The following is a 72089-nucleotide window of genomic DNA, read 5'->3' on the forward strand; positions in this document are numbered from 1 at the left end:
TGATTTGTGCGCCCTAGCTTGTTTTCTTTGTTCGCCCCCTGGTCCCTTCTGAGCGGGCATCCCCGGTCGGATGGCTCCAGTGGCTCTAGTCGTGCCTGTCGGAAAAGAGCGGTGAGCAGTATTCCTATGAACCCTGGTTGGAGAGACATGGGGTCGGAGATGGAAGCAGTGTTTGGGCTAGGCCTTTTGATCAGAGAGGCCGTCGGAGGCGGCCGGGGTCCAAAGCGAGTGCTCCGGTTAGAGAGGTGGGCTGAAGCAGTTGATGAGTGTGCGCTGCTCCTCTTCAGCCAGACCTTCTGGTCGAATGCTGGATCGCCCTTCCGGCCTATTGTTTTTAGACTCTTGGGCCGAACCTTGGTGTGGAAGCCGATCCCCGAGGGACCCTGGGTTTACGAACCCAATAGGAGACCCCGAGCCCTCGGGAGATTTGGGCATAATTGTCTAGGGGATTTTTGTCTTGTTGGCAGGTGCGCGTGAGCGCACCCACGGCTGTAGCCCCCGGGCAGTTCGGGCAGAACCGTCTAGGGGTTTTCTGTGTTATCAGTGGGGGAGGTTTTCCATTTTGTTGGTAGGTTCGCGTGAGCGCACCCGCGGGTGTAGCTCTTGAGCCCCCGAGCAGTTCAGGTAGAACCGTTTGGGGGATGTTCGTTCAGCGGGTGTGTGTGCATGTTCTTAGTTTGAGACAGAATTTTGTCAACCAAGGCGTCGTTGTGCAGCCGAGGCGGTTAGGCACGGGGATTAGCTTTGAGACAGAACTCACTGATCCTGGCGTCAATGCGTGCCGTGGGATCGGGTGAGGGAGTTAGTTCAGAAAAGATAGAGCTCACTGATCCTGGTGTCGATGCACGCTGTGGATCGGGTGAGTCGGAGGGACCTTGGCGTCGGTGCACGCCGTGGACCGAAACAGTTTAGTTTTTTGGGATCGGGCGAGATGGAGCCCATGGGTCGTGGCATCGGTGCGCGCCGTGGGATCGGGCGGGTCAGAGTCGTGGATCCTAGCCTCGGTGTGGCCCGGGCAGCCAAGGTAGTTTGTTTAGTTAGTTTTAGGGATCAGATGAGGCAACAAGGCGGTGCTCGCGGATCTTGTTTGAGGCGAGTTTGGGGTCACGATCCTAGGAGCTTGGAGCGTAGTCGGAAGCGTAGCCGGATGGGGTGAGATCGGGGTCACAGACCCGGGTGTTTGGAGCACAGTCAGAAGCATAGCCGGAATGGGCAAGATCTGGGTCGCAAACCCTGGCATTTGTGTCTTGAGCCCTCGAGGCCTGTTGGGCCTTCGTAGGGGTCGGTGTGAGTTTGTGTGCGTTACCCCATCCTCGGTTCCTCACAACCGGAGGGGCCGAGTGTTGTCGCTTGTCCTGATTGCTTGGGCTCGAGTGATGCGCTCAGTCAGTTCGCTAACGGGTATGATCAAGTTGAATCCAGGTCCGTTGTTCATGACGGAGTCAGCATAGCCCTCTTGTGACATTCCACTACTCCTTTACCTGCAACCCGGTAGATGCCTGGGTTGTTCTAGAGACCAACCCGGGTGGCCTAATGGCCTCCCCTCGATGGAGATTCTGTGGGCTTGGTGAGAGGTTTAGGATCGAACGAAAAGGTTGAGATGACCCGGTCTGCCAGACTGAGCGAGGGCCGCATGGGGCTCATCTATGTTTTTCTCCCCTAGCTCTATTGGTTGCTCATGTCGAATGAGGCAACTGCTTCTTCGTGACACAACACAGAGCGTTGTGATGCATTTTGCTGCACGTGCGATGCTTAGTTCCCGAGCCCTCGGGCGGTTTAGGGCCTGAATCGTCTGGGAGGCACGGGCGTATGGAATTAATGCACATATGGATGTATGAAATGATTATAAGGAAATAGAGGGGGTTGGTAGTGTTCACCTTGATGACTTGAGTGACGGGGCTCGGAGAGCTTTAGTCAAAATTGTCTGACCGGGACCCACGCTCGTCGTTCGTGACAGAGTCGGCATGGCCTACATGGGGCATCCCTTCACTTCCTACCTATGTCTCAGTGTTTATCCTGAGCGATTCGATTGACTCAGGGGGCCGGATGGTCTCTCCCGACGGAGATCTTGTTTTGGGCTTCTCCTAGTCTACCCTGGGGAAGTGGGGAGCCGTCCGCATGTGGTGGTGCTTCTATCTTCGTGCCCGGCGTGCGGGAGTGGTTTGGTCGTGCGGTAGTGGTGGGCCATGCCTAGTCCATGTCCCATCTGATTAGTAGCCATTCCGTCATGTAGGGCACGTCTCATTGGTCAGGGTGCGTCTTATCTGCATTAAATGGGAAAGAGAGAGTTTCTCATTCCGCCATTTTGCCTTCCCCAATTGGCGCTCCCTTTCCTAACTGTTGTTCCCTTTTCCTTAAGTAGGAGAAGGGAGAGGGTTTTTGCCCCATTCTTTTGCATGTTCCTTATTTGCCGCAGCCTTTACTCTTCCTTCTTGCCGTGAGCGTTCCTGAGAGCCGCGGTGGTTTCTAGGAAAGAAAGGGGAGAGAGCAAGGGAGAAGGGAATAACTCACCAATCCTTTTGCGATCCCAGAGAGAAATGTCGGACTGGAGGTCATCCACCATGAGGGAGTCATTGTTGAAGGCCTTCACCAAGAAGGGGTTTCTACCGCCGCAGGAGGTGGCGCACTAAAGGGCTCCCGGGAGGGAGGAGTTCCCACAACCTCGGCCTAACGAGGTGGTTTCTTTCCTTACCTTCCATGAGCATGGGTTAGGATACCCTGTGCATTGGTTCCTACGTGGGCTCCTCAATGAGTGGGGTCTGGAGCTACAGCACCTTAATCTGATGGGGGTGCTGCACATCGCCAGCTTTGTCACTGTCTACGAGGCTTTCCTTGGGATGGAGCTGCACACGGATTTCTTCTAGCGGCTGTTCTCCAGGAGGAGCCTGATGGCGGGAAACTCGGCCGAGGTCGCACCAGTGCAAAGTTTCGCCCTACAAAGGAAACCGAGTGCGGGAGGCACTTATCCCGTGTACCTCCCCTACGACTCCAACTGGGGGTGGCACGGGGAGTGGTTTTACATCAGGAATCCTACGGCGGCGCCGTTCCCAGTGTTCACCGGCGGGAGGCTAGAGAAGCAGGAGAGCTGGTCATGGGGTTGTGCTCGTAAGGAGAAGCATAAGGTGAGGGTCATCGAGGAGGAGCTCCGAAAGCTCGTAAAGCACGGCCTTGACGGGGTGCGGGTGTTCCACACCCTCTACCGCCGCCGGGTTGCGCCGTTGGCGGAGAGGATGCGGCCGATGTGGATGTATGGTGGCCCATCGGACCTAGACCGTGTGTCGCCGGAGGAGCTGCCAGACGACGAGGTTCGGAGTCGCGTTCGCTGAGTACTGCAACTAAGACCTAAGGAGAGGGTTGAAGGGAAGCCCGCGCCTTTTAACTTCGCGATTGTGTCCAAACTGGTATGCTCTCTTTTCTTTAGTTCGTACTTCTTCCTCTGTTCTTCCTATTTTTTGATTTTGGGCCATCCGTTCCATAGGGGCTTGGAGTGTACAAGTCCCGGCTGCACCTTCCTAAGGGACCAGAGGGCATGGCCTGGCAGGCCACCTAGAAGGAGGCGGCAGATGCCCGGAAGAAGAAGAGAACTAGGGAGGTTCAACGGAAGCAGGAGAAGGAGCAGGAGGTCACCCGACGCATGAGGGCCGGGGAACATAGGAGCAACATCGAGTCAAAACTCACGTCAGATGATCCTACGGATGTGGATGACATGGTTTTCTCCGAGGAGGAGGAGAGTTAGGAGGTCGTTGTGACCTTGGTGGAGCGTCGCGACCCTGAGGTGACGTCCGCTGGTGATGAGTAGGAGGCCGCACGGCTTTCGGTGGTTCCTATGATGAGGAAGCACGCGGCAAGCACGGACGCCATCGGTGGACGGGTGGCAAAGCGGACGTGGTCAACGCGCCCTTCGGTGGTGTCGTCGGCCCCGTCGACGCCTGTGGCGGACGCGGTTGAGCAAGCCAAGCGGTTCAAGGAGCAGACTGGCACTTGTGCGTCGCCAGGACTGGTGCCAATGCGTGACTTGCAGCCGAGGGAGGCCCTGCCTGCCATGGATGTGGTCGAGCAGTCCAAGCGGTCTGAGGAGCAGACTGGCACCCATGCATCGTGTGACTTGTAGTCGGCGGACACTCCGCCTGTTGCTCCGGTCGGGGAGTCCCAAGCCGGGGGTCGTAGCAACCCATAGGCCGGGCAGGAGCTGGTCGGGACGACTCCGCCCCCATTGGAGGTGAGGGGCGCGGGTCGTAGCCTAGGAGCGGTCTGTTTCCTATAGGCCCATCGATGCCAGATCTTGCCTTCAGAGTCATGCCGCTCACCTCCAGGTACATTTCTCTTTGTTGCTCTTCGATTTTTTGCTGGTTGAGTCTTTTTGGAGTGTGACTTAGCTACAATTTCTGTCAGTGGCTGAGGGATGATGGGGCTGAGCATCGCCTCAACTCCCATGCAGGAGACTTGGAGGCCCACCCTATAGCGTGCTACGGCGAGCAAAGTGGGAGTAGGGTGGTGGTGGCGAAATTTCCCCTTTTGGGGGTGGTGCCCCCCGGGTCGGTGGTTGATACGGCGGCAGTGGCGGCGGCGGTGTTGGCGGCGATGTTGGCGATGATCCCGGTGCCATCGGCGGGGGTCATGTCAGAGGTAACTCTCGCGGCCCCTCCTCCCCCAGCTGTGGTGGAAGAGGCGAGGAAGGCCGAGCTCCCTGCCTTGCCAGGTGGAGGTCCGCACGGCTCCCCCTTGTCGTCGGAGCTAAAGGCGTCGGGGGAAGACGTGGTTGGGACAGAGTTGGAATGCTCGGTGGTGGCCCATGCAACCAAGGTGGTGGAGATCTTGTTTGACGATGAGGCAGATGTCATGGCGGAGCTGTTGGTGTCATCACGGGAGCTAGCGGTTGTCTAGTCGGAGGCTGGGCCCTCTGATGAGCTACCGGAGGGTGACCTAGAGTGGCCCTGCCCTGAGGACCCAGTGAAGGTGCGGTTTGTCCTGCGGGATTCTCGAGAGTGTCTGCTTTGGGACATCATTGGGGGGCAAGGGCATGCCACGGTGTTCGAACTCCCCAACCTATCCGTGAAGCTCGAAAATGCCTAGAAGCAAGACAAGTTCGCTCAGCAGTTGGTTGAGGTCGACCTGCAGCTTGCCGGGGAGGTGAGTTTCTGGTACTTGTCCTTGCCTTTTGAATCTTTTGTTGGTTGCCTTAGTGTGCTTGTTTTTCATAGAGTCTGAAGAAAATGTCGTCCCGCAAGTCTTGCTTCCTTCGGATGGAACACGCCCAGATGGCTGTGCTCGAGCGTCAGGTGGAGTCTGCTTGACGCGAGTCCTAGGACCGAGCGGCCATGGTGACCGTGGAGCGGGTGGAGGGGCAGCGTGCAGTGGAGCGGACGACTGCCACCGAGCAAGGGCTCAAGGCAGCGAAGGCCCGCCAGGAGGACACCAAGGTGGGGTTGCGGGTATCCCTAGCGAACACCGAGGCGGCGCTTCAAGAGGCCTTGGCGGCCCTTGAGCCAGAGCATAGAAGCATTTAGAAGATTTTGTGCAATCACAATCATGAGCACGAAAATTATAGCAATCTAACATACCGGCATCCATATGCAGCTTGCAAGAACAACAGTAGCAAAGAGTGATGTGCACAAACCGGGTAAGAAATACGGGAACCTGTCAAGTTTCCACCAAATGTGAGTATTACAGATAGCAAGAAGTATCTAATTTCGATAAAAGAAAGAATACCTTCCAAAGAATCAGTCTGGTGAAAAGATGCCTGGAAATTTTTCTGCACGCTGGCATACAAGAATTGTGTTACGATTTCTAATAAAGCATAGCCAAAAATTGTTACATTCTCTACTATACCAGTGCGAGGTAGCCTCCAAGAGCTGGTCTAATGATCAGACCTATCCCCCAAGCGGTGCTGACCTACAATTACAAGAAATTGAACTTTAGAATAAAAACAGCTACAACAAGAGAAGTTCAAATTCCGTTCATGAATATATTACAAGTGATAGTCCCAGAGCTTCATGTTCAGGTCGGCAAATTTCAATAGCATAAGCCTACAAAATTTGTCCATAAAAGGCATCAGCTGATTACATCTTGCATAAAAGTATTGAACAACAAGCTAATTTACCTACTTTAATTGGCCCAAGCAAACCATTTAATGCACCAAGGAGAAATCTTGTAGCTATTGCCATCCAGTAACTAGTACTAAGCCCAAACAAGGTATTAAATATGACCCTGCAATATTAACAAGATTTATTAGAGAATTGCCATACACTACTACACAAATGATTTTGCAAGACGGTACCCTTTTATTAACGAAGGCGGTCACAAAATCCAACCGCCTCGGTTAATGCCTGCGATTAACAGAGGCGGGCACTTTTTATTTTGTGCCCGCCTCGGGAAATGGATTTACGGAGCCGGGCATCTTAAGACAACCGCCTCCAAAAATATTTTATTTTCGGAGGCTGTCGACTTAAAGAAGCCTGCCTCCGTAAATACATTTTCGGAGGCGGGCGCACTATAAGGCCCGCCTCCTAAAATACTGAGGCCCAAAGGAGCCCAGAAGGCCCGTTACCAGGGTTCCATATATATACCAACACTCAAACGCTAGCTCACTTCATCCACCCTCAGAAGCGCCTCAGCCCCGTGCGGCGCCCTCAGACCCGTGACTCCGCTCCTTCTCACGCGACTCCGTCACACTACACCACAGCCCTAGAATAGTGACGTACGGTCGGTCGGTATAGGTCGATATAGCGACTTTCCATCAGTCGGTATAGATCTATGCCGACACTTACTGGAAGACGCTGAAAGTGGCGTCGGTATAGCCTATGCCGACCGATAAGTTTTTAGTGACCGACTATCAGACGCCTTAGGGGCTATATATACCGACACGTAGTTTGAGGCTATAAATACTTTTAGCAACTAACAGTCCGACGCGAACCATTCACACAGAGACAAAATATATGTTGCTAATCAATACATAATGACCCCAAAATTGTATGTTATCAATGCACAAACATTCATTACAGTATACATTAACCATGCAAACATGGACATTGATTAATATGAGCATAATACATTGACACTGGTTCATTCATGCATACATGAAGTTTGTGCATGAGCAAGCCATCAGCACCTCTACCTCTGCGTCAAAAAAAACACCTCTACCTCTACATCCTATCCTATTTCCTATGAACAAAAGTCATACATCCACCATTTGTTTCCAAAAGCCTAGCTCACTAACACCAAAAGCTCAATACTGAAATTTCACTAACAGTTTTTAGCAAATCTATGGCTTGCATGAAAATCCTTATTCTGTTTTGAATATCTCTTCTCTACAAAAAGTTTGGGCATCTGCAGACGAAGCTTTTGTCTCCCCCTTTATCAGGAAGCAGGAAGGTAGTGTTCTGAAATAAAGCAAGTATATAAAATAAGCTATTGGAAAGCATAGGTTATAGACAGATAATACATTTCATTAATTTGATAAAAACAATGCTTGCACATGGATTGCTACTTCTCTACACAACCAACCCATAAGAATTAAGCAACATAGAACCAGAATTATCTCTTTTCAACCAACCCATAAGAATTCTGCCACTCCAAAGATTTGGGAGGCACCTAAGCAAATAGAGCATGTCATTACCAAAGTAATGTAGGATTCAGAGAGAAAAAAGGGATATTCACCTTTGTGCTATCAACATGTCCTTCTTGAGTGTACCTTCGTACTATAATGCAAGAACTACCAAACATGAGCTAAAATGATTTTTATAGAACAAGCAATGAGGGCTTTGGCATGGCAAGTGAGAGGGAGTCTACCCTGGCCATTGCTGATCTTCGTCTGAAGAAGAAACTAGTGGGCCTTGTGTGTCATCAAGAAGGTACTGAGTAATCTCCTAATGTATTTCTTTGGTCAGCACCTCGTTGTTGGCCAATGCTAGATTACCTGAAGTGATCTGCTCTTTACTTGATGCCTTTACAGGCTAGCTTCACTAACCTATATAGAAACACCAAGAGGTCAAACAAATCCAACCAGATACACTTTTCATAGAAAAACAAACAAAAAGGTATGAACAAATGAAATAGTTGTAAAGTTCAAAGGAAAATAAGTTAATTGGATGCAGATAATAAAGTGTATTTGAAAGCTATGTCAGGTTAGTATTTGCAGTTAAGTTCCCATAGACAAACAAACAAACAAAAAATGAATATAAGCAAATAGCCAAAGACCCAGGGTTAATAAGTTACACATGCAGGGAGTTTAAAGTTATTCGAGCCAAAGTCGTTAATAATAAAATATGCTTTCTGAAATATATCTTATAGAGCCCAAGCTAAGTAAATTGCTGCAGTTAACTTCCCATTGGATGCTGTATTTGCATCATAGAATCAAAAAGTTTATTATCTAAAATTTCTAGGACATGGACAAATCAAAGAAATTTCAAATACAGTTATTGAAGAGTGTGATTGCAATGTATCAACATCACAAATAGCTGTTTGATGAAAGTAAAAAATGCAAGGGCCCAAAATATGAACTAATATGAAATGTTGCCCCACATTTCAGATCAACATCTATACAATTTAATTTCCTCCTACAAATAAACACATGATAAAGAATTCTTACACACTCAACTGAACTATCTATGTATATATCATAAAGAGAGGAACAAGATAGTGTATTCTTACAGCTTCAGTAGGTGTCTGAGGGCAGAAAAAGATGTCTGAAATATGAATACATCTAGTGAAGTTATTATACTACATATAACTGCACCCACAGATGTAAAAAAAATTAGTCAACACCTTGTAGCAAATGAAAAGCATGAATTCACATGAAAGCAGATAGTGATTTTTATTTAGCTCTGTCAATTTACCAATCTCTGCATGAATTGGGCCTTTCCGTCTTTGAAGAAAAGTTCCTACGCAAATACCAACCTATCACAATTCTGTACAATTCAACACCAACTCACAAATGCTATGCAACACTATCAACAAGGTAATGAAAAGCTCAGAAACACAGTAAAGTAGTGCAATTTTGCGGATTAGTAGATTATTTGAAAACAAAGTAGTGAATTAAAGTAGTGCAAGTAAGTTGATACCTAAAATTGGAAAACAAAATAGTACAGTACATAGATTAGGCCAAAAATGTAAGTTTGCATTTTTGTTATGGTTTTCCAAACCTTGGTGACAACAAACCAACTACCATGGATAATATGTGCATGGCTAGACCAGCAGTAAATGCACATTAGGAAATTTACTTATCATGCCAGAATACAAAATTATGGTTTTCTTTTCCATTGACTCGGCTGCTTTTCCAGATCTGGTGAACTACAACAGTAAATGAACATTAGGAAAATTTACTTACCACTAGAACATTAGGCGCCCTGGCATGACGACAACAGTAGAAATTTCTATGCACTTCAATAAACATGGCCAAACAATTACACAGCCATGAAATTGTAAAGCCTCAAGCATACGATGTTACCAAGATCTAAAATAGGCACAGGAAATGATATAGATAGAACTCGTTCCATTTCAGGGGCATGACAAACTTCAGTAAAATGCTCAATTACAGAGCGTATAAGTCAAAGTTAATCGTACTCCTGAGATGGAGACATGGAGCTGGGATGAAACAAACGAGTGTTTAAAGTAAGATTAGATTATGTTGGTCCAGGGGAACGACTGTATCTGCAGACGATCCTGCTATGCTGATTGACTAATGACTAGAAAGGCAGGGCACAATACCATGGCAAATCTCTTTATAAGATGGCAAATTATGTTTTCCTACTAAGAGCCCATGAGTGGTTCAATTTAGAAACAAAGTTGCTAAATTCACTAATTTGGAACAAGGGCATAGCCCTGACACAATACAGAACACTAATTTTGTGATTATATTATCTGAACAAACTGGTAAAAATAAAATCGTGGAATCATAAGCAGCAGCTAAAAATGAAACATTGGCACACTCATTTGCTTATCACCTCACACAACCTTCAGCTTTAGCTAGCGAAGATAAGTACAAAGTGTTTTTATATATGTTATCATCAAGATACACCTGTGTTCCAACAACAATCGTTCACAGTAATATATCTATAGTTCTTTTCCACTATTCTGTGATGCTATCATGCTAGTAACATTTTGAGCAAAGCAGGTTTCAGAGCACAAAGGCAAAGCTAGAGCAGGGTGCAGATGGTGCTTCGAATTCTATCGTGCGAGCAGGAGGCAGCAGGTTTTAATAAACCTAATACCAAAATACAAAGTTTGGTTTTTCTTTTCCATTGACTCGTCTGCTTGTTCAGATCTTGGCTACACTAAGGAACATAGCAGGAACAAAACAATAGCATCAATAGATTCGCACAGATCTTGGAACAGAATAGGGGGTCATCGATATCAGTACCATGGATAATCTGTGCCTGCCTATAGCTATGGGATCCAGTAGAATCTAACCAAGCAGCCGACAGTGATGTAGAGTGGAATAATCAAAATTGAAATCTCGAGAGAATAAATCCATGACATCCTCATCCGGATCTCCTATCCCCAAGTAGCAGAAGCAACGGCAAACCCCACCCCCACCTGCAGCGGATTAGATCAGGACCAAGGGGACCTACAAGGCAGGGAGAAAGGCACAAGCAGTTGGTTACCTGGTGCCGGAAGATGGGGTGAACGGGGAGGTGGGGGAGGACCACGCCCTGTGCCTCGTGGCCATCAGTCAGTCGGGCGGCGGGATGAGCTCGAACAAAGTAGCAGCGATGGTGATGGCGGCGGCGCGCTTCTCTTCCCAAGCACCGCTCTTCTCTTCCTTCTCCTTGGGCTGCCCCTTTGAGCTGCGCGTTGAATCGAGCTCGATTTGGGGGAAGATGAAGGGCTGGGAACCAGTGGAGGGGCGGCAGGGGAATTTGGTCAGCTGATGTCAAGTTAGCGGGTGGCGGAGAATTGGGGCGGCAGCGGCGGGGGTTTGGCGCAGACCGTGGAGGACGGCGGGACTAAGGGGAGACTGGCGGCGGCTGGGGAGTTGGTGCAGGCGACGGCTGAAAACGTGAAGAGGTAGGGTTTGAAGCGGAGGGGCATCTGGCCTTGAAATTTTTGGGGAACGCACCTTTTCCGTTTCCAGTGCTCTCGAAGCATGACCCTATAGCGACCGAAGGTATGTCTTTTTTACTGTTTTATGCCGACTGATGGTTCAACATTACAGCTAAATATTTTTAGCGACCAATAGTTCGTCTGAAAAAGTATATTTACCGACACTTAGTCCGTGGAGCAGTTATAGCGACCAACTGTTCAACGGTATTACTGAACTTATAACGACACACATGTGACGCTATATCAGTGTTGTGGTGTACTACCACCCTCCGCGCTCCCTCTCCACTCACTCTCCCCGCTTCGCTCGCACGTCCCTCTCCTCTCCCCCCCCTCCCGTTCAGCGCTCGCGCCCCCTCTCCCTCTCTGTTTCTCGCAGGCAGAGCACGGTGGCCGGCGATGGCCCTCACTATTTCTCTAGCGCGGAGCACGGTGGCCGCGCGGCAACCCTCTCTGTCTCTCTCGCGCAGAGCATGGCGGATCCCGGCGGCTAAAGGACCACGGAGGTGGATCCCGGCGGCCACCACCAGATCCGGCGAGGAGGAGCCCGATCCAGCGGCGGCGCGGCTCCAGTGGCCGGATCCCGGCGGCCAGAGGAGCACGGAGGTGGATCCCGGTGCCCATCTCCTCCATCGGCGAATGGCCCCCACCTCCTCCACAACAACGGCGTCCATCTCCTCCAACACGACGACAGCGGCGGAGGATCCGGTGCGGATCCAGCGATGGGGACCGATACGGGGTGCTGGCGGCGCAAATCCGGCGTTGGGGGCTGGCGCGGGGTGTGCTGGCGGTGCGGATCCAGCGATGGGTGCTGGCGGAGCTGTGGATCCAGCTAGCGGCGGCGGTGGCCCGTGGATGGGCTCGACGGGCCCGTGGATGGGCTCGACGGGCCCGTGGACGGGCTCGGCGGGCGTGTCCACAGGATTTTCTTTTTTTTTGTATTGATTAACCGAGGCGGGCAAAGCGCCCGCCTCCATGGTCTGTGCATTAACCGTGACCTTCGATTGAAGGTGGTTGCTTTTCCTGCCTCCAAAAATCCAAAACGCCCGCCTCCATAGAGTTTTCTGTACTAGTGATATAAAATGAAATTCATTATAAGATAGGAATGAAAGAATTAATGCTTTAGTCAATACTGATGGAAGCAAAAACATTTACTAACACAGACAAAATGCCAACCATGACTACTGGCTTTCTCCCTGCTATTCCCCAAACAGTTGAAGTCAAGCATCTACCAAGCATAAATGAAGCGCCTGAAAATTGTCCAGAAAAAGTTCAAAACATCATATATATACCCAACCATCTCACATGTGAATGAATCAGCAATTTATGAGGACTAACCCAGAAGTCAAGCATAGAAACCAATATCTTCTGTTCTTTTTGCATCATGCAAGTCTCTTATCTGAGAAAGAGATAAACTTATTAGCTAAAACAAATATGCACGCCGGCGCATATATATGGAAAGAAATGGGAGGGGCTGATGAGAATTAATATTGACAAATTAATAGTTCTATCACTAGATTATTGATATATATACATAACAGTGAAAGATCCTTAGGATTTAGGTTAAGAGGAATCATGACATACATACCATGAAATACAAAAAAGGGAATAGTGATGACACCGGTAAAGCTGAATAGGGCAGGAGAAATATAAGTGTTAATAAATGTACACTGAACTTTTTGCAAAAGAGAAAAAAAAACATATGGACCACTTACCGCTAGAATGATAGTATTCCATAGTCAGCAATAATTAGAAAATGATTATCCAGCGCGGCAACAGGTAAAATTGCGTACATGGAAAGGGACAGTGAAAAATAGAAAAATAGCCTATTTTTGTAAAAAAAAATCAAGAAAAATTATTGGTAAGTGTTTCTAACGTTATTTATAGAGTGCTTAAGCATGACTTTTTTTAGGGAGTTGCTAAAATTCAGGTGCCTGGATTTTAACTTCATTTCAGGCGACGGTTATTGCACATGTTTTATGTTAAAATTGCAGCTTTAGTTTATGCAATTTCTGTAGGCCGTAATCTGCAATTTCCAGGTCCAAGAATAAAAAACCCGCTAGACAAAACCACGTACCTGAAAAAATTTAATCTATGTTGGCACAAAGACAATTAACATTATACAATTATTTTCTGTAGGTAGACATGGATAAAAAAAATAATAATATAGTATGACAAAAAAACAATTAACAAAACAATCTAGCTGCTACTAGCCTACTAGTACTACTCAGCACGTTAATGATAGGAGCATCCAAGGAAATCCACCTCTTTTGCCTCATACATGCTGCGTCGCATAGCTTCAGCATTCGCAGGTGCATGTGTGCTGCAACAGCATCGTCGCTCCAACCATGCACCAGCTTTTCTAGCACCACGGAACGCACCAGTGATGGCACGAGTGCACGACGTCGCCTGAAGGGACTTAAAAAAAATCAGGCGACTGATAGATAGGAATTGTGCTTTTTTTATTATAACAGTGTTCTCTAGATGGTTCTTATTGTACCCTTGACATATAGTAATAACCTTTTCCTCGATCTGGTACATCTGAATGTCTAATAACCACCCAATTCCTCTGAACTTTTGACCGTGAAAAGGAAAAAAAAAAGTTTCCTAGAATATCAAGAGATATACAAGCCAGAATATTTTTTTCCATTATCATCTTAGGAGAAAATCCAAGCAGGTTGGGAGGACGGAATTCCAATCCATACCAGTAGAAAGGCAGATGATCCAGACATACAAGAACTCCTTGTATGGCATCCCCTCCTGGAGGTCCTTCTTCTGGTCGTAAGCACAGTCTGGGCACCCCGGATGGTACTTCTTCTCCAGCAACGGCGAACTGCTGCTCTCCTCCATTGGTGGCCACAAAATGTAATCCTCAACTCTGACGAGCTTTTTGCTCAGAGAACAAGAAGAGGAGGACGTGCTCTTACACCCTCTTTTCTATATACAGAGAGGAAAATATTGTGGTGTTGGTGAGTTCCAAGCTGATAGACATGTACAACTGTATGTATACTGCGTCAAGATCGCCAAGAAGAAGACGACGACGGAAGAAGCCAAATGGTACTGCACTGCGGCACCGTTGCGATGGTTTGGGTGACCCATGCCGCGCCAAAGCAATTGCATCACGCGTTGCGTCATCGCCACAGAGAGAAAGAGAAACATGGAAATGGACGGCCGGCGGCGCCAAGGAACGACAATCGCAGGCGACACAAATATGGGGGTATTTGGAATTTGGATCAATGGCCTAACAAATAGTTGCTCTGTTTGCATGCTAAATAGGAGAGGGCTAAATATGAGCTAATAATAAGTGCTAATGGAGATTAATCGGTGGTTAGATCACATTAGCTCATAATTAGCCCATGTTTAGTTTATATTATTATAAGGTGGGCTTAATTTTAGTCTTGGGATACAAATTAACACCCCCAAAGTGAGAGACTTGGTGTGGGTGAGGTGTAGATTTTGCAAGGAAGTCCAGATGCATCTGTAACAATTGTTGTTTTCATCTCAACTTGTGAGGTGTAGATTTTATTATTAAGGAATGTGAGTTTTACTAGGACCACACCATGCTAATTGTCCTGGTCAACAAAAAAGTTAGACTACTATTACAACTCTTGGTATTAAAAACGATAATGATACCCTCAGGGTGTCTGGAAGGACAGACGCGGCGCTTCCCGAGCCTACGTGCTACTGGCCCAACATCGCCTACTCTCTACGGCTCCTCTATCTCTCTCTCTCAAAAATATCTCCTCTACTCCTCACCGAGGGTCATCCTCTCCACTCCACTCGTTCACGGCTCCTCTATCTCTCTCAAAAATATCTCCTCCACTCCCCACCGAGGGTCATCCTCTCCACTCCACTAGTACCATGGGCAACAGCACACTGCTCAGCATCCCTGCCCACGCGCGTGCTTCACTCTGCCACGGGCGGGCCCCATGCCTTCCTCCCAATCACGCAGCCTAATGGTACAACTGTGGTGCTCGTGCCCTGCATAGTGCGTGCTCGCCCTGCCCGCGCAGGTCCACGTCACACTAGCTGCGAGTGCTCGCCCCTGCCCTCCTGCTTGCCAGGGTTGCTCGCGGCCTTGCGCAGGTGGTGCTCGCCCGCACAATGCTCGCCACTCCGCTGGCGCACCTGTGAGCTCCATGCGCCGCCGCCGACCTCTGCGCCGGCGTCGAGCTCCACAACGACGAGCTCCATTTGTCTAAGCAGGAAGGTGATATTGCGCTAAAAGCGCATGTTGCAAGAGTATGTTTCAAGTGTTTCAGATATTTCAGAGATATGTTGCAAGTGTTTCAAATGAATGTTGCAAAAGTAGATCGGGATGTTGCATATGTTGCAATGGTTGTTAACGTGTGTTGCAAAGTTGTGTTCCCAATGTTTCATTTGTGTTTTCGACGTATGCTGCAAGTATTGTATCTAGATGTTGTATATGTTTCACACATAAGTTGCAAGTGTTTCATCTGGATGTTGCATATGTTCGACATATATGTTGCAAGTGTTTTATCTAGATGTTGCATATGTTTTGCAATGGCAACACACGTGTTTTCCTGGTGTTTCAGACAGATGTTGCAAGTGTTTCAACTGTTTCAAACATGTATTACAAGTGTTTCATCTAGATGTTGCAAAGTAGATCTGTTGTTGCACATGTTGTAGTGGGACCCATCTGCCGCAACCGCTTGCTGTGCGAGGCCTGCCTTCATGTACGTGTGTGTGGAGGGGCTACGAGCGGTAGGCGCGGGAAATGGTGCGGCCGTAGATCGAGACACGACCTCGCGTGGGCGCGCGTAGGCGTAGGAAACGGAGCGGTGTGGGCCCCCACGTGAAGTAGGCGTAGCAGCATGACCTTACACGGCGGCGCAGACAGGCACAGCAGGCCCGGGCGTCCGGACGCTAGCCCCGGTCTGGACGTCCGGGCGCTGGCCTGACCGTATTAAAAATGACATGTCGCCTACGATACAAATAAAACAAGAAAAAGTCAATATAATCTTGGATTATTGTTGTTGTTCTACTTCATCTTCTAACTTACAAAACCGGGTATTCTAGTTCTACCATCTTACATATCCAAAATTGTTTAATCTAACCGCTCGGTAAAACCGTCATGGCTTTTAGGGTAAAAAGTGCCCAAGAAAGGCTAAAATTATGGGGTTATATTTGCAAAGTGACCATGCTTCGGTTGGATTGAAGGCATGTAAGAGTTTTAGCGGGTTATTTGTAAAAACACCAACTGACAAAGAAATGAAGATAAGTAAGAGGGGATGTTTTAGGACGGAACCAATATGCCAAAGATTAATTGTATATGATGCTTTGAGCGCAACATGTAGATCTCTCCAATGCGCAACAGGAATACGCATGTTTGTATTAAGATAGAAGAATTGAAGGTCTACACAACATGGCATGGCCAACCATGCGCTAAATTTGGAACCACACTCTATAAGGAGATTGGGCAATCAAACTTTCTGATCCATTGCTTAGCTTCATACTTGATCACCTGCAGCAACGATTGGAGCATTGTCAATGTCTTCCTGAAGCACATGACGTTCCTGTCCATCCAGATGCTCTAGGTGATCAAGGAAAATAAGAAGTCAAGCCCGTGTCACTTGTCTGGTTTCCAATTGTGCCATAACTTATACCACCTGCCAAAACAGGGAAGCACATCAGTCTGCGTTGGGGCACGAAAAGCCAAGCCTGGAACAGATGAACCACCAAACCTGGAATGTTAAGGAACACGTGACCAAGTGGTGGTCGCAGGTTTCCTCCACTTGATCACACACAAGTGACACAATGGGTGGGGTTCTAGTGGCTTCGATCCGTGGTTGTGGGTCGTAGCACAAGTAGGGCCCACGTATTAGATCGAACCGTCATGGCTTTTAAGGTAAAAAGTGCTAATGAAAGGCTAAAATTATGTGGTTAGATTTGCAAAGTGACCATGCTTCTGTTGGATTGAAGGCATCTAAGAGTTTTAGCGGGTTATTTGTGAAAACACCAACTAACAAAGAAATGAAGATAAGTGAAAGGGGATGTTTTACGATTGAAACCTATATACCAAAAAAGAATTGCATATGACGCTTTGAGCACCACATGTAGATCTCTCGCATGCGCAAGAGGACTGCGCATTTTTGTATTAAGATACAAGAATAATTAAAAGTCTACACGACGTGGCGGCATGGCCAACCATGCACTAAATTTGAAATGTGAACAACCATCGAATTGTCAATCTAAGGAGATTGGGCCGTCATCAAACTACCTAGATGGTCGTTTCTGACTCTGATTCATTGCTCCGCTTTGCCGTTCATTACCTGATCTGGAGCACCTGGCATTCCTCTCCTTCCAGATGCTCCAAATGATCAAGGAAAATAAGAAGTCGAGCCTGTGTTGCTTGTATGGTTTCCAGCTGTGCCGCAACTTATACCAACCGGTCAAGCAGGGAAGCACATCCGTCTGCGCTGGGGCATGGAAAACCAAGCCTAGAACGGATGAACCACCAAACATGAAATGTATGGAACACATGACCAAGAGGTGGTTGTAGGTTTCCTCCACTTGATCACACAAGTGACACAACAGGTGGGGTTCTAGTCCGTCCATGGTGTCTTGGGCGATCCATTGTCTAGAATGTTTGTGCTTGACTAAGAGTCAAAAGAAGATCTTCACCCGGAGCACGTTGCCCAACACTTCCAAATCAGGTCATGGCCCCGGAATTGCTTGGCTCTTAGGTGAAGCACCCGCAACGTCACATGTAAAAAGAATACTAGAATAGCATGCAGGGACCCATGCTTGTGGCTAGAAAGTAAGTTTGTACTTAAATGCACATGTCCTCTCTGTTGTGCACATATCACGCTACACATCAAACGGTGGACATCATAAGAGCATGTGACCTTGAGGGTAAAAAAAACAGTAATGCTCTCATGAGGGCGTCCGGACGGAGGGACGTGGCTTCCACACTCGCTAATCACTACCGCGCCGTCCGTTCGCTCCCGTCCACGCCCCTTCCAAAAAAATAATCTCTCCACTGCGCTGCCGCCTTCCCCACTCCGCGCTCCATTGCGTCGCTCGCCTGCACTACGGCATCCGCCCGCAGCGGCCGCCTCCACCACGCTACCCACTCGCCACAGCCGCCTCCACCGAGCCAGCGAGCTTCCGCGATGGATGCACCAGCAAGTAGGCGATGGGAGGAGCTTCGTGTGACGCCATCCCGCCAGCAAGTTACCCACGCCGTTGTCGCACCGCCAAGCTCCATGCGCTGTTGTTGACCTCCGCACCGGCATCGAGCTCCGCAACAATGAGCCTCTATTCATCCATGCCGCAAGGTGACATTGCGCTAAAAGCGTACGTTTCAAGTGTCTCAGTAGTTTCATCTGGATGTTGCATGTGTTTCATCTAGATGTTGCACATGTTGCAATGGCTATACACGTATGTTGCGAGTGTATGTTCCAAATGTTTGAGTTGACGCATGTTGCAAGTGTATGTTTCAGGTGTTTCAGACATATGTTGCAATTATTTTATCTGGATATTGCATATGTTGCAATGACTATACACATATATTGCAAGCGTGTGTTCCAAATGTTTTACCTATTTTAGATGGATGCTGCAGCAAGTGCTTTATGTTGCAACTGTTTTCATTAGTAAGCGCGGCAAGCGCCCAGGCAGAGGTGGAGGCGGTCCCCGTGGGTGCAGTAGCATACGTAGCAGTGGCAGGCGGGCAGCCATGCCACCTGCACAGGTGAGCAGCATGTGTAGCAGCAGCATGGGTAGCATGCGTAGCAACAGGAGACGGGCACACAACACCAGGCGCAGGTGGGCAACGCAACATGCGCAGATAGGTGCAGCAGGCGGGATAGGCTCAGCAGGCAAGGCCTGGGCGTACGGACGGGGGCTAGGGTTCGGACGTCCGTGCACTAGCCACGCCAAAAAGAAAACTATAAAGTCTGTCTGCTGTACAACCATGTGTTTCAGCCAAAGCTAGCACATGGTTGTTGGTTGCCTAAAAAACACATGAATTCCAACAGACAAAAAACCATGTGTTTTAGGAGAAGCTAGCACACAAATTCCATCAGACAAAAAAGGCCCACACAGACCAGATCTGTTGCTTTTGTTAGATGTAAGTTCTGTGCAATTGAAAAGCCCAGTAACTAAGATGAAAGAGAGAGGCCCACTAAACATGTAGCAGCCCATAAGCCCAACAAATAGGAATTCTATAGGAATATAACAGGTAAACTAGGGGAAGAAGCAAAGAAAACAGGGGAAAGATCTGCGTGGAGATCAGATCTACTTTGCGTGAGAAAAGGCACCGCTCTACTCACATAGAGCAGGAGAAAGCTAGAGAAATCATGCAGAACAGAGGAAAGGAGCACAGATCAGATCGAATAGAAAGCACAAACCTCAACAACCAAGGTTAGCACACAAATCTTATCAATCCAATCTGCTTGTATATGTTACATCCATGGAATCTGTGGTCATCAGAGAGCAAAAGGATAGCCTACACCTTGTACTTCATCCAGCAACAGGGCCCGGCCCTGGTTCCATGGTTCCTCACTGTGAACAAGGAGCAGATCCAGCATATATTATGTGAGATAAGAGGATGTTATAGCTATCAGAATCACACACACACATACAGACACAAAACATATTTTTCTTGGCCAATTTCTATAAGTACTTTTGCAGCCACAGCACACATAAATGTTCTGCATTTCCTATATTCCTCTTGTAAAAGAATTATAAAATCTGAAAGATAAAATTGGAGATTTCAAAATAGTGCAACTAGTATTTCCTATTAATGCAATTATTCTGTACATGTATATAATTTAAAAACCAGCTCATGCAAGTATTCATACCGCCAGGACTATCAATTCAATTAGCAGTTTTGGCAAGATTTCACAAATACAACCAGAAATACTGCTACATGTCTTTTGTAATCAGACCAAATTTAAACACCTAATGCTTGCTTTTGCACAATATTAGGTTCAATGCATGGAGAAAAGGCCGTGCTCTACTCATGCAAAGCAGGGCAAAAGGGCAAAAATCAGATCAAAGAGGAACCACAAACCTCAACAGCCAAGGTTAGTCGACCAATCATTTGAATCCAATCTCCTTGTGTGTGTTAGATGCACGGAATTTGTAATGATGAGAAACCTTCTAACTGTCAAAACATGAAATTTAGATGTTATAACAGAACATGAATCTAGAAAGAAGAACAAGGCAGCAGGAAATGTCAGAGGCACAATATCAGATTCAGAATTATGAGAAAATGAATCACCAAGAAGAAAGCAACAATAATGTAAAATTACTCCTAATTCAAAATAGTTGACACAAACAATAAATAAATGAGAACTAATGGCTTCTTTATTTTCTTGCAGGTTTCAATTGCTTCCCTTCTACAACTAATACAGGCACCAGTCAAGTTTCATCAACTACTTGAGGTAAGAAACACAATTCAATGATGCAATGAAAAAAAGAAGAATCTAATAAAAAGCTATATAAGTACTCAGCTACTTGCTTTTTTTATGAAGCAGAACGATATGTATGTCACAACAAGCAGATGTGATGATTATCCAACATCAATGAACTCACAAGAAGCAATTAAAGAAGTGCAGTTAGCTCCTTATCAAATATTTGCAGGCACAAATTGTTCCAGTGTCCTTTTAAATAACTTCACATACAAAAAGGTGAGCAAAATCATTGCTTAGATTCAAAAATGCCAAGATAAGAAGGTTATTTTTCGACTAAAATATATTTCAATGCAGGGAGGCTACACTAAACTTATGTTGAAACAAATCATGAACTCTCAGGAGGATAATCAGACTAACAGGAATATGCAGCTAAAATTTATAATACTAGTATACAAAAATTACAATTTAGACATATGCAAATTACACACATATGTGCAATGTAAATTTAGCATAACATGACTATAATTTCAATGCTTCATTATAAACTGTGCAGCAACATGAAGAGATGCAATGATCATTAACAAAGATGATACTTGGAAATGACTGGAATGAGGTAAAACTATATTATATATGCTTGTCAAACTAGTTACGTTATATTATAAATGGTAACCATTCTCATTATCAAACAAATAAAACAGAATATGAGCCTTAAAGATCTAGATGGAATCTTTGGATCACAAACTGACTGGTCAATATCAGAGTCAAGAATATCATATGAGGTAGATACAAATAGCTGAGCCAATTTAATTACATTTATAAGCAATACAAATATGTACTGGCATCAAAGTAAAACTTATCTTTGCAAAAACAAGATGGAGAAATGGCAATCGTCGTTGATGATGATGATGGAGCAACGACAAGCATAGCTGATGATTATAGATCTGAAATTCAACAATACCATTGGCAAACTGATGTATTCAATAACATGGACGTTGATGAGGTACATAAAAAATGATCTCTTCAACTATTTCAGTACAATGTTTTTTATGAAGATTCGGGTTGAATGACATCCCAAGGACATGAGTACAAGGGTTTGGTGACTTTATTATGTACATATTCCATGCACGTACAACCTCTTGAAATATTTGTATATATAGTTTCATACATTTTAGTGTGTTATTTATGTATACTGCTCGAATGGAACCTTACACGTACGTATTTATGGACGTATATTAGCAGCATAGAATTCGTATATGAAAAGCTAATCGAAACAAAAAAGAATTGAATTAAAAAGAAACCATAAAATAAAAAGGAAAGAAATGGAAAAAAAATGAACCTTTAGTCCTGGTTGGAAACACCAACCGGGACTAAACGTGTCATCCCTGGGGCAAGGTCTTGGGGACCATTTAGTCCCGGTTGGTAATAGCAACCAGGGCTAAAGGTCCACTTTCAGTCCCGTTCCCCGAACGAGACTAAAAGGGGGGCCTTTAGTTCCGGATTCACAATCCCAGTTGAGAAACCGGGACTAAAGGGGGTTTTCCAACCGTGCTCAGTCCTGCACTAGTGGGTGGTAAGAGATGGATCCAAGGGTCCTTAACATTGTCGTGTCAACCCAAAACCCTACAATGATACCATTGTGACGCTGCTGAATCAAGCCACAACATGGTATTAGCATGTCAATGCCAGCTAGTCACTACGGGATACTGTGTATTTACCGAGTGTGATTAACACTCGGCAAATAGTGCTACACACTCGGCAAACTCTTTACCGAGTGTCACACTCGGTAAAGTGGACTCGGCAAACAACGACTCAGTGAAGTTATTTTACCGAGTGTCTAATATCGGCGCACTCGGAGCAGAGATTTACCGAGTGCTACAATGACACTCGGTAAACAATTATGACTTGACGGTCGTCAGCCTCCAAACTGACCGTTAACGGCGACATTTACCGAGTGTCACCAGCAGCACTCGGTAAATAAATTAGCATTTCGTGATTAAAACAATTCCGCAAATAAACTTCAGGAATAATGTTTACCGAGTGTTCCCACTCGATAAAAAGTAGTCAAATATTTCCGAGTGGGGACGCGGCACTCGGTAAAAAATGGCACACTCGGCAAAATTCACAGAATCAGAACCAATTTGGTTCTGTTCTCTGTTTTACCGAGTGCTACACTCGGTAAAACTGACAGAATCTCTGTTTATATGTCCACATAATTTTTTTTGTTTGTTTCAGTGCATATCCAGTCACAATAAGCAACAAAATCACAGGAAATTATAATAACATGACAGATAGGCAATATATATCACATATATGTCCACAAATGTCACATCCACTCACAATAACCAACATACGTCGACAAGCACCATGCAAAGTCCACAAACACCATCAACATATGTCCAAAGTCCACAAAGTTCAACCAAGTCCACAGTAAAACATACAAACCCATCAAACAAGGTCGGATGGCCTGTCACATGGTCGGAGGCCTGCGGAGAAACGGAGTCAAGTCTAGGTCTTGATCACCCTGCATATCGTTGTTCGATCCAGCTGTAGAAGGTCCCTAGAATGAGATTGCACATGTGAGTTATCTGGATCAAAGCAAATTCTAAGGTCTAAGCTATGGTAGGTCAAACTAAGGTATAAGTCGATGGTAGCTCTATATGACACGAAAGTGAAGAGTGCATCTAAGTGACTCACAGGAGTGCCATCGCGCAGAGGTGGAGGCAATAACGGTATCATCGGCGGCGGCGGAGGCGGTGGAGGCTGGCCCATGCTCTGAGAAAAACGGGTCATGTACTCGTACCAGTCCTTGTGCGCCTGCTGGAAGGCCTCAAGCTGGGCCTGCACTCGCGCCCTCTCCTGTGCCAACTCGGCCTGGTGCGACAGCTCGAGGGCCTGAAGCTGGCTCTGTGAGGCCTGTTGTGACTCCTGCAGGGCTTCAATCTAGGCCTACAATTATTTATCACATAGTTAGAATGCAAATAAAGAACGAGTAGAAAATGAATGGACAACGAATGCAACAGAACTAACCTGGAGTGCTACCACCTGGGGCTGTGAGCGTGGGCGTATGGCCGGACTCGAAACTCGTGCTCTGGGCTCTAATCTGGGTGAGTGTCTGAGTGTTGGCCGTGTCTATGGTGCTGTTGCCCATATAGTACCGCCCATGTGGCTTACCCGGTCCCAACCTCATGACGATGTCACCCTCGAGGTCAGCGGTGCTCGGATCAAATTCTGACCCATGGATCTCTCTCGCCATCGCCGTGTACTCGCTGAGGCGCCTGTGCACGCTCGGGTTGCTGTATGCCTCGGGCGGGTCCTCCGCGTTGTAGATGAGGTCGGGGTCCTTTGCCTTGCCCTTGTGTGCCAAGGCATATGCCTTGAACGAGGCGCACTCCTGGCCGGGGTGGAACCGCGTCTGCAGGAAGAAGCACAACAATAAGATATTATGCATTCAGAAGTTAGCATAGCAACAACTGAAATGAAATCCGCGTACATATCTGGCTGCATATTCCTTGAGGGTAGTGGGGCCTTGTTTGTGCGAGGAACCCTGCATCATCGCACGGCAACATGAGCGTACGGCGTGATATTGCTTGTACTCCTCACTCAACCACTTGTCCACAATGGCCTCCCAGCAGTTGTCCATCCCCACACACCAAGCAGGAGGCACCTGTACGTACATGAGCACATGACAAATCATAAATCAATTTCAGTGCAATTAATCGCAGACGATGTAATCTCATGTTTACCGTCAAGTATTGCTCCTTAGTCAGGGGCAGGTGCAGTGCCTACGCTCTGGTGACTCTGTGTCCTCTGCGGGCATGGTAAATTCTTCTGCACAGGAGCTTTGTCTCGTAGAAGAGGTCCTGCACTCGGTGAACACAGACTCTGTTCACCACGTCATCCGCGTCCTCCCTACGTACTCCCTCCGCCAAGGTGTAGTAATCCTACAAGCAAATACAGTCAGTAATATACAATTAATGTGATGTTATTATCAGCATAGTGCGATGAACACGTACCCACAGCTCTTTCATCACCCGGTCGGCCTTGCTGTTATAACACCTGCTAGCTCGATCAGTCTGATCGCTGGCGGCGTGCCAGTGAGACCACTTCATGGCGGGCTGCACAACACCATCGATCCTCACCATCCCAGGGGTATTTTGCCCTGCACAGAAGACCCAGGATCCCAGTTTACTCGGTGAGAAGTGACTCCCTGGGATCACCATTTCCCAATCCCTGCACAAAGTTATTGAGATTGAATATTAGTTTCTATTATAACTTAAAAACCTGTGAAGTAGTGTTAACATGCAAAAATTACTTACTTAGTTCCGGAGGGTCGAATCACTGGCCGTCTCTGTATGGGTAAGTCTGGGAGGCGCGACGACCCTCAGCAGCCAAACCAGTAGGCACCCCATTTTCCTCTGCCAGCAAGTCAGCATCCTCCTTCAGTGCTCAGCCCTGCTCGGCCTCATCCTCCCTCCGTGCCTCCTCCACCGCCTCCGCTATCTCCTCCCTAGGTCTCCTCCTCCTCCTCCTCCTCCGTGGCCGCTACTGAACTTCATCAGTCGTCGTCCTATGGAGGAGGTGTCGGCTCTCGACGCCCTTCGTCGTCGCCAGTCCTCCTCCTCCACCCTGGGCTCCTCCTCCACCCTGGGCTCCACCTCCCTAGGCACGTCCTCGTCGTCGTCCTCCTCCTCCTCCCTGGGCACGCCCTCCACCCTCAGTCTGTGCACGCCCTCCTCCTCCACCCTAGCTGGACCCATCGCCACTAGCCAGTAAGGTCATAACCGACCTAATCTTCCTGATTCCACCGCCCACCATCAATCACCTGCAACAAAAGGAATAAACTATCAGTATGCATATACAAAAGTAAATGTATCATACATGTATAAAAGACATGCAAAATAAGTAAATGTATCATACATGTATAAAAGAGATGCAAGATAAGTAAATGTATCATACATGTATAAAATTGCCATAAGTACTACAGATCTTACATGTACTAGAAATAATCATCAAGATCATCGATAGGTGGGCCAAAAATCTCATCATCGCTATTGTCGACGTAATTATGATCGTCTCTCAAAGTCTCATCACTAGCGACACTGCCTGAATGGTGTTGCTCAAGTAATAACAAGACCTTCGCGTTGTGAACCTCCTCTCCATCATCCCCGTCAACAATGATCGTATCATTGTCTACTTCCATTGCGAGATCTACATCTAAGACAATCTCAAAACTCCCTTCTAATCCTTCTTCTTGAAAGAACTCTCCGTCATATGTGTTTGCATCGATGTTATAATCATCATCGTTTGGGACGGGTACTTTACCATGTAGCTTGTACACAACATCATACGCCTTAAGACAGGTCTTTGGTTTGGCACGGGTATGAGAGATAATAAACTTGCGTGGCCTGTTGGGCCACAATGTACACGTCGTCTCCTAGCAAGACGGATGACTTTAGAACTTCGACTAACCCAAGCTCAGGGGTCTTTATCACTTCTTTGGGATCAAACCAATGGCATTTGAATATGATAGGACGAAGAGGTACACAACCAAGAAACTTGAGTTTGTATATTTCTTCAATTATTCCATAGTAGTCCAACCCATCTGTGCCTGGCGTGAAAACACCGGTATTTGTGGTTCTTCGATTCGGCCGACTCTGCTCGTGCCGAGTTAGTGTGAAAGCGATATCCATTGACATCGTACACAGAGAATGACTTGACCCTAAATTCAAATCCATTGGCAACTTGCCTCAACTCGGCACTCATAGACACGTCAGTTTTGGCCTGCTAGTTCAAGTAGGATGATTCATTATATATTTGTCAAGTTGAGAGTTAAGTACAAACAACAAATGAAATTGAACAGTACCTCCTCCTTGAACCAACAAATAAAAGTGGGATTTCGTTCTCCCGCGCCATGTCTTAGAAGGGTTTCAACTTCCGCTTCGGTGGGTTCCCTCCATGATGGACGATGGTAGAGGAGAACAAATTTGCTGTAATGGCCGTTAACAAGAGGGTTGGATGGGTGCATGCGAAATATTGACAAGAAAAGAAACAAGTTTGTGTAAAACTTACGCAATGTACGGGCCAACCTCTTCAAGGTTCCGCAACACATACAGCTGGATAGAGCGCCACTCTTCTAGGCTCAACATCTTCAAGGTAGGTTCACTTGCACTTCCGAGTTGCCCTCGGAAAAGGCTGAGGGTCGACTGATTGTCGGCAGCATTGTAATGAGGGGGTGGATTATGCACGTTAGGAAGGTTGTCGGCATAGTATCTTGTTGTGAAGTATGACACCTCCTCCACAATGGATGCCTCTGCACAGGAAGCTTCAATTTTGCATTTATTTTTGCATTTTGTTCTTAGAACCTTTAGGCATCGCTCAATTGGATAGAACCAACGGGCATGCACAGGGCCCCCCATTTTTGCCTCATATGATAGGTGCAAGAGCAAATGTTGCATCGGATTGAAGAAGCCGGGGGGAAAGATCTTCTCCAACTTGCAGAGCAACACCGGGGCCATTCTTTCCATTTCTTCAATCTCGGTCCAAGATATCTCCTTAGCACATAGCTTGCGGAAGAACATGCTCAACTCTGCCATCACTCGCTAGATGTGATCAGGGAAATAGCCACGAACCATCACCGGAAGAAGGCGCTCAATCCATATGTGGTAATCATGACTCTTGAGCCCTATGATTCGCATGGTACTTAAGTTCACACCCCTCCTCCAATTCGCTGCATACCCGTCAGGGAACATCAACGATTGGAACCATTGAAGAACTTCTTTCTTTTGGGCCCTCGTTAGGACGAAGTCAGCCTTAGGCTTCTTCCATGACTTCCCGCGTAAGGGAGGCAACATGTTTAGCTTTGGTCTATCACACAGCGTTGCTTGATCCAATCTAGCCTTGACATTGTCCTTTGACTTTTCCAGTCCATGATTGTGTGAAGGACCGCCTCGGCGAAATTCTTTTCAGTGTGCATTACATCAATGTTATGTGGAAGAAGGAGGTCCTTAAAGTAAGGAAGCTTCCACAAGCACGACTTGTGTGTCCAGGCATGCTCTTTTCCGTATCCCACGAAACCCCCCTTTTCATTGTCGACCACAAGACCATCTAACATCTCAAGAACCTGGGCACCTGTCATCATTTCCGGTGCAGAGTCTTCCACTGTGACACCTTTTCGAAAGTTCTTCTTGTCTCTCCTGAATGGGTGGTCAAGAGGGAGGAATTATCGATGTTTGTCAAACAAAGAAAACTTGCCCCCCTTCTCCAACCGAAAGAACTCCACAACTGACTTGCATATCGGGCATGGCATCTTCGTGTGAACACACCAGCTCACAATATAACCTATAAGTCTCAGGAAGTCATGCATGGAATAATGGTACCAAATATGCATTCTGAAGTTTGTCTTTGTGAATCGGTCGTATGTCACTACCCCTTTGTCCCATGCATGGACCAAATCGTCTATCAAAGGCTCCATGTACACACTCATATTAGCCCCCGGGTGTCCTGGAATTATAAGTGACAAGAAAATATTTTGCCATTGAAAGGCGACGCCAAGTGGGAGGTTGAGAGGGATGACGAATACTGGGCCAACATGTGTATGGTGAAGAACCCATTCCATAAGGATTGAACCCATCAGTTGCCAGTGCAATGCAGTACATTACGAGCCTCGTCAGCTTTGTCGGTATGCTTCCGATCGAAGCTTTTCCATGATTCACCATCGGACGGATGTATCATCTTGTCAGTGTATCAGCGTCCAAGTTTTGTGCCACGTCATCTGTTTTGCGGATTCCTCGCTCATGAAAAGCCGTTGGATCCTCGGTATGAAAGGAAGGTACCTCAGGATCTTTGCGCCGACTTTTGTTTGTGTCTTCTGACCATCACCAGATTCTAACTCAATGTACCTAGATGCCTTACACTTCGGACAGTACTTATTGTCAGCATGTTCTCCCCTGAATAAGATGCATCCGTTCGGACAAGCATGTATCTGCTCGTACGACATCTTGAGTGCACGAAGGATTTTATTTGACTCATACGTGTTCTTTGGCAGAATGTGATCATTCGGAAGTAGGGTGCCAACTACTGTCAACAGTTGATCGAAGGATTCTCTACTCCAGCTAAACTGGGACTTCACAGCCATTAGACGTGCAATGGCCCCCGGCTTCAGAATCAAACTCCTCGATCCGTTGTCTCACGACCTCTTCTCTCGCACGATGGCGTTCACCAGCATGGTCCACCGGGTATAGTTCTCTAACAAATCCATTTTGACAAGATCTCTTAGTCATCTCCTCATATGTTTCATTGCCTTGTTCTTACACTTCCTACAGGGACACCAGGCATGTCGCCGTCCGTTTGCAAATGCCTTCGTCATGAAATCATTGGCCTTCTCAATCCATTCATTTGTGTATTGACCCCTCTTCTGATAGCCCATGTACATCCACTGACGGTCATCCATCCTAACATATAGACGATATTGCAGTTTAGAGCAATAGAGTAGTAGTGCTAGAGAAAAACCATATGAGATGATAAAGAGACATTCATGTTTCTTGGTCGATTCACATAGAAGATGTTTGCTAGATTGGATGATGAGATTTTACCTAAGGTTGAAAGGCCGCTATGTCACTTGTAGATGGAGGAATACATGGAACCAATTTTTTTGTAGCCACAAACATCACTAGCAAGATTTATCGAAGATTGAGGTAGAGCATCAGCAGGTTTTGTAGCGTGTCTCAACCATATACCCGAGCACCAGCGCGCGCCTAGCAGCACAACCATGTGGCTAGCACACAAAGGGGCGCTAGGTTCTGTCGCAGCACTATAGGTCACATGGCATGACACTACCACAAACAAATCACCGATGACAAGCCCTAGTTACTAATGAATAGATTGTTCAAAGATTTTGGACAACAAGAGTGATATATTTAGCAAGTGGAATACATGTTGATGAGATATGTACATACTTGTTGATAGCATGAGAAACTTGGACCTGGATCATGTGGAAAAAAATTAACAAAAGATTATATAATTTCCATATATTTTGGACAGAAAGGCAACCAATATATAAACATGTATGCTTATGAAAATTATTATCGGTGTCGCAGCACTAAAGGGTAAAAACTGCCGCTTCTCCTTTGAGGAAATCGATCAGAAGACTGACGAGACGATCGCAGAGATCACGGCAAGCGCGACGCTGCCGCGGATCCCTAGCCTGAAGCTAGAAGCCGCTGCCGGCGGTGCTGTCGCTCGCCGGGTTAGCTGATGGCGTGACTGCAGGAGAAGAGTGACGACGGTTATGTATGTCATGAACACATACATCAGAAGCAAAGGCCTCTCACAACGACTAAAGCACTACAGAGAATTGCAGTGGGAAAAAGGAAGAAGGATCGGAATGACTGTTTATCCTCCCAGCCCAATTATCCAACCATGCTGAAAGGGAACTCATAGTCCGTGTGTCCTATTCACTTTCAGAAGAAAAAATGGCAAACCACCGGACTCGCTACATCCCCTATCTGACATGAATTCCACACGGGCGCGACGAGCACGCAAGCAATCCCCAAAGGTCCGTGGACTCCGAGCGCTCAGTCCGAGCAGCAGAAACGGCGGCCAGTGCAGGCAACGGGGGCCGTCCCGCACGGATCCATCCATTTCCATTCCATCGCATCACGGCGCCACCAGACGGAAGGGAGAGGTGGGCAACAGGGCAGGTACCTGGCATCGACGGGAGCAGGCAGGGGTCCCTTGTCGCCACCGGTGCGGCGGGAGCATGTACGGAAGGGGAGGCTGCAGTCAGGGGAGGGGAGAGAGTGCTCGCCGTCGCCGCTGCTGCTGGGGCCCTACCCCACCCCACCTCGCGGGAACGGGAGCGAAGGAGGGAGCACGGGGCGGCGTCGGCGGAGAGGATCGTCGTCCGGTGCGCCGGTGCCGCTTTCTCTCTCTCCGTCTCTCCGGTGGCGGCGGCTGTGGGGGACCGCCCGGTGGCGGCGGTGGTGGAGGGGAGGAGGCGGCCGCGGTGGTGGGGAGGCGTGTGCGGTGTGTGTGTGTGTCTGTGCACGATTTGAGGGAGAAACGGCTAAGTGTTGAATGCTTCTGTTTACCGAGTGCCTAGATGTACGGCACTCGGTAAACTCAAGCACCGCAGCACAATGACATGTGGGCCTGGTACATGTTTACCAAGTGCCCAGATCTACAGCACTCGGTAAACAGAAGCATGGCAGCCCACTGTGGCAGACAGGTGGGCCGTGGCTAACCTTTACCGAGTGTTTGAGGTCACACTCGGTAAAAGTATCCATTATTTCATGCAAAACAAAAAAGAAAAAATGCAATTAATCCTAAAATTCACCAAACTTTCACATGAACTATTTCATGTCATCTATTTACTATCTAAAAAATTCCAAGTTCAAATCATAATGTTGAATTTCACTCTTAATAGAAATCCTACTCGTCATTGTGAATGTTTAGCATCTCTTTGGGAGATGTACCGGTTCGGCAACGACGAATGTAAAAATACTTCCGAAACGTTATGAAAATTTTTCTATAACATAGATGTATGCTTCAATGTTAATTCTTCCAATCTCGTGATTTATCGAGTTCGATTTTAATTATTACAATTAAATTTACACGATATGTACCTAATTTTCATAAAGAATGAAAATTTTGTGAAATATAGTAAATAAATCGAAATAAACACCATATTTTGGAATGGAGTACTAAATATCATATGTGGATAGAGGAAAAAGAATGAAGGGAAAAACAAGAAATTTGGTTGAATTTTACCGAGTGTTGCGCCAATACACTCGGTAAAAGATAGTGTTTACCGAGTGTTGTGCACTGACACTCGGTAAACATTTTCGGTCTTTTTTTATTTGCTATGAGCTGCTTGATGGGCGGAGCTGTTGTTACCGTGATGTTTGCCGGGTGTATGCTCATAACACTCGGTAAACATGTCATGCCGTGACGCCGTTTGGCGCACGGTTGCTATCCTAGGTGACGTGGCACCTCAATACCGAGTGGCTGTTTTTACCGAGTGCGCCCCTTCGGTAAACTTGTAGTTTTACCGAGTGTCTGAAGTTACCGAGTGTGCTGACTCGGTAAAGCGGTCGACTACGGGGTGTTTATGTTTTCCGAGTGTTGGCACTCGGTAAGTACTATTTTCCGAGTGCCCCGACTTTTGACACTCGGTAATTGTCGGGGCACTCGGTAACTACACAGTCTCCGGTAGTGAGTGGCCTAAACCGGTAGCAATATCCCAACCAGAACTGTAGGTTGGTGGCCTAAACCGGAAGCAATATCCCAACTAGAACACAGTCGGTTAGTGGATGTAATTAACCGGGACATTGTCGGGTTATGCCTCCACTCGTAACAGTGATAGGTGTCTTAAGTGTTGGGTCTGTCGAATCCACAATCATGAATCAGGATCCTAGCCTAACGAGCCATTAGTGAAGATGGATCACTGTCGGCTCCATCATACCCAACAGGTCACGTGCCGTTAGGCCGGGATTGCCTGTTCTGTAGCAGTGAACCACTCATTTAGCGTTTAGCATTCGCAGAGAAACACTTCCTACGGACGTAGTGATGATATAAAAACCAATATTGTTGTGTATATAATGTCACTGCTAAACTAGAGGTACAGGCTCAACAGACTATCATTATTGGTATTATTATTAGACTACGAATGAACACACACACGACCGACTGCAATAGAAGCAAGCAGCATGCACACTAGCTAGACCAGAGCAACATAGGCAATGGATATGGAAATAAACAACAAATAAATCAATATGGCTGACGGTGAAACATTCTGGCTTCCGGATCCCAATCCCACCCAGGCATCGTACCTTTCTTGCCCTGGTATTCTTGTTCCCGCTTTTGGTCGTCCAGATCGTCGTCCCCTTGTTCTTTGTCTGGCATCTGAAGCTTGTCTGCCAAGGTCTTGGCCCCCTGGAGCGAGATGAGGAGCCAGACATAGGAGAGGAACTCCCCGCCTTCTCCCAAGCTCTTGGCGTGCAGGTAGCCCCTGCACATGCTGGCGGAGTAGCAGAGCATGCCTACCCACACACGGTGCATCAAATACCAACGGTCATCGGGGTCCACCATGCGCAGAAGCTCCTCCGCGAGCTTGCAAGCATCGTCGATGATGGTGTACGCCTCGTTATCTTTGAGGCTGGCTGCTTCTTTCCTGATCTTGCCTAGGAGGATGTCGTCGGAGAGTGGTTGCTTTTGCTGCTTCTCCTTGTCCGTCGTGTCTTTGGTGGCTGGGTGATGATGCGCTGCATCTGTTTGGTGGCTTCAGTGAACAGATGCTGCCTGCTGCCGGTCATCAGCATGTCGGGTCTAAACACAAGCAGGTAGGCCATGTAGTTGGATATTGCCTCTGTGCACACCTCACGAAGCACCTCACTATGCAGAGGCCTGCACCTGAAGTGCCTCGGAGGCTTGCTGCGGAAGCACAGGTCGGTGGCGATGTGCCAGATGAGGACGCTCGCGTCGAATGGCGTGTCATGAAGGCTTCGCCGTATCACCACGTTCTGCACCATCGTCTTCCCTGTCCCCGAAGAAACATCAGTGTTGAGCAGCCTGTCCATTTGATCCTTTGTCCAGTAGTCCGTCTTGGTGAAGCTCCGGTAACTAGAGAGGTCGACGTTTTTCTTTTTGAAAACCCTCACCAGTTGAAGAGTGATAGCATGCCGAGACCGGGAGGTACAGGTTACTAGTATGATCTGTGCCTGCTTCGGCTTCCTTAAGATAATAACCATAGCGCCTGGCACAGTTGAGCAGAGACCCGGCCACCGGCCGTCTCGCCGTCCGGAGAACCGAGTCGACGAGGTTCAGCCCTGGAATGTTCTCGCACAAGGCTGCGAGTTTTGTTCCGGACATGAGCTTGTACATGAGGTCACTGATGAGCAGCCCAAAGACATCCAGCACCGCGGTGAAGCATAGGAGGGTGTACGTGATCTTCACGTCGGTGGCGCCGTACCCACGCTTGCGGCTCGCCGCGAAGAGCATGATGGCGGCGATGTACAGCGACGGGACCAGCATCACGTGGCAGGCCAGGTACGCCGGCGTGAAGATCACGTTGGCTCTGGTGTATATGATCCCGAACGCCTGACGAAGCATGCGCTTGAGCCTGACATGTTTGTCTAGGTCGAGAGGCTCCAGGATCGTCTTCTCGCGATCACCACCACCCTTCTTCCTCCGTGCTTGCAGGGTGACCTCGGCAGCGAACAGCGACAGGTCCGACATGATCATCTGGACCTGGTCGCTCTGCGACAGGATCGGCGCGTCGCCTTCCGGCAGCTTTTTCCAGCACTTGTACCTGTCGCTGAGCTCGGTGAAGCACCAGTCCCACCCTGTGGGGCTCTCCCTCTTCCCTTTCATCACGGACCACATGGCCACCAGCCGCTTGATGCTGGCCCTCCGCAGAGCCCACGGCTTCTCGATGAAGCTGATGATGCCGATGACGAACAGCAGGATCGCCGACAGCAGCAGCTTCCTGTCGCTCGAGTCCGGCGCCGACTTGTAGAAGGAGTACACGGCGACCGTGACCTGGTTGACCATGGTCACCGTGTGCCGTGTCCACAGCTAGCTCGTTGTCCTCGACGGTGTAGGCGGTGATCTCCTCCCGCCCGTCGAGGTAGACGAGGAGGAGACACTACTGGAAACCGGCACTTTGCCGAGTGCCTGCGGCAAAGCCTGAAATACACTCGGCAAAGGCTTTGCCGAGTGCCGCACTCGGCAAAGGACACTCAGCAAAAAATTAATCGGCAAAGAAGTCTTTGCCGAGTGCTTTTTGTCGGGCACTCGACAAAGCCTTTGCCGAGTGCCGAAAAAGCACTCGGCAAAGATTTACACTCGGCAAAATGAAAATGCGAAAAAAACCCAAAAATAATAGCAAAAAATTTTTTTTTGGGAGGCCACCACCGGCCAGCGCCCGTCCATCTAGCGCCACCGGCCATCAAAGTCGTTGCATTTTTTGCGCAAAGTTCGCGGCTAACGCGGCCGGCAGGATTCGAACTCACGATCTCTCCCTCGCGTGTCTGCTGCTCTTCCACTGCACTACACTGTCACTTGTGTCTAGATTCCGTTATCTATCCTCATATATTATATTAAACCGAGAGTAAATTGCTTGTTTGAGGCCCTAAACGAATTCACATCAAAACGTGGTCAACTACAATGTTTCATAACTTTTCGAGATCTACTATTTTTATTTAGGAAGTTTTTCCATCCGGGGTCGTTTTAAAAATTCGAATTTTAAATTTGAGAGATTCAAACGTAGTTTTGCATGATAAGATGATTTCAAATCAAAACATTGTCAGCTACATAGTTTCATAACTTTTGGAGATCTACAATTTTCATTTAGGAAGTTTTTTCATCCGAGGTCTTTTGAAAAATTCAAATTTTAAAATTTTCAAATTCAAACGTCGTTTTTGCATGACAAGATGATTTCAAATCAAAATGTTGCCAACTACAAAATTTCATAACGTCTCAAGATCTACAAAGTTTATTTTGGTCATTTGTTCATCCGACATAATAGTAGTAACATTATTCATAAATCTTATATATCTCTCTTCTACTTTCATGAAACTAATATGAGACATATGAGAGAGATGTAGATTTTATGAACAACGTTATTGTCGCTTTGTCAAATGAAGAAATGACCAAAATAAACTTTGTAGATCTTGAGAAGTTATACAAATTTGTAGTTGAATTTTTTTTATTTAAATTCATTTAGGGCCTCAAAAATTGCTTTGAAAAAATAATTTGCCGAGGGCCAAAAAAAATGGCACTCGGCAAAATGCCTCTTTGCCGAGTGCTAAAAAAAGGCACTCGGCAAAGACGCATTTTGCCGAGTGCCAAAAAATGGCACTCGGCAAAATACATCTTTACCGAGTGCCAGAAAAAAGGCACTCGGCAAAGACGCATTTTGCCGAGTGCCAAAAAATGGCACTCAGCAAATTACATCTTTGCCGAGTGCCGAAAAAAAACACTCGGCAAAGCCATCTTTGTCGAGTGCCGAAAAAAGCACTCGGCAAAGCCGTCTTTGCCGAGTGTCCAATAAAATGCACTCGGCAAAACTTCCGGCACTCGGCAAAGTGCCGGTTTCCGGTAGTGAGAGGCGCCCACAGGACCTCCAGGGAGCTCCCTTTGTTCCCGTAGTCACAGCAGCTGCAGCTGCTGATGCTGCTGGTCGCCTTGGAATGGCGATTGAAGAGGGTGGCGACCGCGTAGATCGCCAGAGCATCGGCACTCACGTACGCCGCCCAGATGGAGCATGTGAACAAGCGAGGGATGGTGGCGGCGGTGGTGGAGGGGAGGAGGCGGCCGCGGCGGTGGGGAGGCATGTGCGGTGTGTGTGTGTGTGTCTGTGCACGATTTGAGGGAGAAACAGCTAAGTGTTGAATGCTTCTGTTTACCGAGTGCCTAGATGTACGGCACTCGGTAAACTCAAGCACCGCAGCCCAATGACATGTGGGCCTGGTACATGTTTACCAAGTGCCCAGATCTACAGCACTCGGTAAACAGAAGCATGGCAGCCCACTGTGGCAGACAGGTGGGCCGTGGCTAACCTTTACCGAGTGTTTGAGGTCACACTCGGTAAAAGTATCCATTATTTCATGCAAAACAAAAAAGAAAAAATGCAATTTAATCCTAAAATTCACCAAACTTTCACATGAACTATTTCATGTCATCTATTTACTATCTAAAAAATTCCAAGTTCAAATCATAATGTTGAATTTCACTCTTAATAGAAATCCTACTCGTCATTGTGAATGTTTAGCGTCTCTTTGGGAGATGTACCGGTTCGGCAACGACGAATGTAAAAATACTTCCGAAACGTTATGAAAATTTTTCTATAACATAGATGTATGCTTCAATGTTAATTCTTCCAATCTCGTGATTTATCGAGTTCGATTTTAATTATTACAATTAAATTTACACGATATGTACCTAATTTTCATAAAGAATGAAAATTTTGTGAAATATAGTAAATAAATCAAAATAAACACCATATTTTGGAATGGAGTACTAAATATCATATGTGGATAGAGGAAAAAGAATGAAGGGAAAAACAAGAAATTTGGTTGAATTTTACCGAGTGTTGCGCCAATACACTCGGTAAAAGATAGTGTTTACCGAGTGTTGTGCACTGACACTCGGTAAACATTTTCGGTCTTTTTTTATTTGCTATGAGTGCTTGATGGGCGGAGCTGTTGTTACCGTGATGTTTGCCGGGTGTATGCTCATAACACTCGGTAAACATGTCATGCCGTGACGCCGTTTGGCGCACGGTTGCTATCCTAGGTGACGTGGCACCTCAATACCGAGTGGCTGTTTTTACCGAGTGCGCCCCTTCGGTAAACTTGTAGTTTTACCGAGTGTCTGAAGTTACCGAGTGTGCTGACTCGGTAAAGCGGTCGACTACGGGGTGTTTATGTTTTCCGAGTGTTGGCACTCGGTAAGTACTGTTTTCCGAGTGCCCCGACTTTTGACACTCGGTAATTGTCGGGGCACTCGGTAACTACACAGTCTCCGGTAGTGAGTGGCCTAAACCGGTAGCAATATCCCAACCAGAACTGTAGGTTGGTGGCCTAAACCGGAAGCAATATCCCAACTAGAACACAGTCGGTTGGTGGATGTAATTAACCGGGACATTGTCGGGTTATGCCTCCACTCGTAACAGTGATAGGTGTCTTAAGTGTTGGGTCTGTCGAATCCACAATCATGAATCGGATCCTAGCCTAACGAGCCATTAGTGAAGATGGATCACTGTCGGCTCCATCATACCCAACAGGTCACGTGCCGTTAGGCCGGGATTGCCTGTTCTGTAGCAGTGAACCACTCATTTAGCGTTTAGCATTCGCAGAGAAACACTTCCTACGGACGTAGTGATGATATAAAAACCAATATTGTTGTGTATATAATGTCACTGCTAAACTAGAGGTACAGGCTCAACAGACTATCATTATTGGTATTATTATTAGACTACGAATGAACACACACACGACCGACTGCAATAGAAGCAAGCAGCATGCACACTAGCTAGACCAGAGCAACATAGCAATGGATATGGAAATAAACAACAAATAAATCAATATGGCTGACGGTGAAACATTCTGGCTTCCGGATCCCAATCCCACCCAGGCATCGTACCTTTCTTGCCCTGGTATTCTTGTTCCCGCTTTTGGTCGTCCAGATCGTCGTCCCCTTGTTCTTTGTCTGGCATCTGAAGCTTGTCTGCCAAGGTCTTGGCCCCCTGGAGCGAGATGAGGAGCCAGACATAGGAGAGGAACTCCCCGCCTTCTCCCAAGCTCTTGGCGTGCAGGTAGCCCCTGCACATGCTGGCGGAGTAGCAGAGCATGCCTACCCACACACGGTGCATCAAATACCAACGGTCATCGGGGTCCACCATGCGCAGAAGCTCCTCCGCGAGCTTGCAAGCATCGTCGATGATGGTGTACGCCTCGTTATCTTTGAGGCTGGCTGCTTCTTTCCTGATCTTGCCTAGGAGGATGTCGTCGGAGAGTGGTTGCTTTTGCTGCTTCTCCTTGTCCGTCGTGTCTTTGGTGGCTGGGTGATGATGCGCTGCATCTGTTTGGTGGCTTCAGTGAACAGATGCTGCCTGCTGCCGGTCATCAGCATGTCGGGTCTAAACACAAGCAGGTAGGCCATGTAGTTGGATATTGCCTCTGTGCACACCTCACGAAGCACCTCACTATGCAGAGGCCTGCACCTGAAGTGCCTCGGAGGCTTGCTGCGGAAGCACAGGTCGGTGGCGATGTGCCAGATGAGGACGCTCGCGTCGAATGGCGTGTCATGAAGGCTTCGCCGTATCACCACGTTCTGCACCATCGTCTTCCCTGTCCCCGAAGAAACATCAGTGTTGAGCAGCCTGTCCATTTGATCCTTTGTCCAGTAGTCCGTCTTGGTGAAGCTCCGGTAACTAGAGAGGTCGACGTTTTTCTTTTTGAAAACCCTCACCAGTTGAAGAGTGATAGCATGCGAGACCGGGAGGTACAGGTTACTAGTATGATCTGTGCCTGCTTCGGCTTCCTTAAGATAATAACCATAGCGCCTGGCACAGTTGAGCAGAGACCCGGCCACCGGCCGTCTCGCCGTCCGGAGAACCGAGTCGACGAGGTTCAGCCCTGGAATGTTCTCGCACAAGGCTGCGAGTTTTGTTCCGGACATGAGCTTGTACATGAGGTCACTGATGAGCAGCCCAAAGACATCCAGCACCGCGGTGAAGCATAGGAGGGTGTACGTGATCTTCACGTCGGTGGCGCCGTACCCACGCTTGCGGCTCGCCGCGAAGAGCATGATGGCGGCGATGTACAGCGACGGGACCAGCATCACGTGGCAGGCCAGGTACGCCGGCGTGAAGATCACGTTGGCTCTGGTGTATATGATCCCGAACGCCTGACGAAGCATGCGCTTGAGCCTGACATGTTTGTCTAGGTCGAGAGGCTCCAGGATCGTCTTCTCGCGATCACCACCACCCTTCTTCCTCCGTGCTTGCAGGGTGACCTCGGCAGCGAACAGCGACAGGTCCGACATGATCATCTGGACCTGGTCGCTCTGCGACAGGATCGGCGCGTCGCCTTCCGGCAGCTTTTTCCAGCACTTGTACCTGTCGCTGAGCTCGGTGAAGCACCAGTCCCACCCTGTGGGGCTCTCCCTCTTCCCTTTCATCACGGACCACATGGCCACCAGCCGCTTGATGCTGGCCCTCCGCAGAGCCCACGGCTTCTCGATGAAGCTGATGATGCCGATGACGAACAGCAGGATCGCCGACAGCAGCAGCTTCCTGTCGCTCGAGTCCGGCGCCGACTTGTAGAAGGAGTACACGGCGACCGTGACCTGGTTGACCATGGTCACCGTGTGCCGTGTCCACAGCTAGCTCGTTGTCCTCGACGGTGTAGGCGGTGATCTCCTCCCGCCCGTCGAGGTAGACGAGGAGGAGACACTACTGGAAACCGGCACTTTGCCGAGTGCCTGCGGCAAAGCCTGAAATACACTCGGCAAAGGCTTTGCCGAGTGCCGCACTCGGCAAAGGACACTCAGCAAAAAATTAATCGGCAAAGAAGTCTTTGCCGAGTGCTTTTTGTCGGGCACTCGACAAAGCCTTTGCCGAGTGCCGAAAAAGCACTCGGCAAAGATTTACACTCGGCAAAATGAAAATGCGAAAAAAACCCAAAAATAATAGCAAAAAATTTTTTTTGGGAGGCCACCACCGGCCAGCGCCCGTCCATCTAGCGCCACCGGCCATCAAAGTCGTTGCATTTTTTGCGCAAAGTTCGCGGCTAACGCGGCCGGCAGGATTCGAACTCACGATCTCTCCCTCGCGTGTCTGCTGCTCTTCCACTGCACTACACTGTCACTTGTGTCTAGATTCCGTTATCTATCCTCATATATTATATTAAACCGAGAGTAAATTGCTTGTTTGAGGCCCTAAACGAATTCACATCAAAACGTGGTCAACTACAATGTTTCATAACTTTTCGAGATCTACTATTTTTATTTAGGAAGTTTTTCCATCCGGGGTCGTTTTAAAAATTCGAATTTTAAATTTGAGAGATTCAAACGTAGTTTTGCATGATAAGATGATTTCAAATCAAAACATTGTCAGCTACATAGTTTCATAACTTTTGGAGATCTACAATTTTCATTTAGGAAGTTTTTTCATCCGAGGTCTTTTGAAAAATTCAAATTTTCAAATTTTCAAATTCAAACGTCGTTTTTGCATGACAAGATGATTTCAAATCAAAATGTTGCCAACTACAAAATTTCATAACGTCTCAAGATCTACAAAGTTTATTTTGGTCATTTGTTCATCCGACATAATAGTAGTAACATTATTCATAAATCTTATATATCTCTCTTCTACTTTCATGAAACTAATATGAGACATATGAGAGAGATGTAGATTTTATGAACAACGTTATTGTCACTTTGTCAAATGAAGAAATGACCAAAATAAACTTTGTAGATCTTGAGAAGTTATACAAATTTGTAGTTGAATTTTTTTTTATTTAAATTCATTTAGGGCCTCAAAAATTGCTTTGAAAAAATAATTTGCCGAGGGCAAAAAAAAAATGGCACTCGGCAAAATGCCTCTTTGCCGAGTGCTAAAAAAAGGCACTCGGCAAAGACGCATTTTGCCGAGTGCCAAAAAATGGCACTCGGCAAAATACATCTTTACCGAGTGCCAGAAAAAAGGCACTCGGCAAAGACGCATTTTGCCGAGTGCCAAAAAATAGCACTCAGCAAATTACATCTTTGCCGAGTGCCGAAAAAAAAACACTCAAGCAAAGCCATCTTTGTCGAGTGCCGGAAAAAAGCACTCGGCAAAGCCGTCTTTGCCGAGTGTCCAATAAAATGCACTCGGCAAAACTTCCGGCACTCGGCAAAGTGCCGGTTTCCGGTAGTGAGAGGCGCCCACAGGACCTCCAGGGAGCTCCCTTTGTTCCCGTAGTCACAGCAGCTGCAGCTGCTGATGCTGCTGGTCGCCTTGGAATGGCGATTGAAGAGGGTGGCGAGCGCGTAGATCGCCAGAGCATCGGCGCTCACGTACGCCGCCCAGATGGAGCATGTGAACAAGCGAGGGATGCTGTAGTTGCGCAAGGGGGCTGCCAGCAGGAGGAACCACTGCAGGCCCAGGCTGCCGATGACGAGGATGCGCAGCTGCCACTCGTCCCACCATTGCACTGCTCTCAAGATGTCAACCATGTCACTGGGACGATCTCCCCATGTAGCAGCTTAATTAGCTCTTAATTGATGTAATGATGTATCTATATATGTCTATTTTTGGGAGTGTCACTACCACCACTCAAGTCTCTCTTTTTTTTGGTGTTTGTGTGTCACTGCCCTGATGTTAGACCTATCACAACTGCAGACGCCCTCTTTGCCGAGTGCTGGGGGCACTCGGCCAAGCTAGCCAAGCACTCGGCAAAGGCTTTGCCGAGTGCCGCACTCGGCAAAGGTCTCTCGGCAAAGATCTTATCGGCAAAAATTTCTTTGCCGAGTGCCAAAAATCGACACTCGGCAAAGCCTTTGCCGAGTGCCCGACACTCGGCAAGGTTGGAACCGAAAAAAACCAAAAAAATAGGAATTTTTACCAAAAAAAAATGGAAAATTTGTTTTAACGCTGCGCACAAACCTCCTCTACCACTACACCACACTGTCACTTGTGTCTGGATTCCGTTTTAGTTCCTAATATATTATACTAAACTGAGTGTAAATTGTTTGTTTGAGGCCCTAAACGAATTCAAATAAAAAAGTTGTGAACTACAAAGTTTCATAACTTTTCGAGATCTACACTTTTAGTTTAGGAAGTTTTTCCATTCGAGGTCAGTTTACAAAATTTGAATTTTAAAATTTGGAAATTCAAACGTAGTTTTGCAATGACAAGATGTTTTCAAATCAAAAAGTTGCCAACTACAATGTTTCATAACTTTTGGAGATCTACAATTTTTATTTAGGAAGTTTTTCCATCCGAGGTCTTTTAAAAAATTCAAATTTTAAAATTTTCAAATTCAAACGTCGTTTTTGCATGACAAAATGATTTCAAATCAAAATGTTGCCAACTACAAAATTTCATAACTTCTGCAAGATCTACAAAGTTTATTTTGGTCATTTGTTCATCCGACATAGTGGTAATAACATTGTTCACAAATCATATATATCTCTCTTCTACTTTCATGAAACTAATGAGACATATATATTTTATGAACAACGTTATTGTCGCTTTGTCAAACGAAGAAATGACCAAAATAAACTTTGTAGATCTTAAGAAGTTATACAACTTTGTAGTTGAAAAGTTTTTCATTTGAATTCATTTAGGGCCTCAAAAATTGATTCGAAAAACTGATTTGCCGAGGGCCAAAAAAATGCACACGGCAAAATGCCTCTTTGCCGAGTGCCAAAACATAGGCACTCGGCAAAATATGGCTTTGCCGAGTGCCAGAAAAAAGGCACTCGGCAAACTTAAAGTAAATTGCTTGTTTGAGGCCATAAATGAATTCAAATAAAAAAGTGGTCAACTACAAAGTTTCATAACTTTTTGAGATCTACAATTTTCATTTAGTAAGTTTTTCCATCCGAGGTCGTTTGAAAAATTTGAATTTTAAATCTGAGAGATTCAAACGTAGTTTTGCATGATAAGATGATTTCAAATCAAAAAGTTGTCAACTACATAGTTTCATAACTTTTGGAGATCTACAATTTTCATTTAGGAAGTTTTTCCATCCGAGGTCATTTGAAAAATTCAAATTTTAAAATTTTAAAATTCAAACGTCGTTTTTGCATGACAAGATGATTTCAAATCAAAATGTTGCCAACTACAAAATTTCATAACTTATCAAGATCTACAAAGTTTATTTTGGTCATTTGTTCATCCGACATAGTGGTAGTAACATTGTTCACAAATCTTATATATCTGTCTTCTACTTTCATGAAACTAATATGAGAGATGTAGATTTTATGAACAACGTTATTGTCGCTTTATTAAATGAAGAAATGACCAAAATAAACTTTGTAGATCTTGAGAAGTTATACAACTTTGTAGTTGAAAAGTTTTTCATTTGAATTCATTTAGGGCCTCAAAAATTGCTTCGAAAAAACTGATTTGCCGAGGGCCAAAAAAAATGCACACGGCAAAAAGCCTGTTTGCCGAGTGCCAAAACAAAGGCACTCGGCAAAATACATCTTTGCCGAGTGCCAGAAAAAACACTCGGCAAAGACGTATTTTGCCGTGTGCCAAAAAATAGCACTCGGCAAAATACATCTTTGCCGAGTGCCAGAAAAAAAACACTCGGCAAAGACGTATTTTGCCGTGTGTTTTTGTTTGCCGAGTGTATTTTATTTGGCACTCGGCAAACACAGGTCTTTGCCGAGTGCCCGATAAAATACACTCGGCAAAGACTCCGGCACTCGGCAAATCGCCGGTTTCCCGTAGTGTATACCGATCAGTAGTGTTTATAATGCATGCGTGTTGGGTGTTGCCTTACAATGCAATCATGTGTGCCTTCCATTGAACAGTGTGGAATAAACATTTAAATATCCCTACTTTTATTTCTATTATTAGTATCACACGCTTTGTCAAAAGCAAAAGAAAAAAGGAAAAGAAGAAGAGAGAAAAGTCATCACACTCTCTTCTTGCTACTAGAACTTTGCTTCTATGTATATGTTGCTTCGATCTTGCTGCCCGGACCTCTGTTGTCCGTGGCAATATTCCAAAGTGCTAACGTATTAGAGAAGAAATATACCTGCTTTGTTGTCAGTTATTCCTGTCTCTGAACTTTCCCGCCTTGGATAACATTCTGCTTTAATACCCAGTAAGTACTAGCTAGGTGACCAATACCGATTATTGCAGTGCTTGGAAAAAGTTTGCCCAGAAACACCATTATGGTCATTGGAAAGTGCCTCTGGATATAGTCCAATACCCAGTAAATACTAGCTAGGTGACCGCATCTTTATTTAGTTCAGTTCATTATTACCATGCTTCATTGATTGATGATGAATCTTTTTCTCGTAAAGTGGTGTCTGCGGTAGGGTTCGGGAAACAACTTTTGTGGATATTACGTCTGTGAGTTCTTCATGGAATACTCAAGGAGAGCTCCAGAAGAGATCCTCAAAGTATATACACAATTTATTACCATTGTATTGATATATATAATCATATATATATTCATACTTTCCTTTCATTCGAATTGAAGGTTGAATAGAGGAAGCAAAAGGTTCTACGATGTGACCAGATCAAAACAATTCAAGAGGCATTGTCAGGATTTCTTATGGATTGGGTCATAGATCCCAAAGGCGCGTACTACTATGACCCTAAAGAATTATTACCTAGTAGCCATACGACTGAAGATTCGGGTTGAATGACATCCCAAGGACATGAGTATAAGGTTTTTGTGACTTTATTATGTACATATTCCATGCACGTACAACCTCTTGAAATATTTGTATATATAGTTTCATACATTTTAGTGTGTTATTTATGTATACTGCTCGAATGGAACCTTGCACGTACGTATTTATGGACGTATATTAACAGCATAGAATTCGTATATGAAAAGCTAATCGAAACAAAAAAAGAATTGAATTAAAAAGAAACCATAAAATGAAAAGGAAAGAAATGGAAAAAAATGAACCTTTAGTCCCGGTTGAAAACACCAACCGGGACTAAACGTGTCATCCCTGGGGCAAGGTCTTGGGGACCATTTAGTCCCGGTTGGTAATAGCAACCAGGGCTAAAGGTCCACTTTCAGTCCCGGTTCCCAGAACGGGACTAAAAGGGGGGGGCCTTTAGTTCCAGATTCACAATCCCAGTTGAGAAACCGGGACTAAAGGGGTTTTCCAACCGTGCTCAGTCCTGCACTAGTGGGTGGTAAGAGATGGATCCAAGGGTCCTTAACATTGTCGAGTCAACCCAAAACCCTACAATGATACCATTGTGACGCTGCTGAATCAAGCCACAACATGGTATTAGCATGTCAATGCCAGCTAGTGGTCTAAACCGGTAGCAATATCCCAACTAGAACTGTAGGTTGGTGGCCTAAACCGGAAGCAATATCCCAACTAGAACACAGTCGGTTGGTGTATGTAATTAACCGGGACATTGTCGGGTTATGCCTCCACTCGTAACAGTGATAGGTGTCTTAAGTGTTGGGTCTGTCGAATCCACAATCATGAATCGGATCCTAGCCTAACGAGCCATTAGTGAAGATGGATCGCTGTCGGCTCCATCATACCCAACAGGTCACGTGCCGTTAGGCCGGGATTGCCTGTTCTGTAGCAGTGAACCACTCATTTAGCGTTTAGCATTCGCAGAGAAACACTTCCTACGGACGTAGTGATGATATAAAAACCAATATTGTTGTGTATATAATGTCACTGCTAAACTAGAGGTACAGGCTCAACAGACCATCATTATTGGTATTATTATTAGACTACGAATATACACACACACGACCGACTGCAATAGAAGCAAGCAGCATGCACACTAGCTAGACCAGAGCAACATAGCAATGGCTATGGAAATAAACAACAAATAAATCAATATGGCTGACGGTGAAACATTCTGGCTTCCGGATCCCAATCCCACCCATGCATCGTACCTTTCTTGCCCTGGTATTCTTGTTCCCGCTTTTGGTCGTCCAGATCGTCGTCCCCTTGTTCTTTGTCTGGCATCTGAAGCTTGTCTGCCAAGGTCTTGGCCCCCTGGAGCGAGATGAGGAGCCAGACATAGGAGAGGAACTCCCCGCCTTCTCCCAAGCTCTTGGCGTGCAGGTAGCCCCTGCACAGTGCTGGCGGAGTAGCAGAGCATGCCTACCCACACACGGTGCATCAAATACCAACGGTCATCGGGGTCCACCATGCGCAGAAGCTCCTCCGCGAGCTTGCAAGCATCGTCGATGATGGCGATGTGCCAGATGAGGACGCTCGCGTCGAATGGCGTGTCATGAAGGCTTCGCCGTATCACCAGGTTCTGCAGCATCGTCTTCCCAGTCCCCGAAGAAACATCATGTGTTGAGCAGCCTGTCCAGATGGAGCATCTGAACAAGCGAGGGATGGTGTAGTTGCGCATGGGGGCTGCCAGCAGGAGGAACCACTGTAGGCCCAGGCTGCCGATGACGAGGATGCGCAGCTGCCACTCGTCCCACCATTGCACAGCTCTCAAGATGTCAACCATGTCACTGGGACGATCTCCCCAATGTAGCAGCTTAATTAGCTCTTAATTGATGTAATGATGTATCTATATATGTCTATTTTTGGGAGTGTCACTACCACCACTCAAGTCTCTCTTTTTTTTTGGTGTTTGTGTGTCACTGCCCTGATGTTAGACCTATACCGATCAGTAGTGTTTATAATGCATGCGTGTTGGGTGTTGCCTTACAATGCAATCATGTGTGCCTTCCATTGAACAGTGTGGAATAAACATTTGAAATATCCCTACTTTTATTTCTATTATTAGCTAGTATCACACGATTTGTCAAAAGCAAAAGAAAAAAAGGAAAAGAAGAAGAGAGAAAAGCCGTCACACTCTCTTCTTGCTACTAGAACTTTGCTTCTGTGTGTATGTTGCTTCGATCTTGCTGCCCGGCCCTCTATTGTCCGTGGCAATATTCCAAAGTGCTAACGTATTAGAGAAGAAATATACCTGCTTTGTTGTCAGTTATTCCTGTCTCTGAACTTTCCCGCCTTTGATGTTCTTCCTTCCTTTCGTGATGGTCACAGTATTAATCGTCGTCCAACCGTGCGCCACAATTGCACTCTGATATACAGTAATTAATTATTTGACCAACAGATCGATCTAATTAACAGCAGTCAACTTATATGCTTACAGTTTTCCCTTGTAATACAGCATTGCATGCAAGGCTTGTTTGGATGGAAACTAAACAGGGCAGGCATTGCCTTTCCTGGCCAGGTAAAATTTTGGGCCACTATCCAAACAACCCTGAAATGTCTTCAATTCAACAGTTGAAAGAAGAATATTAGTCATGCAAAGACTGCAATTTAGTTAACAGTCGAACCGACATTAATTCAGTTCTTCCACTGTTGGGATAACATTCTGCTTTAATTTGGTGTGTACTTCAATTCAATCATGTGTGGGAATAATGTGACTTTAAAATCATGCAGCACACACAATACTCCCTGTCCATTGTCCATGCAAAGACTCTGGTTTAGTTAACAGTCGAACCAATATTCTGTGCTTTGGTGTCACCTTATCATCAAGACAAAACAAGAGAGAGAGAGAGAGAGAGAGAGAGAAAAGAGAAAACTACTCTCTAGTGTGCGCTTTGCGTGCTCGTCAGAGAAAACTACTCTCTAGTGTGCGCTTTGCGTGCTCGTCATAATATTATATGCCCTACGTGTTAGCCCAATGATACATGCTCTATATCGCTGCACTGTGCACCATGCATAGTCCCAAAACAGCAACTAGCTAGGCCTGTGTAAATGCCATGGCAACCAAGATGGGGAAGGAGGGCACAATCTTTATTCAGCGCATGTTTTCTAACTATGACTCCGATTAGTTTCCTTGCATAACTGATTGAATTTTCTTTTTCATCCATTAATATATCTTCTAATTTCCTTGTATGTCAGTTTTTAATCTCTCCTTCCTTATATGAATGTCCATAAATATCTCTGATTAGTTCACCCTCTTGATTAATTTCCTTATATATGGCCGATGGACTTCATTCGCTGCTAACATTAGAAGCGAATGAGCGTTCAATAAGGGTCTTGGAAAATAACGCGCGTGCACTACTGGAAATAGGACCTTTGCCGTGTGTCAAAAATCGGGCACTCGGCAAAGACCTTCTTTGCCGAGTGCCGTACTCGGCAAAGAATTGCACTCGGCAAAGAATTCTTTGCCGAGTGCCGAGCACTCGGCACAGGACTTCTTTGCCGAGTGCCAGGCTCTCGGCAAATGAGCGGCACTCGGCATAGGCTGCCTCACGTAATGGTGTTCGGCCACGTCCTTCTTTGCCGAGTGCCTGCTGTTAGGCACTCGGCAAAATTTTTTTTTTTGGAAAATACTTTGCCAGAGTGCCCCTGACACGGCGCTCGGCAAAGATTCAATATTTCTTTTTGAAATGTCTTTGCCGAGTGCCTAACAGCTTCGGCACTCGACAAAGGGAGGAATTAAAAAAATTACATTTTTTTTAAATACCTTTGCCGAGTGCCCCTGTGAAGGCACTCAGCAAAGAGGAAATTTCTAAAAAAAATTCAAAAAACCTCTTTGTCGAGCGCCTTATTCTTGCCACTCGGCAAAGACCCCCTTTTCCGAGTGCCATGCCCGGGCGCTTGGCAAAGTTTTTTTTGTTTTTGGCCTCCAAATTTTTTGTGCAGCCCTTTTAAAGTACCAGGAACTCCTCATTAGAATTTGGGGATTTTTTGTGGCTTTTTGATATATTTAGTTACTTTATTTCAGTTTACTTGAATTTTTTCGAAAAAATATAAATTTGAACTGCACGTGGTACTGAATAATGGAATTTAATGATTCAAAAAATGATAGTCATGTTACTGAGTGTAGTGTGAGGCCGTATCCAGGAACGGACCTAATATTTCGGACATCTTGTTCACGAAACATGACCGCGAACTTGCGTGTGAAGTGTTTTTAAATTCTATAAAAAGAAAACGAAGTCCGAAAATCATGAAACTTGTTGAGATGTCGTATGTGGAGGCTATGATAAAAATTTTCAGAAAATTTCGTGCACGTTGTCACGTACGATGCTTACAAACCAGGACATCTCTACATGTGTCACCGACGCCGCCCGCCCGCCCCTACCCCCGGCGCCCGTCAGGTATGCCCTCTCTCTTGTTGTTGTCGTGGTAGTGATAGTTGTAGTAGTTGTAGTAGTAGTGCTAGTGGTAATAGTAGTATTAGAAGTAGTGGTGGTAGTAGTAGTAGTAGAACTAGTGGTGGTAGTAGTAGTAGTAGAACTAGTGGTAGTAGTAGTAGCAATAGTGGTAGTAGTAGTAGTAGCAGCAATAGTGGAAGTAGTAGTAGAAGTAGTGGTACTACTTGGATATATTCTTCTGCATGGATTAATATCCAAACTACATGGCCGACCGCTGCACAGCACCGGGTCGACGCACTCAAGGTTATTCCTGTTTTACTCGTCATACATTGATCTTTACACACCTTAATTAGCTTTGCATTACTGAAACATTGGAGTGAAATATTGCTGGCCTGGCTGGAACAAGAAATGAGGCAACATCAGGAGCTAGGAGGCCGGGCAACAGAGGATGGCGGCCCAGCTGGAGGCCGAGCGGCAGGCCCAGGCGCAGAGGTTGACGGACATTACGGAGTTCCTACAAGGGCTTGAGGCAACATGTGGGCTTCTCTCTGCTAGCTGGGTTGTTGGTTCCACCTCCGCCTCCGCGTCCTGCAGCTGCAGCTACTCCTGTGAGTATGAAAGTTTTTTACTTTCGCTTGTGCTTTGCTTATATGGCCTCTACCTTCCTAGATTAGCTATCCAAATAATCTTGTCTCACATGCAATCCTTTCTTCTTTGTGCAGTCTCCATCTGATGGTGGTTCGAATAATCCACCTCATGCACCTCCGAATGATGGAGCTGGACCTTCACCACAATCGCAGTGGCCGAGATGAGTGCACGTTGTATTTTTTCATTTGTTGTTCACTTGGTGATGGACTTGTGATATACTTGTGATGCACTTGTGGACTTTGATGGACTTGTGATGGACTTGTGGATTTATTTGGCTAGGACTTGAGCACTTATTAGTATATATGTGATATATATTGTGATGGATGTGATATGTGCAGATGGATGTATGGATGGATGAGATATATATGTGATGGACGAGATATATATATGTGATATATGTTTGTATAAATTTATTTGTCATGATGGAATGTAAAAAAAATTACCGTTTTGGGTCACTTTGCCGAGTGTTGCACTCGGCAAAGGACCCTGTTGCCGAGTGCCATGGTCACAGTACTCGGCAAAGTTGGAAAAATGGGCGCTCAGGAAAACTATTTTTCTAGCTTTGCCGAGTGCCATGACCATGGTACTCGACAAAGAATTTTTTAAAAAAAAATTCAAACTTTGCTGAGTGCCGGCCAGAGGGCACTCGGCAAAGATTTTTTTTTAAAAAAAATTCAAACTTTGCCGAGCGTCGGCCAGGGGGCACTCGGCAAAGAATTTTTAGAAAAAAAACATCTTTGCCAAGGGCCGGATAGAGGGCACTCGGCAAAGAATTTTTTTAAAAAAAAATAAAAAATCTTTGCCGAGTGCCTGCAGGGTTGGCACTCGGCAAAGCGACCGTCAACGGGGCCGACGCCGTGACGGTCGCTTTTCTTTGCCGAGTGCCCCCGGGGCTCTCGACAAAGCCTTTGCCGAGTGCACGATAAAACACACTCGGCAAAGAGGGCTTTGCTGATTAATTTTTTGCCGTGTGTTCTTTGCCGAGTGCCGCACTCGGCAAAGGCTTTGCTGAGTGCCGCACTCGGCAAAGGCTTTACCAAGTGCAATTTGGCCTTTGCCGAGTGCCTCAGGCACTCGGCAAAGAACCTGAATCCAGTAGTGGTGTAGTGGTGGGGTAGTGATTTGGTGTATGGTGTGACAGAATGGGGTACCGGGAATTAGCAATAAAGTTGTACGGTTTGATGCTGACCTTGACCATGGTGATTTTTGAGGGGCCCACTTACCAATTGACAATTTGACTCGTAGTCATATATGAGGAATTGCTAATTGACCTTTTTGTAGCATATGTTATTATTTTTACTGACAGGTTGGCAATAAAAAACGTTGAATTACCCGTTGAATGTTTGCCATGTAACTCTTTGCCCACTGACAGTTTTAGCGACAGATGTTTTATTATGATATATTGATGTTGTGGTGTAATGTGTTTAGTATCCCCTTCTCGTTTTCCCTCCACCATCATTCATTGACTTAGCACATCAGAATGACCTTTTTGAGTCCAATGAAAGACTCTGGCATGAAAATGGTTGTAAATAATGTGGCAACTTCTACTCGCTCCGTTTCAAATTCTAAGTCGTTCTAACCAGAAATGGAGGGAGTAGAAACCAGTCTGCATCAACAATTCTTAGTTAAAGAATAATAAAACTGATACAACTTTTGTACACTAAATGTGTCGGAGGTGTTGACCCTAGCAATGGAGATTAGTGTATCACGCAAACGGAATCAGAAAGGTAGCACACAAGACACAGATTTATACTGGTTTAGGTAAGTGGTACCTTACATCCAGTTTGGAGTAGATCTCTTTATCTCGTATGCTTGAGTTTACAAGGGGTTGATGATGACTAACTGTCTATGCAACGTAACCTAGAATATGTTGAGATTATCTCTCAATACTGATCGGGGGATCCCTACCCCGCCTTATATAGCCTAGGGGTAGGGTTAAAAGGATACCAATCGGTTTACATATATGTTTCTTAGTCAGTTACAAGGAAATCTACAATAGGATAACTACAACATCTTGCAGAAGTTGGCGTCCAAGCTTCCTATGTTAGGTTACTTGCTTGTCCACCGCATCTGATGCTGGGCCTTGGTTCAAGTGGACCTCATCTTTGTCAGCTTCGGTCCATCCCGATGGCAATGGGCTAATATTCAGAGGGTGAGGTACCCTAGGTCCATATCACCGATAGTAGCCACTAAAGGACTTGATGATGAGACAATCAGATGACTCAATCCTTCGAGTGTCGATGCTGAAGGTCCACGTGTTGATGCACCCAAAGTTCTGACCACTCCCGATGGCCATTAAGTCCTATCGGGTTTGACTGGTGCTTCACCGAGCTCTCGTATGTCTTCCGGTTATTGTGTGCCATTAAGTCATATGATAGATAAGGATGAATGAGTCATGGAATCTGAAGTGTCTCGTCTTCCCGGGCCCATCACGGATCTTGTTTTTTGGTTTCCCTTTCTTCCTTCTTCAAGGTGGGGCTATTTAAGCCGAGGTAGGATACGCCTCTTGGCTCACTCCAAACCCACCTCCTCCTTGAACTCATTAGATCTAGAGAGAGCTCCTTAGCCAATTGTCTATTGTCATGGCGTCCCTCATCCTCCAGCGACCCCAACAGCGATAGCGGTGCTGGTAGAAGGCTGTCATGGCATCCCTCGTCCTCCATTGACCCCGACAGCCACAGCGGCACTGGTAGAAGGCCACCAGTATCTGGGTGCAGCAGTGGATGTTCACCCTAGGTGCTAGTGGAAGTTTTGCAAAGATAAGGTGGAACGTCGCCATTGGTTGCTCGAGGGTACTTATTACACTTTATGATCTGGGTTCCCGAGGTGCCGCCATGGCTCGTGGGCTTCTTCAAGGCCGTTGGGATGCTAGGGGTTATATTACCATCGATGCATCTGTGGTGGCCCTAAACAAGTGGGGCAGACTGCGGTGTTGGTCACGCTCTTTTTGTCACCACACCAAAGTGTGCCCTACACAGCCACTGGTGCCGGTTCGTCAGCTTCGGCGCTAGGCGATCCTCCTTTCTCTAGAGCAGCGAGGATGGCCCACCTCTCTTATGCTTTCGCTAAACACTATCGCTATCACTCAATGTGTTGTGTTGTGCTGTATTATTGTGGGTGGATTTTTTTAATTTCTAGCTAGTGAGCTGGGCACAAGTATAGTTTCTTTAGTGCACCCATCTCAATCGATGGGTATGCATGCCAGCTTGCCTGCCCTCAAGTCTCTCCACCTTATTATCAGAATTAATGACTATTGCTTGTTCAACACATTTAATTTCACCAAGACAACTTTATACCATGTGTTGTACTTTAATCATATGCATGTATGGGAATAATATGACTTCACACCATGCAATTTTTGTATCATGCGCAACAGTACTCCATACTGGCCTGATAATAGTTCAGATCGGAATCCAAAAGGCTGGATCCGAACATGGTTTTTTAGGTTCATCAGAAGTTCCTAGGATGAACCCAGAAACCCAACATGGAGATGGGTTGGAACTTCCGATGTTGGAGCATCTTCCCGAGAGCGTAATTTCTTCATCATTTGAACTCAGAATTGGACATTCCATATATATTTTTTTGACCATCTTGATGAGAGGAATGCAGTTGTGAAGTCCGTTCTACATTTTGACAACTTCACAAAATGGACTATTTTGGTTGTCAACATGATGTATAGCGGTCGTCTCGCTGATGCAACACGGTTGTCATCGACACTCAACTTTAGCGCCACACCCATCATCGACCACCTTGACCCACGTCCACAGTAGGAAGCATCATGGAGATTTCAGCGGGCATGATGATTGGCAACAAGGTGATTATGATCCTCTCGGACTTCCATCTCTTGGACTAGGACGCTCACCAGAGCCAGCGGCAGCGGCGCTTGACGAGGACGTGATGGTTTAAACCTCTCAATCCATCAGAACCAAACCACCTAATCCGTCATTGTACAATTTGGTTTTGAAAACCAGCTAAACCCGATCAAACCCGTCATTGAACTTGCCTACATACGGTAACCAAGACCTTAATATATATACATGAATGATAACAAAGATCTTTTTAGGATGGTACAGCCTTGTCCAAGCTAGGCCAATGTTAGATTCAAATTCTATAAACATATTATAATATAACCATCTCATGGACTTTCTTTCTAGTACTCGACTAGGATCTTGGATGTGCAAGAGCATGTCGGAGGGGTAGAATAGTCACAAGGGCTACAAGCAATGACGAGCCAATGCTACTGGCTCAACGTAGCCCAACAAACCAACCGGATCATGCTAACATTGATCCTAGCATGCCCTGGCTTTAGCGTGGCTCCATCTTCATGAACATTCTGCTAGTACCTCCCGTGCACCATATCTTAACTAGGAATGGAAGTGTATGTGGAGGGATTTTTTCCACCGAGAGTATATACTAAGACTACAAATGGTGAAGCAATGACCTAGTATTACATATTGGATTGGTGTAGGACTACAAGCTCCAAATCACCTCATTTGTCCATGGGGAGTGGAGGTATCTACTGCATCCAAACGCATGTATAAGTAGAAACAAAGGTGGTAGCTGAATCCGATGGTGGAAAAGAAAGTAACAAGTCACTAGTAGAGAAGAGACTTTCAGTTCAAGGCTTTAGTCCCGGCTATTTTTGGGCCCAGGACTAAAGAAAGGATTAGTCCCGTTCGAAGCTAGCAACTAGGACTAAACTCACCCGCCCAATGGCTAGAGCCACAACTTTTCCAGGAGGGGAGCAGGAGGGGACCTTTAGTCCCGGTTGGTGGCTCAAACCGGGACTAAAGGTCACCCTCCAGTCCCGGTTGGAGCCACCAGCCGTGACTAAACCTTTAATCCCAGTTGGTGGCTCCAACCGGGACTAGAATTCCACCTGTAGTTCGGGTTTACACCACAAACCGGGACTACATGTCCTGGGCTATATACTTTCTCCTTCTTCCTCCCCTAGCCTGAGCCATTTCAAGCTCTCTGCCTGCTCTCTATTCTTGCTCGTGGAAGGAGTTCATGCTTGCCGGATTGGTGAAGACTTCATTCCTCCATCCATTCTTCAGTTCTGAAGGTTACCAACTTCATCCTCTCATGTTTCATCACTAGCATGGCTCATTTCGTGGTCTAGATATAGAGAAATTTGTGGTGTTTTAGATTGGGAATGATGATAATTTTTTTGATTTATATACCATTTGAGCTCAAAATCATTTGATAGTTTGAATATGAAGATGAAGGAAGCTTATAGTAGTTCATCAAAACTAGTATGCACCTTTCATTGCCTCATTTCATGGTCTAGAAATGGAGAAATTTTTGGTTTTCTAGATTGGTAATAATGGTGGATATATTTGATTTATATGCCATTTGAGCTCAAAATCACTTGATAGTTTGCATATGTAGATGAAGGAATCTTATAGTAGCTCATCAAAACTAGTATGCACCTTTTATTGCCTCATTTCATGGTTTAGAAATAGAGAAATATAAGGTTTTTTTAGTATATAGCTCATTTAATTTCATGGTTCACAAAATGAGAAATTTATAGTAGTTGATGAACATGAGTATAGTGTGCCATACATGGCGACTACTTTCGGGTCCTCGGCCTTGCATGGGGTCCCTAAGCGACTGAGGCTGGACCTCCCTCTCATTGCGTGCAGCAAGTGTGCGCAGAAGACTGTGAAGGAGTACAAGGTGAAGAAAAAGGGTCCCAACCAAGGGCGCATCTTCTACACATGTCTGGATCACGAAGTGGGTTATTTTTTGTCATGTTTTGTTATGGTTTGTAGCCATTTTTCAGGATGATTTTGATTAAAGTTCTTGATTTGTTGTTGTAATTTCAGTGGGATGGCACTAGATCATGTGACGGTTAGTACTGGGAGAAAGAATATGTTGTGCACGTCCAAGAATCTCTTGCAAAGGAGACTGAGGCGACTAATGAGAGTGCACCTGTGTATGATGAGACAGTGAACCAGCAGAAGAATGATCTGTCTGTTTGTAACACCCTCGGCGTTACACCATAAATCACTTACTAAAACATGTCATAAGCATCATGTTTAAATGTTATTGCATGTGATAATATGAACAAGTGAAATAGTGTAATTTAAACGAACCGTAAAAACTTAAAACGAAAGGTTGTTCGTGACTTATGAAATTATCAAGTAAGGATGCTCATGAATTTTTATTGAACAAAAACACTATAGAACATGCATGAGAGGCCTGAATAAAGTTGGAAGTCTAAGAATTGTAGTTGATAGTGAAATACTTGGTGTAGAGAAATAATTGGGTTAAGTACAAATTTCAATAGCTCGAAAATGCAACTAGAAATAGAAATCCAATTAAAACTAAGAAAAATTCTGGAACTTTGGAAATGGTAGAAATTGCTTTGTTCATCAATTTTTGTAGAAAAATTTAGTTAAGAACTAGAGTAGTGTCATGGCCTATTTTAGTAGCCTAATGTACCCTATAAAGTATGGTGAAGATGGTTTGCGTGTTTGGCCAACCGATTAGTTGTTTTGGATGCTTTAAAAAGCGTGCATGGCACGTCCTTAGTTGGTTTCCTCACGTAGGCATGGTCACCGCACCCCTGAGCCACGACGTCAATGCGCCGGCTGCTACGCGCGCATGCGCTTGGCCATGCTCAGCTGGCCGCTATGGCCGACAGCCCTGGCGCGCAGCTGCCCCACCTCACTACCGTGCTACTACCCCACCACTAGCTCCCAGCCATGCGCCATCACGCCGTTGTTGCCCTGCCCTAGCTCGCTGCATTGCGCTGTTGCCCGCTGCCCCACCGCATGCTACCATCGCATCCGCCTGGGCCTTTGCGCCGCTGCCCGTCCCGTCTTCATGCACGTGGGCTTGTTGAGACAACCCGCATGTCATTTCTCCATTAACGACGCTACGGCATGTTTCCCTTCTGGCTTCGTTGGCTCACAGCACCTCCACGTGTGCGGCTAGCCGCATCCCGGCAAAGCTTGGGCAAGCCAAGCTGGATCCATCCCCTTTTCCCCTCCCTCCTCTGCTGCCCAGCATGGAGGGGTCACATCCATTCAATTCAATGCGCTCCCAACTCTGCCTTCAAGCCTGCTAGACGACCGACCCTGCACCACATCCAACCACGCCATGACAAGCTCCATTTTGGAGCCTTGCTCCCACCGCCACACCATTAAAGGCTAAGCTCGCCGTTGCCGTGGGCAAAACCCCACCTTGCCATCCTGAGCCGAATTAGCTACACCCCTAGCCCCACCTCACAATCCTTCTCAATGTGCGCACCTGAGCTGCACCCTCACTGCTTCCCTCATGGCATTGATGCGGCTGTGCCACCACGACCCACTATCGCCCTTGCCACGTGCACGTGGCCGGCTCGATTGGGGCGGTCTCCGGCCGCACCACCACTTCGGTTAGGATCACGGTGAGACCCTAATGCTCATTCGCTATCCATATTTCCTCTCTGGAGGTGGAGCTCGCCTGAACTGGGATGCCGCCATCACAGGTTGGCCGTCGCCGCGGAGGGAGCTCCTGGACATGCCCCCACTCATCCTTTCATCACCCATCGATTCACGTCTACACCTAGGTGAGCATTTGTCCCTTAGTTAGGGCAGTGGGGGTCCCAGGTGGCCGGCGGGAGCGCTAGTGCCACCGGCTGCCTCTCTAGGGTGCTCAGGTGGGTTGGGGGTCTCTCTATTGTGAAGGAGAGAGTAGGCGAGGGCCGTTGTGCATAAGTGTTGTCTCTAGGAACAGTAGTGTGGACCGTGGGTTCATTTGTCCTAAAGCTAGGGGCTTTTCTGCAAGAGCGTGCCGCGCGCGGGCTCCCCCACTGTGGGCTGCCTTTGTGTGTGGGCCGCGCCCATTTGTTAGTGGGCATTGCGGGTTGAATTCATTTTTTCTTTTTTCTAGAAAATAGAAATAGGTTTTATTTTTAGATTCAGAGCTAGACTTTGAAAAATCATATCAATTCACATAGACGTCCAAAAATGATGAAATAAATTCTGTTTGGTTTCTAAAAATATTGTCTATCTGATGGTATGATTAGTGGATACATGTCTGACTTGATGCTAAGGTATATTAATTCATTTGAAAGAGCTTAGTGTTATTTAGGATAATATTGTAGGAATTTTTATGGCTAATTGATAATAGCTTTGGCTCTAAAACCTTTACAGTAGGTTCATTGTATTATTATGTGCTCACTGTAATTTTTGTAGCCCTAGGATTGAATGGGAAATAAGAAAGCTAATTAACCCCTTTAAGTGTATATTAAATCATTAATAGAAATGAGAAAGCATTTTTGGTTGCTAAGATAATACTTGAATGTTTCATACCTGTTTAGTGGAAAGGATAGGTAGCTTAGCATCTTAGTCATTAGAGTTAGCTTAGTAGCTTGGTAGATGTATTGTTATTTTAAGAGTTGCTGTTGCTAAAATGCTAAGTGTTGCATCATCATTGCATGCATGTAGAGAACGTGTTGGTGGAGTTCATGACCGCTGGAGAGCAGGAATACGAGGAGGTGATTGAGGAGTACGAGGAGGAGGTCTTCATACAGGAGGAAGCCTCAGAGCCACCGATGACTGACATAGCTAACCACCCGCTTGCCCAAGGCAAGCCCGGTGCATAACCCTTATTTTGAATAATCACTGTATATATATATGAGATGTGCATTACATTTCAGGACTTTGGTGAAAACTACATGCATAAATATATCTACATATGAGTCCTACTAGTATAGATCGCATAGCTGCTATGCTTAAGTTTTTCGGTAGCTTGAGTAACCTGCTATTACTCATAGTAGGTGATTATTATTACTGCTCTCATAATAAAATGGTGAAAGAAAAATGGAGACCGGGCAGGGATATGGTATAGGTATTGGTGGGTGTAATAGGTTGTGTCCCGTGGCCAATGGGACATAGCTTGATTACACTATTTTCCCTATACGTGTCGGTTAAGTACTGTCCGTTGTTGTGGATGGTAGTCAAGTCACAGACTTATTATCCTAAGCACATACTTGCTTATGGGAGCAAGAAGACTTGTCACTTTCTTGTCATGGGTTTTGGCTCTTTCTGGACTGACTGATTGGAGGCGGGGATGGTGGAGGTCTAAGCACTGCACGGAATCTAGGACTCAGGAGTGAGGGCTTCGAATCCAAGTTTTGATGGGGACCTAGACCCCATGATAGGAGAGTGGTAGGTTGGTCTTGCTTGTGCTTGGGGTACAAGCGGGGCGTGTGTTTTGGGGTACCCAATTGGGATACACTGGTTCACGAATCATTGCGTGATGTGGTATGGCATGGCTATGATCTGGCATAGTAGTAAGAACTAGAAGATGAAAGGTGAAGAATGGCTCTGATTGCTCAACTCATGTTTGAAAGTAGAACAGGTGCTTACCTAGAAGGGTTAGTTAATGTACTAATCTAGACTGCTAATAAAATGAACACATAAGGAGTCATGATTAGTATTGCTCTCTGCTAAAAGAAAATCAGCAAGCCATAAAGCCTATCATATCCTTTGGAGTCAGAAAACTATTCCCACTAGTCGGGTAAGTCTTGCAAGTACATTGTGTACCTAGGGTTTATTTACCCCTGTTGCAGGTGCAACTTAAGGATGGCTTTTGTGTGGAGGATTCTTCTGTTGGGCACAAATAGATCCTTGTATCTTATAGTTAGATGTTTAATTCAATTTCGCACTCTGAACTTGGTATTGTAATAATTTATTTCTAAGAACTCCTGTTGTATGAAATGGATTAAGTATTGTAAGCTCGTTCTCATTATTGGATCCTGGATGAAAAATGTTCTGCCTTGGGCCACACTGTTTTAGTTGGAATTGGTTGCGAAATCCTTATTCTGCTGAAGTGCATTGTATGTTTAGTTTGTTTAGTGTTAGTTGGGATTGTCTACATTGTATCAAGGCTTTAATAAATTAATATTCGAGAGTACATGAAAGAGTTGTGTGGTATAGGATATTAATTAATCATGTTGATTGATGGATGTTGTATAATATGGGTTATTACACGTTTTTGATGTGGTGTACGTCATGTAATGCAGATGAATCGGCAATGGATGTACAACGTGGACCGCCGATCCCCAAAGTTCATTAGGGGTGTGCATGAATTCATAAATGTGGACAAGGCAAACATGCAGAATGGTTTCATGTGCTACCCATGTGTTCTATGTAAGAATGAGAAGGATTATTCTTGCTCAAGGATCCTTCACGAACACCTATTTACATCGGGTTTCATGCCAAACTATATTTGTTTGACTAAGCATGGAGAAAGAGGTGCTATAATGGAAGAAGATGAAGAAGAAGGAGATGATGACAACATTATTATTCATAGGTTTGCTGAGTACGGTGCTTTTAATGATACTGCAATGGGGGAAGCTGAAGAAGAGGTAGCAGCTAAAGAAGAGGTAGTGGCATAAGATGAGCCCGCTGATGATCTTGGTCAGGCCATCCGTGATGCACAGAGAGCATGCGAAAGTGAAAAGGAGAAGATAAAGTTTGAGCGCATGTTAGAGGATCATAAGAAATTGCTATACCCGACTTGCGAAGAGGGGGCAAAAAAGTTGGGTACCACACTTGTCGGTACAGAAAGTGACCAACTAGTGAATATTTGTAGTTTTGTTGTACGTTGTGATCGAAGGTGGCCTAACACTCAATGACACAGGGTTTATACTAGTTCAGGCAACGTGCCCTACGTCTAGTTTGGGTCGGTTGGTGACTTTATTCCTGAGCCTAGGTGCTCAAAGTTTGTAGTGGGGTTACAAATGAGAAGGAGAAAGATGGGGTGTACAAGAGGTTCGGTCGGCTCTGGTCGGAAGGGCCGAGAGCGACAGGGACTCTGCTATGAGCTAAGTGTTCAAGCGTGTGCTTGAGGTCTGAGCCTGGCGGTTCTATGGTTATGAGCTATCGATCTAATGAATCTAAAGGAACTGAGTTTTTTTACAGAGGGAGTGCATCCCCTTTTATAGATAAAGGGGATGGCTTTACAAGTGAGAGGGAGAGGGTGCGCATGTTACTGAGCCTTGCTACCCATGTCGGCGGGTACAAGATGATGGTAGGCACCCACAACACTGTCAATGTTACTTAGAATGTCAGATGCATGTGGGAGGTTACGTTGCCTTCTTCAGGAATGGTAGATGTCGGTACCTGCAAATACTGTTTGATGCCTAGAGGCATGTGAGGAGTCTTACCACGTTCACCCGGTATGGTAAATCCCGGCGCCCATAACACTATCGATGCCCAAAGGCACGTGGGGGGCCTTACCGTATGGGTGTTCAGTCGGTGCCCACAATACTGTAGAGGGAAATATCGGCGCCTACAATACTGTTTATGTCAGGGCAGTTGTGGAGTACTATTCCCATAGGCGTACAGTGTATGGTCCCTGATATCGTGGTTTGATTTGTGCGCCCTAGCTTGTTTTCTTTGTTCGCCCCCTGGTCCCTTCTGAGCGGGTGTCCCCGGTCGGATGGCTCCAGTGGCTCTAGTCGTGCCTATCGGAAAAGAGTGGTGAGCAGTATTCCTATGAACCCTGGTCGGAGAGACATGGGGTCAGAGTTGGAAGTAGTGTTTGGGCTAGGCCTTTTGATCAGAGAGGCCGTCGGAGGCGGCCGGGGTCCAAAGCGAGTGCTCCGGTCAGAGAGGTGGGCTGAAGCAGTTGATGAGCGTGCGCTGCTCCTCTTCGGCCAGACCTTCTGGTCGAATGCTGGATCGCCCTTCCGGCCTATTGTTTTTAGACTCTTGGGCCGAACCTTGGTGTGGAAGCCGATCCCCGAGGGACCCTGGGTTTACGAACCCGATAGGAGACCCCGAGCCCTCGGGAGATTTGGGCAGAATTGTCTGGGGGATTTTTGTCTTGTTGGCAGGTGCACGTGAGTGCACCCACGGCTGTAGCCCCCGGGCAGTTCGGGCAGAACCATCTGGGGGTTTTCTGTGTTATCAGTGGGGGAGGTTTTCCATTTTGTTGGTGGGTCCGCGTGAGCGCACCCGCGGGTGTAGCTCTTGAGCCCCCGAGCAGTTCAGGTAGAACCGTTTGGGGGATGTTCGTTCAGCGGGTGCATGTGCATGTTCTTAGTTTGAGACAGAATTTTGTCAACCAAGGCATCGTTGTGCAGCCGAGGCGGTTAGGCATGGGGATTAGCTTTGAGACAGAACTCACTAATCCTGGCGTCGATGCGTGCCGTGGGATCGGGTGAGGGAGTTAGTTCAGAAAAGATAGAGCTCACTGATCCTGGTGTCGATGCACGATGTGGATCGGGTGAGTCGGAGGGACCTTGGCGCCGGTGCACGCCGTGGACCGAAACAGTTTAGTTTTTTGGGATCGGGCGAGACAGAGCCCATGGGTCGTGGCATCGGTGCGCGCCGTGGGATCGGGCGGGTCAGAGTCGTGGATCCTAGCCTCGGTGTGGCCCGGGCAGCCAAGGTAGTTTGTTTAGTTAGTTTTAGGGATCAGATGAGGCAACAAGGCGGTGCTCGCGGATCTTGTTTGAGGCAAGTTCAGGGTCACGGTCCTAGGAGCTTGGAGCGTAGTCGGAAACATAGCCGGATGGGGCGAGATTGGGGTCGCAGACCCGGGTGTTTGGAGCACAGTCAGAAGCATAGCCGGAACGGGCAAGATCTGGGTCGCAATCCCTGGCATTTGTGTCTTGAGCCCTCGAGGCCTGTTGGGCCTTCATAGGGGTCGGTGTGAGTTTGTGTGTGTTACCCCATCCTCGGTTCCTCACAACCGGAGGGGCCGAGTGTTGTCGCTTGTCCTGATTGATTGGGCTCGAGTGATGCACTTGGTCAGTTCGCTAACGGGTATGATCAAGTTGAATCCGGGTCTGTTGTTCATGACAGAGTCAGCATAGCCCTCTTGTGACATTCCACTACTCCTTTACCTGCAACCCGACAGATGCCTGGGTTGTTCTAGAGATTCTAGAGACCAACCCGGGTGGCCTAATGGCCTCCCCTCGATGGAGATTCTGTGGGCTTGGTGAGAGGTTTAGGATCGAACGAGAAGGTTGAGATGACCCGGTCTGCCAGACCGAGCGAGGGCCGCATGGGGCTCATCTACGTTTTTCTCCCCTAGCTCTGTTGGTTGCTCATGTCGAATGAGGCAACTGCTTCTTCGTGATGCAACACAGAGCGTTGTGATGCATTTTGCTGCACATGCGATGCTTAGTTCCCGAGCCCTCGGGCGATTTAGGGCCTGAATCATCTGGGAGGCACGAGCGTATGGAATTAATGCGCATATGGATGTATGAAATGATTATAAGGAAATAGAGGGGGTTGGTAGTGTTCACCTTGATGACTTGAGTGATGGGGCTCGGAGAGCTTTAGTCAGAATTGTCTGATCGGGACCCACGCTCATCGTTCGTGACAGAGTTGGCATGGCCTACATGGGGCATCCCTTCACTTCCTACCTATGTCTTAGTGTTTATCCTGAGCGATTCGATTGACTCAGGGGGCCGGATGGTCTCTCCCGATGGAGATCTTGTTTTGGGCTTCTCCTAGTCTACCCTGGGGAAGTGGGGAGCCGTCCACATGTGGTGGTGCTTCTATCTTCGTGCCCGGCGTGCGGGAGTGGTTTGGTCATGCGGTAGTGGTGGGCCATGCCTAGTCCATGTCCCATCTGATTAGTAGCCATTCCGTCGTGCAGGGCATGTCTCATCGGTCAGGGTGCGTCTTATCTGCATTAAATGGGAAAGAGAGAGAGTTTCTCGTTCCGCCATTTTGCCTTCCCCAATTGGCGCTCCCTTTCCTAACTGTTGTTCCCTTTTCCTTAAGTAGGAGAAGGGAGAGGGTTTTTTGCCCCATTCTTTTGCATGTTCCTTATTTGCCGCAGCCTTTACTCTTCCTTCTTGCCGTGAGCGTTCCTGAGAGCCACGGTGGTTTCTAGGAAAGAAAGGGGAGAGAGCAAGGGAGAAGGGAAGAACTCACCAATCCTTTTGCGATCCCGGAGCAAAATGTCGGACTGGAGGTCATCCACCATGAGGGAGTCATTGTTGAAGGCCTTCACCAAGAAGGGGTTTCTGCCACCGCAGGAGGTGGCGCACTAAAGGGCTCCCGGGAGGGAGGAGTTCCCACAACCTCGGCCTGACGAGGTGGTTTCTTTCCTTACCTTCCATGAGCATGGGTTAGGATACCCCGTGCATTGGTTCCTACGTGGGCTCCTCAATGAGTGGGGTCTGGAGCTACAGCACCTTAATCTGATGGGGGTGCTGCACATCGCCAGCTTTGTCACTATCTACGAGGCTTTCCTCGGGATGGAGCCGCACACGGATTTCTTCTAGCGACTGTTCTCCAGGAGGAGCCTGATGGCGGGAAACTTGGCCGAGGTCGCACCAGTGCAAAGTTTCGCCCTACAAAGGAAACCGAGTGCGGGAGGCACTTATCCCGCGTACCTCCCCTACGACTCCAACTGGGGGTGGCATGGGGAGTGGTTTTACATCAGGAATCCTACGGCGGCACCATTCCCGGTGTTCATCGGTGGGAGGCTAGAGAAGCAGGAGAGCTGGTCATGGGGTTGTGCTCGTAAGGAGAAGCATAAGGTGAGGGTCATCGAGGAGGAGCTCCGAAAGCTCGTAAAGCACGGCCTTGACGGGGTGCGGGTGTTCCACACCCTCTACCGCCGCCGGGTTGCGCCGTTGGCGGAGAGGATGCGGCCGATGTGGATGTATGGTGGCCCATCGGACCTAGACCGCGTGTCGCCGGAGGAGCTGCCAGACGACGAGGTCTGGAGTCGCGTTCGCTGAGTACTACAACTAAGACCTAAGGAGAGGGTTGAGGGGAAGCCCGTGCCTTTTAACTTCGCGATTGTGTCCAAACTGGTATGCTCTCTTTTCTTTAGTTCGTACTTCTTCCTCTGTTCTTCCTATTTTTTGATTTTGGGCCATCCGTTCCATAGGGGCTTGGAGTGTACAAGTCCCGGCTGCACCTTCCTAAGGGACCAGAGGGCATGGCCTGGCAGGCCACCTAGAAGGAGGCGGCAGATACCTGGAAGAAGAAGAGAACTAGGGAGGTTCAGCGGAAGCAGGAGGAGCAGGAGGTCACCCGATGCATGAGGGCCGGGGAACGTAGGAGCAACATCGAGTCAAAACTCACGTCAGATGATCCTACGAATGTGGATGACATGGTTTTCTCTGAGGAGGAGGAGAGTTAGGAGGTCGTTGTGACCTTGGTGGAGCGTCGCGACCCTACGGTGACGTCCGCTGGTGATGAGTAGGAGGCCGCATGGCTTTCGGTGGTTCCTGTGATGAGGAAGCACGCAGCAAGCACGGACGCCATCGGTGGATGGGTGGCAAAGCGGACGTGGTCAACGCGCCCTTCGGTGGTGTCGTCGGCCCCATCAACGCCTGTGGCGGACGCGGTTGAGCAAGCCAAGCAGTTCGAGGAGCAGACTGGCACTTGTGCGTCGCCAGGACTGGTGCCAATGCGTGACTTGCAGCCGAGGGAGGCCCTGCCTGCCATGGATGTGGTCGAGCAATCCAAGCGGTCTAAGGAGCAGACTGGCGCCCATGCATCGTGTGACTTGCAGTCGGCGGACACTCCGCCCGTTGCTCCGGTCGGGGAGTCCCAAGCCGGGGGTCGTAGCAACCCATAGGCCGGGCAGGAGCTAGTCGGGACGACTCTGCCCCCATTGGAGGTGAGGGGGCACGGGTCGTAGCCTAGGAGTGGTCTATTTCCTATAGGCCCATCGATGCCAGATCTTGCCTTCAGAGTCATGTCGCTCACCTCCAAGTACATTTCTCTTTGTTGCTCTTCAATTTTTTGCTGGTTGAGTCTTTTTGGAGTGTGACTTAGCTACAATTTCTGTCAGTGGCCAAGGGATGATGGGGCTGAGCATCGCCTCAACTCCCATGCAGGAGACTTGGAGGCCCACCCTATAGCGTGCTACAGCGAGCAAAGTGGGAGCAGGGTGGTGGTGGCGAAATTTCCCCTTTTGGGGGTGGTGCCCCCCGGGTCGGTGGTTGATACGGCGGTAGTGGCGGTGGCGGTGTTGGCGGCGATGTTGGCGATGATCCTGGTGCCATCGGCGGGGGTCATGTCAGAGGTAACTCTCGCGGCCCCTCCTCCCCCAGCTGTGGTGGAAGAGGTGAGGAAGGCCGAGCTCCCTGCCTCGCCAGGTGGAGGTCCGCACAGGTCCCCCTTGTTGTCGGAGCTAAAGGCGCCGGGGGAAGACGTGGTTGGGACAGAGTTGGAACGCTCGGTGGTGGCCCATGCAACCAAGGTGGTGGAGATCTTGTTTGACGATGAGGCAGATGTCATGGCGGAGCTGTTGGTGTCATCACGGGAGCTAGCGGTTGTCTAGTCAGAGGCTGGGCCCTCTGATGAGCTACCGGAGGGTGACCTAGAGTGGCCCTGCCCTGAGGACCCAGTGAAGGTGTGGTTTGTCCTACGGGATTCCCGAGAGTGTCTGCTTTGGGACATCATTGGGGGGCAAGGGCATGCCACAGTGTTCGAACTCCCCAACCTATCCATGAAGCTCGAAAATGCCTAGAAGCAAGACAAGTTTGCTCAGCAGTTGGTTGAGGTCGACCTGCAGCTTGCCGGGGAGGTGAGTTTCTGGTACTTGTCCTTGCCTTTTGAATCTTTTGTTGGTTGCCTTAGTGTGCTTGTTTTTCGTAGAGTCTGAAGAAAATGTCGTCCCGCAAGTCTTGCTTCCTTCGGATGGAACACGCCCAGATGGCTGTGCTCGAGCGTCAGGTGGAGTCTGCTTGATGCGAGTCCTAGGATCAAGCGGCCGTGGTGACCGTGGAGCGGGTGGAGGGGCAGCGTGCAGTGGAGCGGATGACTGCCACCGAGCAAGGGCTCAAGGCAGCGAAGGTCCACCAGGAGGACACCAAGGTGGGGTTGCGGGTATCCCTAGCGAACACCGAGGTGGCGCTTCAAGAGGCCTTGGCGGCCCTTGAGCCAGAGCGGAGTGTTTTGGCATCAGAGTGGGCCTCCCTGGAGTCGGCGCGGAAGGCCCTAGAGGCAGAGCAGAGGGCTCGGTCGGAGCCAGACCAGGAGGTGCTCGCGCTTCGGGGCTAGGTGATGGGGACAGAGGAGGTAAACGCCCGGCTATACGTGTAGGTGGCTCAACAGGCAGAGGAATTCTCTACCCTTGAGAACTCTCACGTTGGTACGTACCTTTTCTGTTTTTCATTATATTGGTTACTTTCTTTAGCTTGTTTCTGAGCTTGTCGCCCTTCTTTCAGAGCTGGGTGGAAAGGTGAGGATGCGGAGCAGGACCTAGAGACAATCAAGGTGTCCTTCAGCCGGAATGCGGAGGAGTTGGCCATGTCCCATGAAGAGCGACGTGCTCTCGAGGGTGATCTTGACCAGATCCGCAACGTTGCCTAGCTCGTCATCTCGGAAGTCTTTGGATCGGCGCCAAGCACTAGCGCGCCTGCCGTCCAGCTGGCGGAGGTCCTGGATGTGGTCCAGGACCTTAATAGGAGTGGGCTGTTCTATGGAGCATCGGTGGTGCTGAGTTTGCCACTATCTGCAGTGGGTATGCTGAAGGCTTGAGCATGGAGGACGTCCAATCAATCAGGGAGAGCTTGCTGCCACACGCGTGGTCGATGGCAGACCAAGTCTCTGCTCAGTGGGTGATGGACATCCGCCATGAAGACATGGCCCGAAGCATGCGTGGGGAGGATGCTGCCGAGCCTGCGGATAGCACAGACCCTGGGTCGGACGTGAATGTTGCCTCAGCTTCGATCGAGCTAAACGTTGTGCCGTCGGGGAGTGAGCAGCCTGCGCCTTCGTCGGTCGCACCGACAGTAGATGCCACCGGGTCAGTACAATAGCTTGTAAAGTATGAGCAGTTTAGTAAACTTAAAAAAGTTTAAGTTCATGGGGGAGCCCCCATGTAGATGTTCGTGTGTACTTATTGACTATAGTCAGTTTCATTTTCTATGTTGGAGTGACTCCGTTTGGGGAAGCTTGTCAACTTTATTCCTTAGTTTTCCCTTAGCGTAATTTTGTTTTTTATTCTTTCTCTCTCGTACCTGCCCATTTGTCCCGTAGGCCATAACCTAGGGAGCCCGAGGCATGGCCCACAAGGCTCAGTTGCTCGTAACAGTAGGAAAAGGTGGGGTGCGATCGGTTGGAATGTTTTAAAGCAAAGCTACGTAAGGCAAATTAAAGGAATGAACCACCCCTTTTGAAGTGACCTGATTTCCGTGAAGGGAAATCCATAGAGTCAAAGTATAATAAGACCGTTGTAGATCATATTACCCAAATTTTCAGTTGAATACCACATCCATACAACGATAATATCAGAGTACAAATAGTGCAGAATTACATAATTTATTACATCGCCGCATTGGCGGAATCAAAAGTATCATTCATTCAGAACAACTTGAAGATAAGATCGCCAAACTCGAGCGTAGGCACGAACCCCTCAACTGTCAAACTCTTTGGAGCTATACTCCTCAGCAGAACCTGTGTGCCAAAATTTATCAGTACGATTTGTACTGGCCACTCCCACCCTATGAGCATTTGCTTTGTGGAAATTGGATGCAAGTTGGATATAATCAAAAGGAATCTATAAGGCTGGGGTTTCCTATGTCTTAGCATGTCATGTATATAATAATAGTTGGTCAAGTTTTAACACCATTCCCACACCCATTCCACCCCATTTCCATCCAGAGCCATGTTTCGATCCTGGGATCGATATACCACCATCCACACCATCACCATACCATCGCTCAGTCGACAGGCCAACTCCATCTTGGCACTGCCTCATGGCCCGTAGCCCCTAGCTACAACTGACACTCTCTCACGGGGGAAGAAGAGAAGGACTCGTCTCATTATCTAGTTTAAGCGAAACCCAGGAAAGGTCCATAGCCGACAAGTTGGCACATGTATCGATCGATCAACCATACACTCTACAGAGGTTTTACATAACCACAAGATCTGCCTTCTTCGCTGACCGTCGTCAATTGAGCTGATTCCGGCTGCTTGCTAGCCTAGGATAATGCCACTCTACCATTCAGCCCTGGTACACCCCAAGTCTAGTCTGGGGCAGCTGAAACTGTGAGTCATGAGCTAGGTCCACAAGGTCTCCATGAAGTCTCGAAAGGGTGTGGGGGAAATCCTCCACGGCCCATACCTCCTTACACTGTCCGCTATCAACCTAGCAGTAGTGGCAATATCCTACCAAGTAGTTCGGCCGTCCCGCACCATATAGGGCAAGTGGTACGTAAGGCTTCCCGGTGAATCTGAGTACTAGTAAGTCGTTAGGGATGACCAAGCCGGAATATCTTCATCAGGGTTTCCATTTATCGTGCCACCACAGCACCTCCATGCCGGGATCCTCCCATCACAGGTTCACACCTAGGACCACCTCATATACCATTTACCCACCACAGGTATCCATTCCAGGGGTGCCCAGGTAGCACCCCATGGCAAGACTTGCCCCAGGCTTGTCGTATACTCCAACTTGGTCGATAGAACCCTCACCCTCCACACACCCAAGTCACACACGAAGCACTCTCCCCATAGTCCAGATAACACTAGTTTCCACCACACATTAATGTAGTAGAAGTGTAAGTAATGAAATATAGCAGTAAGCGTGTGTCTAGCCTAATAGCAGGGTATGCAGGGGTAAGGTTGTGTCAAGGTAAAGGCCATCAAGTAAGCATACTACCATGCAAGTCCTATCATTGTATGATTATAATAGTAAGTAAAGCAATAGCAGTTCTATATTAGCCATGCGTAATAGGTGCTACGAGATTGGGTGGGATGTGGCACCTTTAGTGTAGTCATCTCCGTTCTCCTCACGGTACTCATGATCCTCGTCCGTCTGGTTCTCCTCTGATTCTGCAACGATCGTATTATAGTCACGTTAGCGACATCTATAGAATAGCACAAAGAAGCAATGAAAATTCAAAAGAGCCAAATGCACTCAAACATGGGTTCATTGTGTAAAGCTCGATTTTAGATGAATTTTGGTCCTAGTTTTGTATTTTTCTGAGGTCGTATGAATTAGTTATGAATTTATGAAGTTTAAATCATCTCCGAAAATGGAAAAAGGCTGAATTAATCTTGGGCTGACATGTGTAACGCTGTGACTGGTCCACGCGGCATGCTGACGTCAGCATGACGAATCTGAACTAACAGGTGGGGTCCTGCTAACGTCAGCATGATGTCATCAATGTCATCGTTTCCGACAGGTGGGGCCAGAGGCTCTCGGGTCACTGACCTGTGGGTCCGGTCAAAGTCAATGTCAAGTCAATGGGCGAGTCAATGGTCAACGATTCGTAGTCACTGACGTCTGGGGCCAGGGCTGCTGACATCAGGAGCTAACGTCAGCATGACGTCACCTCGGCTGTGTTGGTACTAATAGGTGGGACCCGCATGACGTCATCATGACGTCAGTATGACGTCACTTACCGACATGTGGGTCCTGAGTCTCTGTGACGCTGACATGTGGGGCTAGGTCAACCGTCAACATTGACCGGTCAACGGTCAATGCGGACCGGGTTCGAACTGGGTCGGTTGGGCCTGGATATGGACTGGATTTGGGCCGGGCTAGCCCGGACACGTGGCATGCTATGGCGCTGCCACATCGTAGCCAAGGTCCCCACTGGGCTTCGTCTACCGTTTGGCCCGCACTGCGTGGCTCACGGTGGACTCATGTTCACGGTCCATGGACCGTTGGCTGGTCTACGGTGGACTGAGTCCACCCTCCTTCCCTTTTGGCTTAGCCTACGTGCACTGAGTGCAGGCGTGTGCGGTCGGCGAGGGGAGCCCTCTGCTTCCATCCCCGACGTGCTCCCACCGGTGGCGTGCTCACCGGCGTGATCCTACGGCGGCGCTGGCGTCCAATTAAGGTGGGGAAAAGCTTCCCCAGGCCAAGGCGAACACGATGGTGGGGTCTAGGTGGTGGTCGGGGCTTTCCAGGGCGTTGGCCACGGCGGTCGGTGGCTTGGTCATGGCGGTGCTTGCCGGCGGGGCAGCTAGGGGCTGTTCCAAGGGTCCTAGTGCCCTGTTCCTGTTCAGACTGCTAGCGGGCGACCAGGACAAGTGACGACGGTGACCAAAAGACATGGCGGAGCTCTGGCTGAGGTCCGGTGCTCATGGCCAGGGCGTTGTGGCTGGCTAATGGGGTCTTGGTCTACGCGGCTACCCTTCGGTCATTGCAGTGGTGCTACAGCTATGTCCTGGTCTGGCGAGGTGGCTAGGTGCGCAAGTGGTGGCCACGCCATGACGGCGGCGTCATGAGCGCGGCGTGCGCATGCTCTGCTACGACATCCATAGGGCTAGGAGGAGTCTCAGCAGCGAGGGGCTCACTGTTGGTGTCGAAGGCGAAAGGATGGCGGTGTAGTGGAGGGTCGTGGCCATGTAGATGGAAGCAGTGCAGTGCCGACCCGTGACCGTGATGAAGACAATGGCATCGTCTTCGGCTCCGACGACTTCGGCAGCACGCGGTGGCTCCGATCCTCCTCTCCCGAACGCCTTCTCAGCCCTCTACTCTTGGTGCGGTGCGGGCTGCTGGGCCACCAAGCGGCGGCAGTGGCTGAGGGATCCCTAGGGCTCTAGGGCTAGCTTTATAGCCCCCGGTGCCCGAGCTCCATCTATGGCGGACGGGGCGGATGGCTGGTGATGCGCCGTTGGCATTGAATGGCATCGCGGGTGTGGGTGGTTGGCGCGGAGGTTGCGTGGGCGCAGCGCCAAGGGGACAGGGCTAGGCGATTCGCGTGACCCCGGGCCCGCGCCTGTCATTTTGGTCGAGTCACAGTCGGAGGCGGTGCCAGCGTGGGGAGGAAGACGACACTGTGGCGGTGTGCGGCTGACGCGTGGGGTCCGGTGGCAGTGACAGCAAGCGAAGCGGGGAGGCACGTGGGCGTGAGCGACGCGCTGGGCTGCTTGCTCGGCTGGCCGCGCGAGTTGGGCTGGCCTGCTGCTACACGCGCAAGCTAGGCTGGCTGGCTGCTGCTGCACGCTAGCGGGCCGAGCAGGCCGAGCCAGCTGCGGGCCTTCTTCCCTTCTTCCCTTCTTTTCCTTTTTCTGTTTTATTTTTCTTCTCCTATGTTTAAATTCAAATTGATTTGAAATTTGAATTCAAAATTGGTGTACCAAAATAAGTGTAGTTTGGAGTTTTAGATATGAGTCCCACAACATTCTTTTATATATATATTAGGAATTTATTTAGCTATTTTGTATAACAAAAATAAGTGTAGTTTTGTTATACAAAAAATAGAAATAGTTTTCTCTTTAAACATTTATTCTTTGGTTTGAGTAATAATTACTTTATGGTTTATTTGTTTAAAGGAGTTGTTAGGCATTACATAAAACAAATGAAAATCCAAATCACCATTTGAGTTAACAATGTATGCTATGTTTCATTTGTCGGTACTTAAATAAACATAATAATAAATGACATGCCATGCTCATGAAATTGTCTAGTTGGGTTACTTCTAATGCAACACCTAGGGTTGGCTCCTACAGATGTCACTCAACATTGCATGGGGTTACAACAAAAATTTTGTAGTTGTGATTTTTGGTGTGTGGATTTTTGGGTTGTTACAGTCCTACCCCCTTAACAGAATCTCATCCCCAAGATTAAAGCGTAACGTACTCTTCGAAGAGGTAACGATATCGTAGCCGGAGGTCAGACTCTTTCTCCCATGTTGCTTGTCTCTCAGTGTGATTGCTCCATTGGATCTTGCACATAGGAATGGTTTTGCTTCGGGTCTCCTTGGTGTCTCTCTCTAGAATTATGATAGGATGTTCTTTATACTCGAGGGTGTCTTGAATGTCAAGTGTATCTGTTGGAACTACTT

General features: G+C 47.3%; 3 pseudogenes; all 3 read right to left on the bottom strand.

Annotated features, from left to right (window-relative positions):
* Nucleotides 1–5438: 5438 nt before the first annotated feature.
* On the bottom strand, nucleotides 5439–13887 carry LOC136506861 (protein ZINC INDUCED FACILITATOR-LIKE 1-like; annotated as a pseudogene).
* Nucleotides 13888–31896: 18009 nt separating this feature from the next.
* On the bottom strand, nucleotides 31897–35749 carry LOC136506862 (uncharacterized; annotated as a pseudogene).
* Nucleotides 35750–37211: 1462 nt separating this feature from the next.
* LOC136506863 (uncharacterized) lies at nucleotides 37212–41135 on the bottom strand (annotated as a pseudogene).
* Nucleotides 41136–72089: the final 30954 nt, after the last annotated feature.

Source organism: Miscanthus floridulus, chromosome 15 (assembly GCF_019320115.1).
Source record: "Miscanthus floridulus cultivar M001 chromosome 15, ASM1932011v1, whole genome shotgun sequence".
NCBI lineage: Eukaryota > Viridiplantae > Streptophyta > Magnoliopsida > Poales > Poaceae > Miscanthus > Miscanthus floridulus.